Genomic DNA, 71049 nt, shown 5'->3' with positions numbered 1-71049 from the left:
AATCGGATGGAGGTGGGGAGGAGGTAGCAGATCTAGACGGGGAAGCACAAGAGCCGGCAGATCCACGAACAGCAACACCGCCTCACCGGAGAAGAAGCGGAGGAAGAAGACTGCCTAGCCGGAGCCCGCGAGACAGCCGCGCCGCCGGGACGCAGATCCACACGGGGGGAATGGAGAGGAAGCCTGGGGAACCCCAACAACGCGCCGGCAGCAAAGCTTACCTCATCGACGGCACCTCTACGGGAGTGGAGTGTGGAGGGGAGGAGGAGAACTGAGAGGGAGGAGGAGAACTGAGAGGGAGGAGGGGGGTTAAGAAGGCCATGGCGGGCAAGAAGCGCGCGGAAGTTTCCCTCTTCCCGCGCGGGCCCGCCCGAGCTCCCGCCGACGCTCGAGATTCGCCCGAGCGCGCGCGGCCAGAGCCAGGCTGAGGAGGAACGAAACCCTCGAGCGTGCAGCCAGAGCCAAGAGAGAGAGAGTGTGTGTGTGTTTTGCATCCACAAAGCCAGGCTGGGGAACAGGGCAAATGAAATCAAACACAGTGACCTGCACGGTGCGGGCTCGGCCAAGGCCTTTTGCCCCATATCAAACATGCCCTTACTGTCGTCGTACGTTCTAGGCAAAGGGTCAGCACCATCTGATAATTTTCACTAGGTGAATTTTGGCTTCTATCATTTTTATTGTTTCCAAGAGCTTTTCCCTGTTCTTGGCAAAGGGTCAGCACCATCTGATAATTTTCACTAGGTGAATTTTCTCTTCTATCATTTTTTTTTGTTTCCAAGAGCTTTTCCCTGTTCTTGATTTGATTCATTTTTCCTAGTGTTATTGGAATTGGCAGGTTAATTAGTAATAACTTGATTTAAGATTTTTGCTAAGTTCTTGGTCCGGGATTATCAATTGTGTGGAATTTTCTGTTCTGGGTTGATTTTAGATTTTAATTGTTCCATATTATTGGTTAATGGCTGATTATTAATTATTGATGTACTTGTTAATTCTTGCAGGCACATTAGGGCCAAGGAGGACATGTTCTGGTGAGTAGTGAACAGTCTCAAGGCACTTGTGCACTTTGGTGAAGGCTGAAGGATGTTAGGGCCTTGGAAAGTTCTATGTATATGGCAAAATCTGATTGGTATGTCTGGGAGCTAAATTTCTACCATATTGTGAAGGTGATTTGGGTGTAATATTACTGTATCAATTATGAACAACAAGATGAGCGCCCAGAATAATACGTTCCTGGTGATCAAGAAGCTCATCGAGGTTGACTTCTAGGACAAGTTCGATTTCCCATAGTTTGAGCCTTCTGGACTGCGGACTCTGATGAATCGATGGTATATTGTTTATTAGAATTCTATCATGCTTTTAAATTCCCCGCACCTTCTTATTTTAGAATTGGGGATCTTATCTCTATAGGAAGACTGTTCTAGCTTTAAAACTGTGATGTGTGGAGGCTTTATATTTCTGTTCACTGTATCGCTTTTCGGTGCTAAATGGTGTATTTTCTCTATATTGTTGATAAGTTGATGGAGGGATAAAAAGTGGTGTGGTGTATTAGACCTACCCATATAAAAGAATGATCATGTTTAATGGACATTACCAAGCCAATCCGTAAATGTGTTGGAGTAATGGGCTTGGCCCATTACTTCTAAAGCATTAAAAGAATTTAAAGCCCACTATTAATGCTAGGGAATCAATGCTTAATTCCGTACCGGGAATTGAGGAGGATCTCAACCGACTTAAAAGGTAGACTTCGTGTACACCACTTGTGAAGCCGGTAAGAGGAGGACGGTGAACCACACGCGCGCGCTCGCTCGCCTCGCCGGGCCGGGCCGTGGCCGAGACGAGGCGCGGCGCGGCCGGCCGGACGGGCGGGCGGTGCGGTGCGCGTGCGCGGCCGGACGTGACGTGACGTGACGTGCAGGTGCGGTGCGGTGCGACGTGATGAGAAGAGAAGGATGTTTTGCAGTAAAGAGTATTAAAACAGAGGGTTAATGTCGTCACTAATGACCGGACATTGAAGGCTCTTTACGACGTCCAGGTTCGTTGAACCTGAGGCACATTAACTGCCGCTCATCAAAGCCATTCATGACGTCCAGGTTCATTGAACCTGAGGCATATCGTGCCTATATAAACCAGCACCCTCTCCTCTCATCCTCACTCATCTCAAGCAGCACTCATCCAGGTACTCCTCTTCAGGAGACCTCTCCCTTCTCCCTCAGCTGCTTTCTGCCTTCCCCACCTGCCTTCCCCACCGCTAGCACTGCGCGCACAGGTCTAGCGAGAGCAGGGCCTCCGGAACCTCTACTCGCTGAAGGTCCTGCACGGGACGCGGGCAATTAGGTTTTTGGGGAGCGTCTTGACGCGACTGCTCGCTCCCTGAACGACTCCTTCGTCTACTTCCCGGCGTAACCGCTCGTGCGAACGACTACTTCGTCTACTTCCCGGCGTAACCGTTCGTGGGACTGCACTGCGAACATCTTCCTGCATTGACATAGTTCGGCTACTTCGAGCAAGACCAGTCGAATAGCATGTCTATTCCAGCTGGTAACGGCGCAACCGGTGCCTCCGGCATTGGTCCCGCCTTGGGGTACTTACTAAACCTACTCTGGTTTAATTCTTTGTTCATGCTTATTAGTGAGAATAACATGAACACATGCACATATCTTGTACACACATTATCACTCATCTATATCATGAAATTGATATTAATATTTGGAATTAAAATATACCGAAAATTGCCTAGATATGTAACATTCCAAAAACCTAATTGTGTTAATAGGCTTTCGGTATCTAGCTTTGCTGCATCAATCAAACCACCACCTTTTGATGGTTCAAATTACAAACGTTGGCAAGAGCGGCTTATACTGTGGTTAACACTATCGAGAGTGATCCATGTGAAAGAGGGTAAGCCTGAACAATTCTCTCCAGAGGAAGGGAGTGCGTTCGATGAGGCTGATATCCTCTTTCGAGGCTTGATCATTAGTGTTCTCGGTGATAACCTGGTGGATTCTTATATCCGGCTGCCAACTGGCAAAGCATTGTGGGATGCTCTTGAGGCTCAATATGGAGAATCTGACGCCGGGAGTGAGTTGTATATCATGGAGCAGTTCCTTGAGTACAGGATGGTCGAAGACCGTTCTGTAGTGGAACAGGCTCATGAAATACATACTCTGGCAAAAGATCTCAAAAATTGCAGCAAAGAGTCCCCATGTGTGTTACCCAATAAGTTTGTGGCCGGAGGTATAATCTCTAAGCTGCCACCTTCTTGGAGGGACTTTGCTACTTCTCTAAAACACAAGAGACCGGAGTTCACAATATATGGACTCATAGGGACTCTTGATGTTGAGGAGAAGGCGAGAGCAAAGGACATACGTGGGAAAGGAGTTGTTGGTGCTTCAAGTGCCAATCTTGTTCAGAAGAACAACTCCCACAAGAACAAGAAAAAGCCACCGCAGAACCAACCAAAGACTAAGAAGACAACCAATTTTAAGAAGAAGAAGAAGAAGACAGGAGCTTGCTATGTGTGCGCTAGTACGGATCACTTTGCTGCAAAGTGTCCGAACCGCAAAGGCAACGACTCCGCCAACATGGTTATTAGCGAGCCTGGAGGAACTTCGGGGTACGGTAATTTATTACCTACTGTTCTTTCAGTCTTTGGTTCACCCGAGTGGTGGGTTGACACTGGTGCTAATATTCATGTTTGTGCTGATGGTTCTTTGTTCTCTTCTTACCAGACCGGCGGGACTTCCTCCTTGCTGATGGGGAACGGATCACATGCGCGTGTTCTTGGTGTTGGTACGGTAAATCTGAAGTTTACTTCGGGGAAGACCGTGCAGCTGAAGAACGTGCAGCATGTCCCCACCATCAAGAAGAATTTAGTCAGCGGCTCTCTACTGTGTAGAGATGGTTTCAAATTAGTCTTTGAGTCCAATAAATGTATCTTGTCTAAGTTTGGTACTTTTGTGGGAAAAGGTTATGAAAGCGGAGGCTTGTTCCGTCTTTCTTTGTCAGATGTTTGTAATAAAATTGCATACAATGTTATTAACGTTGATGAAACAAATGTTTGGCATTCGAGGCTTTGTCACGTTAATTTTGGTTGTATGATGCGCTTAGCTAATTTGAGCTTAATTCCAAAGTTCACTTTTGTCAAAAATTCTAAGTGTCATGTATGTGTTGAATCAAAACAAACTCGTAAGCCTCATAAGGCCGCGGAGACAAGGAGCTTGGCACCCTTAGAATTAATTCATTCCGATTTATGCGAAATGAATGGAGTGTTGACAAAAGGTGGTAAAAAATATTTCATGACTTTGATTGATGATAGTACTAGATTTTGTTACATCTATTTGTTGAAGTCAAAAGATGAAGCTTTACACTACTTTAAAATCTATAAAGCTGAAGTAGAAAACTAACTTGAGAGAAAGATCAAAAGAGTTAGGTCAGATCGTGGTGGCGAGTATTTCTCAAATTTATTTACTTTATTCTGCGAGGAACATGGTATTATTCATGAAAGGACGCCTCCCTATTCACCTCAGTCAAATGGGGTTGCCGAAAGAAAGAACCGCACTCTAACGGATTTGGTTAACGCCATGTTAGATACAGCGGGACTTTCCAAGGAATGGTGGGGTGAGGCTATATTGACTGCATGTCATGTCCTAAACCGTGTTCCTACAAAGAATAAAGAGATAACTCCATTCGAGGAATGGGAGAAGAAAAGGCCAACACTGTCATACTTACGTACATGGGGTTGTTTGGCAAAAGTGAGTGTGCCAATAACCAAGAAACGTAAGCTTGGACCTAAAACTGTGGATTGTATCTTTCTAGGTTATGCTATTCACAGCGTTGGATATAGATTTTTAATAGTGAAATCTGGAGTACCGGACATGCATGTTGGTACTATAATGGAGTCCAGAGATGCTACATTTTTTGAAAACATTTTTCCCATGAGAGATGAAACAAGTTCATCTAGGCAAGAGTTCATCGAGGATGATGGCTCTGCTAAGCCGATAGAACACAATGAACATACACTTGTAGAAAATCCTGAGGAGGATAACAATGATGCTCCGAGAAAGAGCAGGAGACAAAGGACTGTAAAGTCTTTTGGTGATGATTTCATTGTATACCTCATAGATGATACACCCAGAACCATTGAAGAGGCATATTCATCTCCTGATGCTGACTATTGGAAGGAAGCAGTAAGGAGTGAGATGGATTCTATTATGTCTAATGGAACCTGGGAGGTCGTTGAACGTCCTTATGGATGTAAACCGGTTGGATGCAAGTGGGTGTTCAAGAAAAAGCTTAGGCCAGATGGTACTATTGAAAAGTACAAGGCTAGGCTTGTGGCCAAGGGTTATACCCAAAAAGAAGGAGAAGATTTCTTTGACACTTATTCACCAGTTGCCCGATTGACCACAATTCGAGTGTTACTTTCCCTGGCAGCCTCTTATGGTCTTCTCGTTCATCAGATGGACGTTAAGACGGCTTTCCTCAATGGAGAGCTAGAAGAGGAGATCTATATGGATCAGCCGGATGGGTTTGTATCAAAGGGTCAAGAAGGAATGGTTTGTAAGTTGTTAAAATCTTTATATGGTCTCAAGCAAGCGCCTAAGCAGTGGCATGAAAAGTTTGATAGAACTTTGACCTTCTGCCGGCTTTGTTGTGAACGAAGCTGACAGATGTGTGTACTATCGCTATGGTGGGGCTGAAGGAGTGATTTTGTGCTTGTATGTGGATGACATACTGATCTTTGGCACTAGCCTTAATGTGATTAAGGAAGTCAAAGAGTTTTTATCTCAAAATTTTGAGATGAAGGATCTGGGAGAAGCTGATGTTATCCTTAATATAAAATTGGTAAAAGAGATCAATGGTGGGGTGATTCTTACACAGTCTCACTATGTGGAGAAGGTGTTAAGTCGCTTTGGTTATAGCGACTATAAACCTGTCTCAACACCATATGATGCCAGTTTAATTCTTAGAAAGAACAAAAGGATAATGCGAGATCAGCTGAGATATTCTCAGATCATTGGTTCATTAATGTATTTAGCGAGCGCTACAAGACCTGACATCTCGTTTGCTGTAAGCAAACTGAGCCGGTTTGTTTCAAACCCGGGAGATGATCATTGGAAGGCTCTTGAAAGAGTAATGCGCTATCTGAAGGGGACAATGAACTATGGAATTCACTACACCGGGTACCCAAGGGTACTAGAAGGGTATAGTGATTCAAATTGGATTTCTGATGCTGATGAGATAAAGGCCACAAGTGGATATGTGTTTACACTTGGTGGTGGAGCTGTTTCCTGGAAGTCTTGCAAGCAGACCATCTTAACGAGGTCAACTATGGAAGCAGAACTCACAGCATTAGATACCGCCACTGTTGAGGCTGAGTGGCTTCGTGAGCTCCTTATGGACTTGCCGATAGTTGTAAAACCGTTACCGGCAATCCTAATGAACTGTGACAATCAAACGGTAATTGTCAAGGTGAATAGTTCAAATGATAACATGAAGTCATCTAGACATGTGAAAAGGCGGTTGAAATCTGTCAGAAAATTGAGAAACTCCGGAGTTATAGCCCTGGACTATGTTCAGACGGCTAAAAATCTGGCAGATCAGTTTACAAAGGGTCTTTTCACGAAATGTGATAGACAATGCATCTATGGAATTGGGCTTGAGACCCACGTGAGTCATTCTATAGTGGAAACCTGTCCTATGTGATCGGAGATCCCGTGAATTAGGATGGTGAAATAAACTAAAGTCTGACTGTGAGAAGAGAACCTTTGTGAAAAGGGCTCATTCCGTGTATAAGGTGCATTTCTCTTCTAATCTGTATGGCAGGTTAGTCTATACCTTAATGTGTGCCAGGTGGTTTCTTTTAAACAAATGAGTTGTTTTCTTGAAACAAAGATGTTGTCCTACAGAACATCTGAAAGGAACACACCTATATGAGTTTGACCACTGGTCATGGTCTATGAGAATTGGGTATTCTCTAGAAACTCATGAAGGGCCTGGAGTATGACTTATAAGCTCCAAACCGCGGGGATGCTTTTGCAGCTAGTACCAGTGTAGGGCTCTGGTCAAACTTGTTTGCACAAAACTGGCAATTCAAGGCATAGTCCATTGCACAGTTGTGAATAAGTGTAGCCTTTGTCCTAGATAGAAGTTCAACTTAACAGTCTCTGTCGAATGCTGGTATATCAATGAGGGAATGAGGGTATTTCTAGTGTGGCTTGAATTTCTTGGTGGGGATTGTTGGAGTAATGGGTTTGGCCCATTACTTCTAAAGCATTAAAAGAATTTAAAGCCCACTATTAATGCTAGGGAATCAATGCTTAATTCCGTACCGGGAATTGAGGAGGATCTCAACCGACCTAAAAGGTGGACTTCGTGTACACCACTTGTGAAGCCGGTAAGAGGAGGACGGTGAACCACACGCGCGCGCGCGCTCGCTCGCCTCGCCGGGCCGGGCCGGGCCGGGCCGGGCCGTGGCCGTGGCCGAGGCCGAGACGAGGCGCGGCGTGGCGCGGCCGGCCGGCCGGACGGGCGGTGTGGTGCGCGTGCGCGTGCACGGCCGGACGTGACGTGCAGGTGCGGTGCGGTGCGGTGCGACGTGATAAGAAGAGAAGGATGTTTTGCAGTAAAGAGTATTAAAACAGAGGGTAATGTCGTCACTAATGACCGGACATTGAAGGCTCTTTACGACGTCCAGGTTCGTTGAACCTGAGGCACATTAACTGCCGCTCATCAAAGCCATTCATGACGTCCAGGTTCGTTGAACCTGAGGCATATCGTGCCTATATAAACCAGCACCCTCTCCTCTCATCCTCACTCATCTCAAGCACTCATCCAGGTACTCCTCTTCAGGAGACCTCTCCCTTCTCCCTCAGCTGCTTTCTGCCTTCCCCACCGCTAGCACTGCGCGCACAGGTCTAGCGAGAGCAGGGCCTCCGGAACCTCTGCTCGCTGAAGGTCCTGCACGGGACGCGGGCAATTAGGTTTTTGGGGAGCGTCTTGACGCGACTGCTCGCTCCCTGAACGACTCCTTCGTCTACTTCCCGGCGTAACCGCTCGTGCGAACGACTACTTCGTCTACTTCCCAGCGTAACCGTTCGTGGGACTGCATTGCGAACATCTTCCTGCATCGACATAGTTCGGCTACTTCGAGCAAGACCAGTCGAATAGCATGTCTATTCCAGCTGGTAACGGCGCAACCGGTGCCTCCGGCACTGGTCTCGCCTTGGGGTACTTACTAAACCTACTCTGGTTTAATTCTTTGTTCATGCTTATTAGTGAGAATAACATGAACACATGCACATATCTTGTACACACATTATCACTCATCTATATCATGAAATTGATATTAATATTTGGAATTAAAATATACCGAAAATTGCCTAGATATGTAACAAAATGGAACCAAATTAAGTTTGGTTGCCCCTAAGGATCATGCCCGTCCGTTGCTACGGGCGATATAAAAGATTTCTGGTGATCCTCTCTTTTAGTTGTCAAAAGTTTGACCACAACTACATAGTTCAATTTAACATGGAGAGGGAACAACCAGTAATTGACTTGATCGAAGTCTTTGCAAAATAGAAAAGCTTTGAAACTTGGAAGAGTCAAGTTCAGTTTTGTTCAAAATCCAACATATGGTAGAGTTAATATTAAATTTCTCTCTTTTGTGGAATACCAGTAAAATTTATCTTAGATGTATATGTTTTGTGAAATTTTGATGTATGCGTGATGTGTACAATATCGATGGAAATAGACTGACTACCGGAGATATTCGAGGAGATTCGAATAGATTGAGACTACTAAACTATGGTTGAGCGAGCCCGTGTATTCATGCTTGCCTTCTGACCTATCAAATTGGGTAGCTATGAGAATTATAAAAGTGTGCATTTATATGTCACTTGGATTGATTAAATCGAACATGTTAGGCTCTTTTGGATAATATGATTGGTTGGAGTTGCTATTAGTTTTGCCATTGCAACGCACGAACCTAGTAAAACTAAACTTTAGCCACTCAGTTAGTGCATGGCTTCAATGCTGACATTAATGATAAAAGACCACCAAAAGCTGCTTGGAGTTTGGTTTGTCTTCCAAAGGATGAAGGGGGTCTTGGAGTTCTAAAACTTGAAACTCAGTGAAGCTCTCCTGCTCAAATTCCTGCATAAATTCTTCAATAGAGCAGACATTCCATGGGTCCATCTGGTTTGGGAAAAGCATTATTCGAACGGAAAACTCCCTGGTCAAACTAGAAAAGGGTCATTCTGGTGGAGAGACATCTTAAAATTAGTTAATACATTCAAGGGGTTAGCTGCTGTGACTCCATTTATTGGAAACACCTGCTCGTTGTGGAATGATCTCTGGTGTGGTAAGGTCCCTGCACAGGCTTTTCCTGAGTTATTCTCCTTTGCAAAGCTCAAAGATATTTCTCTCAGTGGTGCGGCTGCAGCTCAATCTTTGAACACCCTATTCCATTTGCCCCTCTCGGAAAGTGCCTTTCAGCAGTTGATCCTCTTGGCACGTGATCTTCAGGATGCTGTTTTCAGTGAGGAAAAGGATGTTTGGTCTTATATTTGGGGGTCTTATCAGTTTTGATCCTCAAAGATATACCGTCACCTAATTCGTAGCCACAATATAAACGTGATTTTCAAGAAAATTTGGAAGACCAGATGCCAACATAAGCACATTGTCTTTTTTTGGTTACTGCTACGGGACAGACTGAGCACACGAAGTTTGCTGAGAAGAAAAGGAATGGATCTGCCATCCTATGACTGTGTTCTGTGCTCCCATCATTTGGAAGAAACTCAGATACATTTGTTTTTAGACTGTCCTTTTGCTCAGAGATGCTGGGAGATTCTTGGACTTCAGATACATGATAATGACCCCCCTTCGAATTTTTGAGAGCTTCATCAATCAGCAGAGCATTCCTTTTGCTCTGGATGTTATCATCATCATGTCGTGGTGCATTTGGATGGCGAGGAATGATTTGATCTTTAAGAATATGGCTGCTTCCATCTCTTCAGTCAGGAATAGATTTAAGTCAGAATTTGCTCTGGTTGTGCTTAGAGCAAAACCATCTGCCCAGCCTGCCCTTTCCTCATGGCTGCAAGCCTTGCTGTAATTCAACTTATTTTTTCGTTTCTTTCTTTGTTTCTTGAACCTTTTGCTGGACTTTTGTTTGCTCTATATTTGTTTTTTTCTATTTTAATATAATTATCCAGTAGGGGCTTTGCCCCTCCTATTCCTTCAAAAAAAAAGTGTATGGCTTCAACCATTCCTGGGGCTAGGATACTACACAACTACACTACCAAATGCCGAAATAGAAAACTTCGACAGCATAAACCTAGAAACAAGCACATCGCGGAAGCAACGACAGATAGATATATTAATAAGCGTGATACTCCAACATAACAACTTCATCTTTAACAAACATTAGCTGGGGTACTCTACCATCTCTTCAACTCAGGAGAAAACATCTTGGTGTTATAAGATCATGTAAAAGTGTAGGTGCAACTAACCCATTTCCCTCCATGTACTCTTCAAAGGTCAACCTGGGGAGGGAGAAATAAGGGGTGAGAGTGAATAATCTCAGCAAGTAAACTACTTTAACAAGCTATTTAAACCATATATGATTAACTAATCATTTACTGTCACAACAAGTATAGAATAGCCCTCGCATATCCGCTTCTTTCTCTAAGAATTAGGTGCTCATGGTATGAAAATATAGCATTAGTTTGTAATGAGTTACCCCTGATGAATAATTTATGATTCTGATGGAATAATAGAAAGTCATCCACAAAAGCCATAACACATAAGTTGCCATAACAACCAGGGAAAATGAAGTAGCATAAATACATATCATATCCCATAAAAAATAAAATAATATTCAAAGTAATTGAAGGGTTTACGAATGCAAGGAAGGAAATGCATATAATATCTCCACAATCTATTTAGTCAAACCACAACTCACCTCTCTAGGAAAAGAATTGCTTCTCATGTTAGTTTCAATGCAACTACATCAAGCCAACATTCTAGTATCCATACAGCCCACACATAGTATATCCATAGCCCGATAAGCCGTAGCGCAATGTGAGATATAATTATTCATAGTATATCGCAATATATTCCATCACATCGAGCCCACAAAACCATACAAAAATGCATATAAATGCACATGAACTCATGCCTTCATACCCAACAAGGTATGAAGCTGCATTGTTATGCCCAATAAACGATGCTGTACTGGTACGGTCGCTGCTAGAAGCGGCGACATAACTCCATATGCCAATGCAGTGAATACGATGTGATGCCATGTCTCCTACCTTCATACCCAACAAGGTATGAAGTTGTATCGTTGTGCCCAATAAACGATGCTGTACCAGTACGGTCGCAACCATAGGTTTGCGACATAACTCCAAATGCCATGCAATGCAATAATGTGTGCAATGCCATAATATAAATGCCATCTCCAAATCCAAACGCCACATACTCCATAATAACAAGAGAACAAGCCATGTTAATATATAAAGAGAGATGCACAAAAAGCTTATTCGACATAACTAATGTCAACCATGATTGAAGGACATAATCTTATGTATGTCAAGTATCCACAAACATTCTCCATGCCATGTTATCTCTGAGCCCCCTTCATTTTAACAGGTATGTGATAGAACGTAAGTATTATCATTTTAAATATGGAATGGAGTACCAAATCAATAACTTAAACCTCTCCATATATATCAAATAACTAAAGAGCTCTTACAGATAAGGAGCTACCCAAAAATTTAGTACTCATGTTTTAACACATCACCCCAAGGCTTGTGGGAGATTACTCCTATCATTCCGTGCAACCCCCAATATCCTTGTACTTAAACTGGTTGGCAACTAAACTAAGAGTAATAAAGCCGTAAATAATACAAAGTCTTGTGACCAAAGTTAGCGTACCTCTGTAACCCACTCCATTAGCTAGTATGTACTAAACATACCATGGATTTCAATAAAATAAAGGAACATGTCAAGGGTTAAATAACCAAGCATATGCCATATGTGCAATAATTTATCAACCTCAACCATAATATCGAAAACCGTCATCTAACAAACATTTATGCATATAGGCACTCATGATAAAGTAGAAGAGAAAATACCCACCATATAGCTACATTGATTAAGAAGAATATCTTTCCCAATAATTATGAAAGCCATGTATAACCTTTTAGATTACCACAAAAATAGAGAAACATAAATATTCACATCGAACCCATAGCACGTATATCAACCCAATTAGAACATGGTCAAATAGATCATATTATATTGGTCGTGGTTCTAAATTTTAAAGTGGAGGTAGAATAAATAACATGTTAAACAAAGTAGCAACCACCGCTACGTTTACTTGCCTCAAATGAAGGGATGACCACTTTAGGCGTGATCCGAAGCACTACCACCTTGGGTTTCCAAACCCTAGGGCGGCAGGAAGAGAGGGGGGAAAAGCTAATCCACCTTGAAGATACACCTCTTCTCACTCCTCTGGCTCTCTTTGATCCCTTTGCTGCTTATCCCCAACGATTTGGTGCTGCATAATGTTGATTCAAGGTAGGAAAGCCATGGAGGAGAAGGGAGGAAGGAAGAACACGAGGGGGTGGGAGTCGGTCTGGAGGAAGGAGGGGGCGCTATATTGAGCCCCCCCCCCTCTAAAACTTTTTTTCTTTTCTTTGTTTTTTTGGTATTACAGTTAGCCTGGTCATATGATCTATTTTTCAATGATATATTAGTGAACTCTTTGTCTTTTAGATTAATTTAAAAATATGGATCTTCATGGAAAATCTCAGAAAGCCTATACCAAAATATTACAAATATAGATGATAAAGAAAAAGTAAATATCAATACGGGTATTGTGTTCTCATATTTATTAAGAGAAAGCTAAACAACAACCGATTGTCAAGAGTCTATCAACACTCGATTTTGTGTCCGCATGATCCTGAGAGGGTTCGCTGTCCGTTTGATCGCGCGGTGATTTATCCTTGGCCTTGTTGTGTCGCTTTTGTCGCTGACAAGATGGTCCATGATGTGGTAATGTGTCTCAGCTTTCTTTGTGCATTGTTTTAGTTGCTGATAAACTGGCCCACAGGCGTAGCAGCCCTGTATGATTTTAATTTCTTGAAGTTGTCGTCTCATTTTCTCTCATCTCATCATCTGCACCTGAGAGCAGTGACTTGAGGCGATGCAAAGCGATTTATAGGGTTCGTCGATTCCTCCTCCCTCCAATTATGTTCTTATTCGGATTCCACTTGTTTGATTTGTTTGGTCCTGATAGCGGTAGCTTTTGCTGCGGGTTTGTCATGACCCAGCCACTGCGTCATTAACATGGAGAAGCGCCTGAAGCCTTTACATTTTCGAATTGCCAATTTGTGTTTCCTAGTTTACATTATCGAGTTTAACTCCTGTAGGGGGACCTGAGGCCAGTGTGCGTGAGTTGGCTTATAAGTCGAGTCCTGCAACGTAAGTGGTATGAACAAAATTACGAAGCAAAACTGGAAGAGGCAACCTGTCCTCGTTCCTTCCCCAAACTCTTCTCTATGATCTCTCACGTCTCGATCTTGATAGTGGCCACGGGTAATTGCAGTGCTTATAGTGGTATCAGATCCGGTCGTTCCTCGGCGTGTGATGGTTTAATTCATCGCCAGTGTTCCCAATTCCTATCCTATCCGCCTCCTAGGTGACCTAGACCTGCTCTGCCGCTAGTCCCTCTGATGGCGGTGTCCATGCCCCGCCCACCGACTCCCAATCGGTACCGGCCACCGTATATCGTCGGTTAGCCGTTCCGGCGCCGGCGCCCACATCAATTCCTATCGCACCACTTAGGTTGTAGTCTGGATCCACCACATTGCCTCTTAAGCCCTCCGCTCAGACCCAATTCATCCTCGAAGCCATGGCGTCCTCAACGGAGAAGGAGGTTGAGCGTTGGGACCGCATGACCGAGAATATTGATTTGCTCTTTGCTCGTTTTGGCGACATCGAGCGCGTCCAGCAATACATGGCAACGCAGATCAACTTGAGTGCCCAGATTAAGGATCAGGTCCTGCGCGATCGGAATTCTCTTGCCCAGAAGTTGAATGCTAAGTCCGTCTCCCAACTTTCTCAAAAGTTTCCAACGGCTGCTACTACTTTGTCGGTTCGTCATCAGTTCTCTATTCCATCTGGATCCGGTGAGGTCCCATCGAGTTGGTAGTGATAACTCTACTTTTCCTCGCCATACTTTGCCTAAGATGTCGTTTCCTAAATTCACTGGTGGCAGCCCTAAAATTTGGAAGGATAAATCTCTTGATTATTTCATATCTTCACATACCTGAGAGTTTGTGGGCTACTTCTGCTTCTATGAATATGGACGAAAATGCTACCAAGTGGATGCAAGTGCACAAGCTTTTTTTTTTGAAAAGGGAAATTTTATTGATTTCAAGCACAATACATCAAGGTGATACATCGTCTTGAAAATTTCCCGACCTCTGCCTAAACGACACACAGCCTAAAAAGAGTTTGATAAAGATCCTTCCACACTAATGACTGTCAATCCGAAGACTAGACCGCCACCCATGTGCCCGGGCAAAAAAAACCTTGGCCACCTGTGCCAAGAAATGAGAGGCCGCTACAAGCTTGTCCTGCAAAGTATACTTCTGAAGGATAGCCCATGTACGGAGCCAGTGCGTAGTTGAGTAGATAACCTGCAAAAAGGAAGATTTTTTGTTATCGAACACCACCGCATTTCTGCATAGCCAAACAGACCAACACAAGGCTGTCGCGCCCAGAAGTACTAGTGGCTTATATTCTTTAGAAATTCCATTGAGCCAACTCCCACACATACTAGACATATTATGAGGTTTTGGTATGCCCCAGGCCGCATAGACCGAAGCCCATACCATTCTCGTGAATCGGCAGTCAAAAAACAGATGTATCGTTTCATTCTCATGACAGAAACAGCACTGTTGGTTCCCCTGCCAATTCCGTTTTGCAAGATTATCCTTTGTAAGAATGACGCCTCGTCTAAGATACCAGAGGAATATCTTTATCTTGAGTGGGGCTTTTAATTTCCATATTCTCTTATTTAGATTAGGAGTGTTCTGATTGATTAAACCCAAATAATTTATTGCTGACATCGTCTGGGTTCCTGGTCAGAATTTATTGCTGTTGTAGAGTAATTTGGCACTTATGATTATCAGGATTCAATTTCTGATCTCATTACCTTGGAACAAGATGGTTCATTAGAGGATTATATTACCACATTTACTAACTTGCAGTACCAAGTGTCTATCCATAACCTGGGTCTGGATGAAGTGTTTTTTGTAACTCAGTTCATAAAGAGTCTCAAATCGGACATGCAGTTTAGTCTCAAGTACCTGAGACAGTGAAGAGGGCTGTTACGTTCGCCAAAATTCAGTAGCAGCTGTCAGACAACAAGAAGTTCAAGCAGTCTAAATTTTCTTCATCATTTAAGTCCAGTGTGTCTACCTCTAAGACTGATAGTAAATCTTCTTCTTCCATCATTCCATTATGGAAAGAGAGACAATTGTGACATTATCGAAGAGCTAATGGTTTGTGTATGTATTGTGGGGACAAACATGACAAGGCACATGCCACTACTTGCAGTAAACGGCCATCGTCCCAACTGAACGCTTTGGTGCTTAATGATTTGGATCAACCTTTGTCTGAGGAAGTCCTTACTCAGCTTGCAGTAGAAGATTCTTTGCCCGAGGAATTTGTGCATTTGTCATTAAATGCTTTAGCTGGTACTGTCAATGGAGAGGTTCTGAAGCTTAGAGTTTTGGTCCAAAACAAGATGATGCTTATTTTGATAGACAGTGGGAGCTCTCACAGTTTCATCAATTCCTCTTTTGTTTCTCAGCTTGGTATTCCAACTATAGCAGCTCCATCCAGAAAAGTGAAACTTGCTAATGGACAGTTCCTCCTCACAGATGCAGTGGTTCCTCAATTGGAGTGGTGGTGCCAAGGCCATACTATGTATACTGACATGCAGGTGTTAGATTTGGAGGCTTATGATGCTATCTTGGGATATGACTGGTTGAAACGGAACAGTCCTATGTCTTGTCATTAGACAGACCATACGGTTGAGTTCTTGAATCAGGGCAAACACATTAAATTGCAAGGAGTTCTCCCAGCCCCTCTGGAACTATCTGCAGTGACAGCTAAAAGCTTTCTCAAATGGCATCAAGGCAATGATGTGTGGGCATTGGCCTTGATCAGTTATCAAGAACAGTCCCCTACCCCTCTACCTCCAGAACTAGTTGCTCTTTTGGAAGAATTTGCTGATGTCTTTGCCAAACCACAGGGTCCTCAGCGAGTGTATGATAATGCTATTCCTTTGTTGCCCAACACAGTGCCGGTTAACTCTAGACCTTATAGATACTCCCCTTTGCACAAGGATGAGATTGAGAGACATGTTAAAGACTTACTAAATGCTGGGTTAATTACTCATAGCAAAGTCCATTTGCCTCTCCTGTGTTACTGGTGCAAAAAAAAGGATGGCAGTTGGAGATTCTGTATGGACTACAAAAAATTGAATGAGCTGACTATCAAGAATAGATTTCCTCTCCCTGTCACTGAGGAAATTCTAGATGAGCTTTTTGGATCCAAAATTTTCACCAAATTAGATATGACTACAGGTTATCATCAGATAAGGATGTTGTTGGATGATGAGTATAAAACAGCTTTCAAAACTCATCATGGGCATTTTTAGTTTAGAGCGATGCCTTTTAGCCTTACAAATGCTCCTGCCACATTTCAGTGTCTCAGGAATGAAGTTTTGCAACCATTCCTTAGAAAATTTGTGTTGGTCTTTTTGGATGACATCCTAATTTACAGTTCTTCAATGGCTGAATATATATATCTATAGCATATCGGCGAAGTTCTTTAACAGCTCAGAAAACACCAATTTTACCTCAAACATAGCAAGTGCTCTTTTTCTCAAACTGTCAGACCCGAGCCCACAGGACTGTGCACACCGCATATATGTGAGGAAGATTCTGGATACCCACAAGGAAGGAAGAAACCAGACTCCAACTAGAACTCTTTTGTAATTCTCCGAGGACTCTACTTTGTAATTCTCCTAAGACTCCTACCTTGAACCCACCTAGTATCTCACCCCTTGGACTATATAAAGGAGGGCGGAGTACCTAGATTGGTAGATAGAACCAACCAGATAAGCTAGATAGCTCAACAGAGCACAGCACCCCAGCGCAGGGCGCAATATACCAAACCACCACACAGGATGTAAGGTGTTATGCTATTTCGGCGGTCCGAACCTGTCTAAATTTGTATCTTGTATCCTTCTGTTTACCTTCAAATTTCAGATTCGGCGATTTGCTCCCAACAATCTCCTACCTTAGGGCATCCCAAGGTAGGCTGACGGTAAAAACACCGATACAAACCCACATAGATTACTTGGGCCATATCATCTCTTAGGAAGGGGTTGCAACTGATTCATCCAAAACAATAGCCATACTCAATTGGCCCACTACTTATAATGTCACTGAACTCAAAGGATTTTTAGGGCTCACTGGTTATTGTAGACGATTTGTCAAGCATTATGGTATTCTGGCTAAACCTATCATGAATCTTCTCAAAAAGAAACAATTTCATTGGGATTTTGTTGCTGAAGCAGCATTTCGAAGACTGCTATGACTCGGACCCCTGTCTTGGCCCTCCCCAATTTTTTAGTCCCATTCATTGTAGAGATTGCTGCTTATGCCACTGGTGTGGGAGCAGTGCTGATGCAGCAAGAGAAACCCATCGCATTTCTTAGTAAAGCCTTGGGTCCTACTCATCAGCATTTTTCTATCTATGAAAAAGAGTTTCTTGTCTTGATCATGGTGATTAAGAAGTGACGACCATATCTACAATGCCAAGAATTCATTATTCGTACTGATCATAAGAGCTTGTCATTCTTAACTAAGCAGAACCTGCATTCTGATCTCCAACAAAAGGCAATGACCAGACTCATGGGGCTGCAACTTTAAGGTGGTGTAAGGGCCAAGAAAATATGGTTGCAGATGCCTTATCTAGGGTGGGTCATCTCATGGCTCTTCGGTCAGTTTCAGTGGCTACTCCCAAGTGGATTCAGTGGCTACTCCCAAGTGGATTCAGGAGATTTTGAACTCCTATCATTCTGATGCAGTTGCTCAGAATAGGTTGCAAGCTCTCACGATCAAGTCTCCTAATGAGAATGGCTATTACTTGGACAATGGTGTTATCAAGTACAATAACCATATTTGATGGTGTCGGTGTTTAGCCGCCAAGTCTGCCTAGGGATACCCCAAGGCAGTAGGTTTGTAGGTAGGGTTCCGCCAAGGTATGGAATTGATGGTGCAAGGAACACAAAACTTTAGACATATTCGGGCCACGAGATGCGTAATACCTTATGTTCTGTGTGGTTGTTTGTATTGCCTTAGACTGTTCTGATGTTTCGAGAGGGTCCCTGCCCGCCATTATATAGTCTAGGGTTACATGGAAATCCTAGCCGAATACTATTGATGGAGTCCTTCACAATGTCTATCGGGTAGTTTACTTCTATTCAACTAGTCATATTTTTGTACGAGTAGTTGCAATAGGATAAGGTACATGACATGCGCTATCCCTTATTCTAAAATATTCCACGCCTGTGAGCAGTCTCGCTGCCCTGGGCCGGGTCTGACACGCCCGCGAGCTCTTTCATAGCCGAATCTTGTAGGCATCAAGTACTTCTGAAAGTGTCTTCGAGTGCTCTGATTATTCCATCGAGTGCTTCTGAGCTTCCCGTTGAGTTCTTCTAAGCTCCCCATCGAGTACTTCGAGTAGTCTTCCGAGTACTTCCGGCTGCATTGAAACTGTGAGGTGCTCAAACCTCGAGAGTCTTCTTTTATATGGTGCGCGATAAACTCGTGCTCCATATGCAGTAGCCTTCGAGTCTTAGGTCTTCTTTTTTTTCTTATTTTCCAGAAAATTGAAAAATAAATCATCGATGACATGTGTCCTGCAGCCCCTGAGCCTTAAATCAAAGTTTCAAGATTTGAAATTAAGGATCTAAACTCATGGCATATAATTTATCCTAATGGAATGGACAAGTAGATCATATCTGATATCTGAAATCATGTTTTTTGGAATATAATCCTAGAAAATATGGTTAAACAAATAACGATTTCAAAAATCCCAGAATTACCGCTCATGATAGATTAACACGCGGAGTGCCTCTTGGACTTCAAGTGAATCACCAAATTGCCACAAGTACTGGTTATTTAACCGTGTGGTAACTCCTTAGAGTTTTTACCCCACTCTGTTATCCTGGCCACCGCCTTTTGCCTTCCAGATCTGAATCTTGTTCATCTCGCCTCCATCTTGCCTTCATTCCTCTAACGCCTCTCCGGTAATCCTCAAGTGTATGCGCATAAGCATCCCTTGACATTCTGGATGGCACCAAGGAATTCCAACCGGAAGGAGAAAGCAGTCGAGACCTTGGCTTTCGGGTGGAGAAAATGTAAGATTTCTAAATCTGGCATCATTTCCCTTGTTGATGATCGGCTTCTTCAAATTAGTCCATAATTAGACATTAATTGTCAAATAACAACAAAAGTGCTACGTACCAAAATCCAAAAAAATTCGCGAACTAAACAAGGCCTTACTATAGAAAATACGCTGTCATGGTTCTGTGTTCATATGAAGTTTTGTAGTTCAGTGGACATTTTCTCACTTGTTTTAACTTGTCCATATGCATCTCATTTATGTCAGTTTATGCAGTCACTGGTGTCAGCTTTTTTGTAAGACAAAGGATCTGAATTTGATAAATACATAATTTGGATGTTTGAATTTTGATGCATCTGAAACACCAGAATCATCTGCTGTAAAAAATTTGGGTGTTTTGAAGAGTGCAAACAACCGGGTGCTAGATGTATATATGTAAAACAACCGAATATTAGGTAGACAGACTCTTTATTAATCACAAATGAGAGAGCGAGAATACAATTTTGATTGTTGTCTTTGGGTCCTAATTTTTTATGAATTTCTAATACTTATTCCTGTCAAGATTATTAGCCCGTGCTAGAGCAGAAACAGAATATCATGCTTTGTGCCGTACCATATCGATCTTCCTACAAAATTTCGTACATATTTCCGGCATATATAGTTCAGGAGCAGAAACACAGAAGTAGAAATGTATGAGCGAGCATACAAGATGTGCTACCATTAGCATGGCTAAGAAGTTCCAGCACACAGTACATATAGACGCACAATTGAACAAAGTAGTAATAGATAAGATGCTGGCTGGCTATTAGCAAAAGGATGCCCAAGCAGCCTACACAGGAATTGTTTGTCCAGGACTCTCGAAAGTACTAGCTATAGATAGGCAAGGGAGCGCGGCTGGATCACGCGACGCCGACGGCCATCTTGCCTCTCGAAGAAAGTCATGCCTGACGAGGCTTTCTTTGAACCACAGTCCACTAACATCAGCAGACACACGATCCCAGTGTTGCTTCTGAAGCACACCCATAGCTTCAGTACCATGCTGCTCTCATCAGCATGGGTGATGCCAAGCGTACCGTCCACCATCTCAAGCAGATTGGTCCATGGCGAATAGCCAACGGTTGGACAAGACATCCGCCTAGCCCTAAATGATTCAGCAATCTCCCACACGATGAGCAGTTTTTCGGGGGTTTTTTCCTGCCGAAACGGTATACGGTCGGTAACATATGGGTCTGGAGAGAGTAGTAGTTGATAATACTATCAACAGCTTCTTGCTATTTAAGCCGGCAATTTTGGATAAGGTTCCCGAGGTGGGATTAACTTAGGTCTACGAGGATTTGTGGCCTGGCCCGCAACTAGGTCCAATAACATTTCTATAACAAGTTCCTAGCCCACCTCTGCCAACATCAGCCACCACATCTCATCGCCTCCTCGCGCTGCTGCCTTCTCTATTAGCAACGGGGATGATCTATTGCTGCCCTTTCCTACTCATTTGCCGGTTGCTTGTATGTGATACAAGGTTTATCGCAGGGTCAGTGAAAGATCCAAGGATGATGCAGAATAATTTTTATTTGCTCGATTTCAGAATGACTAAATTGCTATCGGCTTATACAACCAGACCTGTTACAAACAGGCTCCACAATTGTAATTGTAATCTAAACTAACTCCTAAGCAATCGTGCAAACTAAACGCCGAGACATCATCCTTGTTTGAGTAGGACTATTTCTTCTTTCTTCGGCGATATTGTTGTCCAACTATGACAAAGACCAAACAATATCTAGTGAAAAACTATAATAAGAACTAAGGGAATACTTAACTGTAGAACCCAATTTTATTTGCTACTTATACATTTTATATGAATGGGCTTGCAACTCTGATAACCGATAAATCACTGTTCATGCATAACTGTATATAACCATATCTAAAAGTACAAGAAGTTTTAGTAAGGGATGCATATACGAACAGATGGTGGACCAGATCTCATGTCCTCGAGAATGAGGTCATAAAGCGCTTGAGCTATTGGGCCTTCTTGTCCTGTGAAGAAACAACAAAAACGATTAGTATTTGAGCATTGAATACATAGTTCAACCAAAAAAAACAGAAATTTTTTTTGTATTTTGCTCTGTGGAGTCACAGTTTGTGCAGGTAAGGCTTGGCGCTAAAGATTCCCTTTCCCAGACCCCGCACAGTGCGGAAAGCCTATAGCACTGGGATGCCCTCTATGGAGTCACAGTAAGCCAGTGACACGTTTAAAAGCTTTTTAACCACTATTGCCAAATATGATACCTATTCTGCTACTATTATACACAAAACCATCAACCACATCAATTTACCATCTATTGAAATATGTATGTGGGAGATCTTTTGATCTGAGCCATTATAATAAGGTTCCTAGATGGATAGATGTTTGTTTTATCTGATTAATTTGGAAATTTCCTTACATTTAGGCAGCTGACTTCAACAAAACTAAAAGTGGCTGATGAATAAGACCAATCTACTAATCTCTAGGTGGTAAAGTGTATTGTCACACTCCAAACCTATCTAATATCAACTTCATACACAGTAGAGCATAGTTAAGTTTTATCATACTTCCTGTTCAGCGTTGTTACTGCTGAAGTGAGGTATGTAATAAGCATGTAGAACTGTCCTTACCCGAGCCAATTATCTGATCATCCCACTGAACGACAGGTTTGACAAGAATGCCACTCCCTATAAGCATCATTTCATCAGACACCTTCCCTTCCTGAACACTCACATTCCTTGATATTATCCTGCTAAGCTTTCCATCAGCTACTAGCTGCTCAGCCAGGGTCAAAACCCGCTTTGCTGTGCGGACTGAGTATCTTGTCGAAGCAAGGGATGAGAAGCTCCTTGTCAGCCGTCACAAAGCCAACATTCATATTGGAACCCTCTGCAACGAAGCCCTTATCATCCAACCAAATGCCAGTAAATGCACCATTTTCTTCGCCTTCCACCTTTGTGAGTGCATTCGGCAGGTAGTTCACGCTTTTCATGACTGCAAACTGTGGAGACTTTATCGGTATAGATGATGTCACCACTTTGCAGCCTGCTGGTACTTGTAAGGATGGACTTTCAATAACAGCATAGAGGGCTGGGTTGGCACAGCCAGATGAAGACAACTGGAAGTCTCCAGGTCCAACAGACAACCAGTATCTGAGCGATCCTTGAGTGCAGTTTGATGCGCTTACAGTTTGAATAAGTATGCTTCTAATTGTTGAGCGATCAAAAAGTAATGGTATTTTGGCCATCAATGCAGACCTCAGGAAGCGGTCAAGGTGTTGATCTAACTCGTAGAGGTGACTGCCAGTAATATGTCAGTTCAGAACATAAGATCATTCTGATATCTCAATCAAAATTTCAAAGAAAAATATTATGAGGAGAATTTTCAGTAGGTTAACTGTTATTCTATTTGACATGAATATGTAGTTCACATTTACATTATAGAAGAGCTTACCCATCCATAATAGCCGCAGTATCAAAAACCCCGTGGCCTCTATGGACCATGTGATCATCGATTGGTATCACCATTGCAGAAGGATCTTTTGTAATTCCACCAAAAATACTAGAGTACATGGCCATGTAATTTTGATTCCTAGCACCAGACGCTTGAAAAGTATCAAGCCTTTCAGCAACTTTGAGGGGAAAAGTTATGGATTTAAAGACATGCAGTATATCATGTTTGAGTTTTGACAGTACAACGACGGAGAAAAATCTACTTTAACCAATCATGTAAATATGTAACGAGGTATCATGCAAAATCATGCCCAGCTTCTACGGATATAATGAAACTATTCCGGCATGGCTGGAGGTACAGCTGATAGATGGTTTAAAGGAATTGATTCAATATTTACAGTGTTTAGGTGCAGAGTTACCACTTTCCAACTATTAGTCATATAAGAAACAAATGCTCAAAACAATCCAACTGATCTGAACATACTGTGGGCCTGTGGCTGTAACAAATGGTTCTGAAAAGACCACACAAAAGGAACACAGTTTTTATCAGCATGCTAATTATGGATACATGATGTACAAATGTGCATAGGTCAAAACAGGAATTAATTAAAAGAGAGCATAATCATGGAAAACAAGATAATCTCTCCAAAGAAAAGGAGCTGCTAACCACTGTGTCTTATAAGTGTTGTCAAGAGATGTCAATTAAACTACTGCGACCGAACAATATAAAAGACAGGAAAGCCCACCTCAGAGAAAGACAAGACAGGGACATTGTTTGGATTGATAGTAGTCCTTGCCACTGCTGCATGGTAAGGATGATCTTTAGTTCCAGGAAGCATATAATTCTGAGGTTTGCATGGTACACCAGTGTAATTGTAGTAGTTAAATACATTTAATTTCGTAATGCATGTCCGTTGCCCCCGCACCCTCCTTTGTTTTCCCTTGTATAATCTACTGAAAAAGCTATCATATGAGAGAAAGTAATTCGGATAAAAAAATTCGGAGAACACAATTTTATCAGGATTTTGCTTTTCTTTTTTCATCTAGAAAGTAATTCAGATCAACATTAAAGAACCAAAGCTGTTGTCCTTACAGAATTATCTAAAACAATTTGACTTTATGAAATGTTGTGTCACAGTCACCGATACACTCTTCAAAATATGATCTTGTGTGTACAATTCACCGATATTCAAATTATCCAACCATTTGCAGCCCATCCCAATCAACAAGAAAAGGGCAGGGAGTCACGACGAGTTGGTGACAATCCTATTATCTTCAAATTCCCACACTCGACAAAAGCAGCCGGCCTCCAATCACCATCACTCACAGGATCATCGTCAAATAAAGCCACCAACAAACCAACAACCGAAGTCCCCTGTCAGCATGAACTGACCCACCCTCCACCTAAAGAAGACAACTAAATGCCTCTTCGCACTTGGAATTGTTCAGACTCCATCCGGAAATGTTTACAATTACACATATCCCGAGGAAAGACCTGGCTCGGTCGAGTGTTGACTATTGAGACCTCGGCAAAGAGGATTTGCGCAAATTCAGCAGCGACCAGTCTCCCCCCTACGATTTCAGAGAAGAGCGGGAATTCCGTAACAGAAGTTACTAACTCATAGACGAAAAGAAAACCCAACCCGCACGCGAAATTTACAGGGTCTCGATCGAATCACCGCGACACACCTCTAAAAACTGATGCAAATTGCTACGGTATTTGAAAGTTGAAACAAATCTGAGCAGAACAAAAAGACCGCGCGAGTACGCTATCTCTACAGCCCTCGAGCGGGGCTCATCGCAGGGCAAACTCACCGGCCTTGTCGGAGCCCGTGGCGGCCCTGGCCACCGCCGCCACTCCCCTCCACGACCGCGAAGGAGCAATCGACGGCAGCACGGTCGTCCTCCGTGGCAGGGAAGAGGAAGAGCGAGGTGAGGGCGAGACGCGGTGGCCGGTGGCTGCCGCAGCCGCCGGAGTGGCGGGGAAGTTGGCCATCGGATTCTGAGAAGTGGGGTGGAGCGAAACCGGGCTGGGGCGAACTGTTGAGGACTGAGGAGGCAGACGTTTCCTCGCCGCGTGCTCGTGCACTGTCCGAGGAAGAGAAGACGGCTCCGCTGCGCTGTCCTAGGCAGAAGAGGATCAGGGGCAGCTCTGCCACTGACGCGTGGGCCAGCGGAGTGGTGGTCCCGCATGTTAGTGGTAGAACTGCACGGGAACTCTGTCGGCTTCCTGCTTTGTTCTGTCCTGGCGGGGCCCACGGATCACTTGTCATCAACTGACTTCCCCGGGCCCGGTATCATAGGCTTCGTTGGAATTGTTTTCCAAAACCAACGAAGAAATGCAGTTGCTGCACAAAGCAGTATTAATTTCTTTCAAAAAAAAAAGCAGTATTCAGTGTGTCATGTTGATGATCAAACAGTGATGGACAAGTGTCAGACAATTTATGAAAAGTGCAGCATTTTCACCGGCTCAGAAGACATCTGGAGTTCAGGACGAGATTAGAGCGTAGTACAAACAGAAGATAGCATCTTTAACTGAGCGCAACTCTGGTAAACCCTCTTGTCAGCCTCTGAGTAACTACACGACACCACTCACAGCCTGTCAGCCTCTGAGTTTTCTCTGTTGTACGCATGAGAAGCTTAAGACAAACACACATGGGGAAATTACATGATGCGAGGAACACTGGCAAGAGCTAGTTGTTGTTCAGCTGCCGATGCTGATGCTCAGTTAGCCTCCGGCATGCCACTCGCCAGCAGTACTGCAAGGTCAGCGCAGCCGTGACCAACAACAGAGGAGTGCCGATGAGGCAACCCCCTGGGGCGAGGTTAACAAGTGTCTGCAAGAAGCACATGGTAGAATAACGTCAGGCACAAGTTCACAGTGCATTGCCACGGTCACGGATAAAAGCAATGAAATCATACAGAGCATATATTTCACTTGGCCTATGTATAAATGAATAAAACTACTCAGTTTAAACCAACATAGTACTATTGCGCACTTTACTAAGGTTTCAGGGCAGACAATTAAGTTCAAGTTTAAACATTGTTGTAAAGTAACCAGAGATTCCACATTTGTTTCGTGTAGGAGAGTAGGATTGGTGTAATATTGTGGATGTATTGTATTGAGGCCTCAGCCGGTATATATAAGAGTACAAGACTTGGGGGGCAAGATTCCCCAGAATACATATGGCAGTTTTCGATACGTATATCTACAACTACCAAATATACTCTAATACTCCCCCGCAGTCACAGCGGGAGCACCGCAAACGGTGAGACTGGAGAAGAAGCCGAAAGCAGTAGCCAACGGACTAACATCCCCCCGCAGTCATAACGTCGTTGTGGTGCGGATGCTGCGACTGGAGAGAAAACCGGTGAGTAACTCATGTGGATGGTAGCCCTTTGTGCCGATGCCGAGGAAGCCGAGCTTGAGGGCGAGCCATGGTTGAAGATGCCGTGCATAGGATAACCGAGGTCGACGTAGAGCTGTCGAGGTTGCCGAAGACGAGGTAGCCGCACATGAAGCCGCGGGCGCACGAGGAAGCGCCATGGTGGTGGCGTAATAGAGAAGACGCCAGAGACGAAGATGGCGACACGTCCAGGCAGTCCTAGAGGGAGCGATGCCGAAGTCGATGCAGTCAGGCCATCGGGCGACACATGCCCGAGTTTGCCAGGCTCGGGAACGCATCGGGGACGATGGGCACGCACCGGTGTTGCCAATACCAGACGTGCAAGGGTGGATGCACAACCAGACGCTGTCGCCGAGGGGGACCAGCAGTGGCGGCCGCAGGCACAGAAGAAGACGAGGTAGAAGGTGCCAACGCCTGTTGTTGCTGGAGTAGACGAAGTAGTCGGGGACGAGATTGCGACGCTGGCGACGTAGTTGTGCTAAACTAAGCAAGGAGGGGCACCCAGATTTTCAGCACAAGGCCGAATGATCTGAATGACGCGGCGGCGGCGCTTGAAAAAGACGGCGAAGAACTCGTACAGCTTGACGAAGACCATGCGCGGGGTGCGCAGCGACGAGTCGACGATGAGGTCGGGGACGTGGTCGGCGGCGGTGAAGAAGCAACGGCGGAGAAGACCACGTGTGGAACCGCTGCTGCTCGAAGAGACGACACAGCGGCAGCCCTCCATGCTCGGGGAAGATGCACGCGTACTGAGAACACCCGTCCCAGATCCGTGTGTGTATGCTGATCGGCTGATCAGACCGAGGGTGCACACACGAGACGACGAACGACGATGCCGCGTAGATCGGAAACATGACGGAGAAGTCGGGGACAATCGGCTTGGAGACCATGTCGCGGAGGGGACACGGGTGTTGAAGAAGAACGGCCGGTGACGATGTCGAAGAAGAGGCATGCGGTCGACGGGCGGTGGGTGACGCAATCTCGATCAATGATCGAGTAAAAAATCAGAGAAATTACCAAAAAACTAATCAGCAGTAACATCTCGTGTGGACCTCCCGGTGCGCGTAGCATAGACCCCCCCCCCCCTCCCTTACCCTCTTCCCTATCTGCCCACCACGGTGAAACACACCACAGCGTGAGAGGGGGAAAAGGAAGGAACAGAGGAGCGGTGGATGGTGGAGGTGCCAGGGCGGATCCCGCCGGATCGGGCAGCTCCCCGCCTGGAGCGGCGGAGGATCTCGCCTGAAGGCGGCGGCGGCTCCCGCCAGGGCGGGCAGCGAGCGGCGGCTTGGGGGCGGATCCCGCCAGGGCGGGCGGAGAGCCGCGGCTTGGGAGCGGATCCCGCCCACAAGCGACGGATCCCGCCAGGGGCGGCGGCGGCAGATCCTGTCGGGGCGAGCGGATCTCCGCTGGCAATGATGGCGACGGGGGGGGGGGAGATCGGAGGGGCCTCCAGGGAGTCCGCCGGCGACGAGGTGCATGAGCCGCGCACGGGCCCCTGTTGCCACCACGACAACACGGGGTAGAGCGCGAGCATCGCTTGGAGGCCGCGACTGCCACCACGGCAGCGCGGTGCGGAGTTGTCGTCGACGTCTCCATGGCGGATGATGAGGTAATTCCGATCTACTGCTGCTAGACACTACTGAGGCGACGAACTAACGGGATCCGCCACGGAAATCGAGGAGGGCGCTGCCCCCGGCGGAGATCGGCATGGGTGATCTCCCCGGGGGCGCACTAGGAGGCCGTGGAGGGGGCGCGCAGGAGGCGCGCTGTTGGAGACGACCGGCGACGCGAGGAAGGCAGCGGCGCGACGAGAAGCAGCGGAAGATTTAGGTCAGGATCTGAAACCCTAATCTCGTGATACCATGTAGGAGAGTAGGATTGGTGTAATGTTGTGGATGTATTGCATTGAGGCCTCGGCCGGTATATATAAGAGTACAAGACTTGGGGGGCAAGGCTCTCCGGGATACATACGACAGTTTACGATACGTATATCTACAAGTACCAAATATACTCTAATATTTCGCATTCAACTTCCATCAATTAAAATTTTCATATCGATTTATGGAGCATAACTCTTTTTGAAAGACATTTATGGAGCATAACTCTATCAATGCAAGTTTTTAATAAGAAAAAGGTAAATTGGAAGGACCCAACATAGGTAGAACAATATTAAAACCTGCTACTGGATTCATGGTCACTGCTTCCTATGTTGAGGTTAGTAGAAAAATAAATAAATGCTATACGGAAACGCATGAAAATAATAACAAAGGTAAACTTGTTCACGCATTATTCACATTTATTAAGTGACAAACTAAAGTACTTGAACTAAAAAAAGTGACAATCAGCTCAACAAGAACTAAACAAGACTAAGTTCTTACCATTACAGCAGCAGTCAAGTGAACAACTGGGACAAAGATTTGGTCACTTTTCTTTCTTTCATCGTATGCATTAAAAGCAATGATCATTGAGAATGTATGGATGACCAAGAATCCAAGTGCAATAAGGGCTGAAAAATAGCACATAGAGATAAAAGTGAATTTAATGCAAAACAAACTCAGGACATTGCAATTCGAATCAAATGCAACTAGGATATGGGAGAAAAAAATATGCTGCCAGCATGACATAAAATTGAGCATCAAAGATGGAATAAATATTTTACAAATGTGTTTTTCCTACTACAAGGAATTCTTATATTCCCTTGGTGAAAAGTCATATTAGGGAGTAAAGGAAGAAAACACTTGCCTGACGCAAGGAAAAAAGGCATCTTTGAACACCTTTCAACATAAAATGTGGCTTGACCGAATGCTGGAGTCAGAAGGCTGAGGCAGAAAAAGACTGCATGAGCTACTCCATGACCTAAACCACCAGCTGCACAAACATTTTCAAACAGAAGTGAATGAGCATAAGGAATTATAGTTTGTGCCATCCTAGAATTATTAAAGAGAAAGCAAAAAAACAATGCTGCAACCGATCAGTAAGCAAATGTACATCGTCGGATTCAAAGTATTCAGCTGATTTAGTAATGCAAGGCAAGTCTGAGTTTTTAAGGCTTTCTAGTTTGAAGTCAATAATGGAGAAGAAGAAAAACTGTGTTTGCTCTGTTATAACACAAATGTTACAGCACTGGCAAGCATTTATAAGCATGTATAACAATTTAACCTTGTTGGAATTAGTCACCAGAAAATTAGAAGAAAAATATGCTGGAGGATTATAAATAACATGGCATGCATTTCTTTCTACGAAAAAAAATCTGCAATGTTGGCCCTTCAACAGAACAAGGCTATTGAGTTGCATGCACCGACCAGTTCAACCCAAAAGCTTAAGTTGATGGGGAGAGGTGAGCAATTCACTTATATTCCAACAAGGGCATAATTTGGCAAATATACAAGTGCAACTACAATATGTATATATTCATTTGAATTTGAAACTCTGGGAAAAACACAAGGCAGCAGCAGAAAATTAGTTATAGAGTGCAATGCACACAGGCAGTTCTTAAATTTTTCATGAAATGCCATCTAGATCCATGAACTTTGAAAATGCATATTCGAGTCCTTGTTCAATGTGTCGTCCAGGTTCAAACTGCCCACAAACTACCCCTATAGTTGCTGATGTGGCATATCAATGTAGATATCTTATAATAACAGGTCAAAATCATGGATGTATTTTGGGTACTTTGCACCTAGATGACAAAGTTTAACAAGTTTATGGACGCTTACAAGCAATTTTCAAGTTCATGGACCTAGATGACACTCCGTGACAAATTTAAAGATTGCACGTTCATTTCAGTCTAACTTATATAAATTGCTAAGCAAGGAAACATTTGGTCTTCCTTGAACCACAAAAGATAATTTTAATCTTGTATCACAATAACTTACCTAAAGAAATTAGCATCTTGTCTGTCAAACTAAGACGTGGCTTAGAAATTCTATCAGCAAAGGCATCTAGCATCTCTTCCATTTTCCTGGAAAAATTGTTTGCATAACCACAGCACATAAGAACACTAATTATCACAAATAAATAGGAGAACATCAACTTCTATTATGGTTTACCTACTTGTAAAGCCTCCAAAACACAAGACGAGTGCCTTCTTGCAAGGCAACAGATGTAATGATCAGAATTGCATATGCCCACCAAGTTCCAGATTTTATAGGAAGAAATCCCCTCCATATTCCCGAGAGGACTATCAAACTTATAAGCCAAAACAAGGTGCTGAACGAAAAAGATATGGCAAAAGTTAGGATTTAAATCATGAGAATATCCTTCCATTCCGAAATTTATAAGAAAAACATAGAATAGACTTCAGTATTTTAGGCTCAGACACTAAAGAACATAGGGTAAGCCGTAAGGGTACCGATGCTGGGAAACAGGGCACTCACCCTAGTGCCATCAAGGCCTGAAGCCAACATGGATAGAGAGGGAAATGGTTTCTAGTTTCCTTTGACGGATTTGTAAACTGCTCATCAAACATAGTGGAACAAGTTGACTCATATTTTGTTCAAAGTAATCAATTTTCTTTGATATCAGCAAGCACAGAGCCATTATGTATTTGACATCTCCAATGTAGCCACAATGTAAATTAGGTGAATACTGAAAACCAAGAAAGGGGATAGCAAGGAACTCTAGCAAGGCAGTAAACACAGGCCCTCACACTCAGCAGGCTCTGAGTCTCCACCTAACCTAGGGCCTATGGAGAGTATCATAGTCAAGTTTTCAGGTCTGAATTCCACGTCTATACAAACCAGATTCACAGATTATGCGAACAGAGAAGGTAAATCAAGGGCTCCAAACACTGCGCAAAACACGCCATGTGAGCTACTGACTATAACTAGCAGTATCCGGGTCGAGGTCGCGAGCACCGCATCAATCAACCAATCAAAAAGAATAGAATCCGCAAGGAACTCCTAAACCCTAGCTCGACTAAACAAAGAGCCGGAGCGGGGCTTCCCCTCAGAAATCCCCGAACGCCTCAATCAAATGCCCCCCATCTCGACGACCAAACTGTTCGATTCTACCAGCGCGCAACGAACGGCCTGATCCAAAGTTCCAAACGCAACGGAAGAAGCTGAAGAAACAGGCGAGGCCTGGGGGGAGACCTGGAGAGGAGGGTAAGGACGAGGAAGGGCTTCCTGGCGACTACGCCGGCGAAGAGGGAGAGGGCGGGGCCCAGCGCGATGAGCGCGTACCCCAGCCCCGCCGCCACCGTCATCTCTCTCCTCTCGCGACCCGGCCTCCGCTACGCTCGCCGCCGGTGGGAGGGGCAGAGGAATGCTCTGTTCGCGACTTCGTGCAGTTCTGTCAAAGTTGCAAAATTCAAAATTCCAAAATTATTGTATCAAAAAAAAAATTGTACATGCATAGAGTATTAAATTTAGATGAAACAAAAAATAAATTATATAATTTATTTGTAAATTGCGAGACGAATCTAATAATCCTAATTAGACTATGATTAGACACTAAAATACTACAGTAATTACTACGGTAAATATGTGTTGTTGATGGATTAATTAGTTTTAATAAATTCGTCTCGTAGTTTGCAGACGAATTTTGTAATTAGTTTTATGATTAGTTTATGTTTAATACTTCAAATATGTAAAAATTCCATTTCAAAAATTTTATAGTGGCAACTAAACAAGACCAGAGAAAGCAAGCGATCAAAATGATTCTCCATGTTTCTCATTGATCTTTTAAATATATATATACAAGTAAGGCGGTGTCACGAAAGGACATGACAGTTTACCCTAAAAACAATTAAACAAACATGACTCTTTCCAAAGAACATGTTTTTTGGGAGTAAACTAACTATATGATCCTATCAACTAATCTTATGCTTGAATGGATGAGATCACCTCATCAAAAAAAAAAGCATCTCTTGGTGAAGAGACGTTTCACAACAAAACTAACGAAGGCTACTCAGTCCTGTTTAATACCACCTCGGCAGTCCAGCGATTCGACGACCAACATAAGGGGAGGGCTGATGGCAATCGCATCGCCGAACAGAGGCATAAAATGGTGGATCGTAAGGTCTAGCTTGTGGTACACATGCTCAGCAATCTTACCAAATTCAAGAACATGATCGTGTGCATGATATATGCACCTGGCATATTTTTTAAAATCAATTTGCCTACAAGTAAAATAGATTTGATATGCGATCCATCAATTTGCCTACAAGTAAAATAGATTTGATATGCGATCCATACAGGACATTCGACCATGCGGGCAAAGTTTGCCCTATCTTATATTTTTTTTAATGTGTCCTATCTTATATTTAAATTTTAAATTTCAGAATTGAACATGGATGGTGACAATATTACTATACATGAATTGGGATAAATTTGTTAACGGATGCAGATCTCTACTTGTGGTTGTCTCAACTGCACGATCAAATATGTTATCCGCAAAATATAGACAATATCAGTGTCAAATTTACTCCTAAAATTTTACCTTATGTGCTGTAGAAATAATTTATGCTTTGTCTTTAATCTTTATCTCTTTTTTAATGTACACTAGCTTGCTAATAAAATTTTATAGAAGGACATATCATGTCAATTCCATCTCTAATAACAATTATACAATGTTCGCAAACTTTGTAGATATAGTTAATATTCAATTATATCATAATGGTGTGGGATCTTTTTTTTACTAGCTTTAAAATGGTATAAATTTTTTTAGCCTTTTACTATAAATTTGGGATGTACTTTTTCGCATTACTTTAAATAGGTATGTACATGATATACACATACAAAAGTCTCAGTACAAAACTCAACTTAATGGATAAGATACAAAATAGAAAAATTAATATATATTGTGAATTTTCAATCGGTTTTTGAAAAATAATATGTGACAACAGTATTAGAAATAGGATTTTAAAACCCCTACAGTGACTATGAAAAATTCAAATAATTTTTGTAGGATCTGGGACATATAACAGGAAATTTTATGAAACCACATCTGAAATATTTTGCTGGTAACGGTGGAGTTTCTTTTAGAAAAAATATATACAATAACTAGACACAGTTCAAATGATAACCTAACAAACAATTTTATTAAAAATACCATTTGAAATATTGGGTACTATTAACAGCCTAATAGGCAATGTTAAAAATAACGATTTCTAGGGTGTGCCCCTCTGCCTAGAGCCTATGCGGGCCTAGGTGTTTTCTAAATATTTTCTAAGCATTTTTGCTGTATGTGCAATGCACTTTCTAATATACAAATTAACACAAAGATGGCTATACACATACCTTAGTTTCATACCATGATTTCCCTAGGATAACCTTATTCTTAGGATAAATTCTTGTTCCTTCAGTAAGTAAGAGAGAGGAGGATATGAGAAACTTCAAATGAAGTCACTATTGACATATTTATATTAAAACAAGGAACTAAAAGTAGAAAGTTATCTGAACGATTTCATACTCATCCATATGCCCATATTAGCAACAAAGAATAGCTGCTCCAAGCTCGACCAAATAACATATTTTGCATCGTAGAGACAAGTGAGATAGCACATTACAGCACATGACAAATTCATAAATAAAGTTAGAATCCAGAGTTCAGGTCAAAACACAAAAGAGACACACACACAACACAATTTAATAAATAAAACATAACATGATGACAAGACAAGTAAGAAAGACCACTGCAAATTAACCATCATCTTCATTTGATTTTTGGAATTGATTTTTTTTTGTTTCTTAGGCTCTGTTTAGTTCCCAAAAAATTTCCTACAGTTCCAATCACATCGAATCTTCGAACACATGCATGGAGCATTAAATGTAGTTGAAAAAATAACTAATTATATAGTATAATTGTAAATGACGAGACAAATCTTTTAAGCCTAATTAGTCCATGTTGGATATTAATTGCCAAATAACATTGAAAGTGCTACAGTTCCAAACCCAAAAATTTTGGCGAACTAACAGGGCCTTCCTTGTCATCTTTGAAATAAATTGGATGAAGACCAGTTTGTGGAGGCGGGTTGCAGTAAGCCTGTTTCTTTCTTAGTGTGTATCTCCAAATTAACCATGAGAATATACCGCCACTGTCTCTCTCGAAGCGTCCACCAATGGCACCGTCTTCACTATTGGAGCTTCTCACCAAGAGGGGTCTCCTTTCCTGCACAAAAAGTGTCGTTGCCGCTCCACACCAAGTCGGAGGGTCACACGATGAGTACACAAGATGCTTGCCGCAGCAAGACTTCTCTCAAGGGAGCTCTCGCAAGAACTAATCCCTATTACAAGCACTAAGCACTCTCACAAGTGTGCTTAAGCCTATATGATGTACAATGAAGCTCTATGGTGGTTGGAGATGTTCTTCAGGTGTAGTAGACTTTCAGCAACTCCAGCAACCTAAAATGACCTGGCCTTTGAGGTATATATAGGAAGCCCAAGCAAATATAGCCATTGGAAAAAAGCTGCCAGAAAAACACTTAACGTCGGTTAATCCGACGCACCTCCAAAAGCCATCGTCGGTTCAACCGGTGATACTAAACTGCCCGCCTCAAAAACTAGGCTACGTGTACGGGCAATCAACCGATGCTGCGTCGGTTTAACTGGTGAGTGTAATTGTCCTGTGAACTCTGAAAAACAAACTCTCTGGACAACTGCACCGACGTTCACCAAGACCCTATCGTCGGTTCATCCGGTGTATAGACTTTGCCTCAGCTTCTGGATCCATTGCACCGACGTATTCAATTTCATTAACGTCAGTTAAACCAGTGATACTAAAACTTTCTGGTTTGCTCCAAGTCAATGCACCGACGTATGTAACTATCTCATCGCCGGTTCAACCGGTGATACTAAAGTATCTCTGTCTTGATTTCTTTGACTTGGTTTTCTTCACGGTCTCTTCAATTTTTCGTCCTTTGGACTGAAGAGGTTTCAGGGCGCTGCCCTGAGACCCGCGAGGGGCGGCTTCCCCTCGACCCCCGTCCGCTAATCGGTTAGTGGAACCACCGTAGGGGCGGCCCTTCGGGCCTAGCTACGCCTATCTTCTCTTTGTCATCACTTGAACCTAAAAGCCTGAGAATAGTCATCTTTACACATATATTAGTCCAAGTTGTTGTGTGTGTCATCAATCGCCAAAACATTATATTGAAATATGGCATGAGAGGCCATTTTTGCTACACACACAACACAATTTAATAAATAAAACATAACATGATGACAAAACAAGTAAGAAAGACCACTGCAAATTAACCATCATCTTCATTTGATTTTTGGAATTGATTTTTTTTGTTTCTTAGGCTCTGTTTAGTTCCCAAAAAATTTCCTACAGTTCTAATCACATCGAATCTTCGAACACATGCATGGAGCATTAAATGTAGTTGAAAAAATAACTAATTATATAGTATAACTGTAAATGACGATACAAATCTTTTAAGCTTAATTAGTCCATGATTGGATATTAATTGCCAAATAACAATGAAAGTGTTACAGTTCCATAACCCAAAAAATTTCGCGAACTAAACAGGGCCTTCCTTGTCATCTTTGAAATAAATTGGATGAAGACCACTTTGTGGAGGCGGGTTGCAGTAAGCCTGTTTCTTCTCTTTGTGTGTATCTCCAAATTAACCATGAGAATATTACATTAAAATTCTGCAATTGTCTAAACAAATGTTGATTTTTGTATATGAAAGATGAGCTTAGGGACACCACTAGTTCGAAAGTACTCCAATTTCTTTCACAAGCAAATTAGTTTGATGTTAAAGAAAGGATGCTTGTAGCTAACCTTTCTTTCAGTTCCATAGAGCCTCCACCAAGATTTACATCCTGCTCTTTCATATTCTCATCACGATGACTTAAAGTCCGCACAATTGATGCAGATGTATACTCTACACAAAGCAATTTGCAATCCATAGGCACTAGACACTCTCCAACAATAACAATAATAAAAATCTATAAGAGCACTATAAGAGCCGAGACAACAAACAGAGAACTAACGGAGGAGGAAGGAGGTGTGCAGCAGCCAACAGAGGAGGGAGAGTAGTAAGGCAGAGTTTGTATTACCTTGGGCGTCGGCGCATCACGGCAGCCGGTGAGGAGCTTGGACCTCGGGACCACCCGGTACTAATGTGAATGTTTTAATTGGTTGGTGTTACTACCTGATACTAAATATACATACTGGTATTTTTGCGTGGATCAATAGCTCTTTTTCTAGTAGTGAGTGTATGATACTGCAATTTACCCCACATGGCTCAAAGGATATGTGGTGATGTAAATAGTATAGACGTTCTATACTTTTTTTATCGCCTTATAGAACTGTGGCTAAAACTAACAATAATTTTATCTATGATCAAATTTCTAATATATTTCAAAAAAGTTCACAATATTGATGTTCTATTTTCAAAACTAAAGCTCCATGTGTATGGGTAGGCTAATGAAATCTAACAATTGCTCCCTAGATAGTCTCGAATGCTCCCTCGCCTCACCCATATAAATAAGTTTAGTGTCCCATGTAAAATTATAAATAACAGAAAAAATAGTACTACATTATACAATATCTACATATGTTGATTGTTGTGTTATTGTTGGAATGTTATAAAGAGTCAATTAGTTGAACTGGTCTAAAATCAACTAGTAGTGTATCTTTTCTCTTCTTTTCTCTTCTCTTTATTTTACTGGTTAATATGAGTATATCTATCTTTATTTATTGTAATTTGCTTGGAATTCTACGTATTCCAACTAATAAAATACAAAATTGTGCAAATGTTTTCTATATGCACTATAAAGCTGTTATTTTTTACTAAAGGTACTTGTACATTAAATTAACTAATATGTAAAAGAAATATATTGACCAACACTAATATTTTTTGCCTACTAATAATTTTTTCTGCTGACGGCTTGAGAGTTGAGAATTGAGAGTCGAGGGCCATGGAGCCAGGCTTTTTTTACCGACCGGTGGGACAAAACCGCCGCCCACCGGTAGCGGTAAACCGGACTGGTTTGACCGGTTACCGGAAAAAACCGGCCAAATTCAAAATCCAAACCAAAAACTCATGTTCAACCGGTTCCTATCGGCTAGCCGACCGGTTTACCGGTCCGGTTTGACCGGTTACCGGTCGGTTTGAGTGATAACCGGCCAAATTCAAATTTTTTTCTTTTTTGATTTAAATTCAAATGCCGCAAAGTATACTAAATGAATGTTTGTATAACATGTTTTAACCTAAATGAACCCTCCAATCCTCTTTTGTAATACTTTTACATTGTATTTGTATACTTTTGTATGCACGCTTTTTTTTTGTTTAACTTCAAATGCTCGCAAAGTATACTAAATGAACGAATATTTGAAAAAAATTGACACCATTAGATTCATCGCAACTTGAAGTATTTTTAGAAATTTTTCATTTTTTGGAATTCAAATTTGAATTTTGAATTTGGGCCGGTTTGAAACCGGCCGGAACCGGAACATGTCCGGACCGGTTTGACCGGTTACCGGTAAAACCGGACCGGTTCCTATCGGGATTTTTAACCATGCATGGAGCACGGCGCCGGGGCACCCCATTTCTTCCCCCCACTTCCCGCAATGCAACCAAACCAACCCCCGAAAGACGAGAGGCCTCCCCACCTGACTGTCTTCCCAAATTCTTCCCCCCATACACCTCCCCAGTCACCGAAAGTCTTTGGTCTCCTGACTCCTTCAGGAGCTCTGGCGACTCGGAGTTTGTCCGAACCCCTGCATCTTGCGGGGATTTCGGATTGGTTTTCCCTCTCAAATCCTCTGATTTCTTTCCACAAATCTTAGTCTTAGCTTGTGCGTGGTCCCTCTGCTAGGAGAGCGAGGGGCATTTGGAGTGGAGGAGGCAGAGTTGGAGGAAGAGCTGCGGCGCTGGTGTGTGGTGCTTCACGAAGTGGTGGTTCCTGCTGCGGAAGCCGAGTGCTGGGAGTTGTGGTGGTGCGGACGTCGCCTGGCTGGGTGGGTGGAGGCGCGGGAGCCCGGAGGTGTTGGGGTCTGTAGGGTGGAAGTGGGGTGGAGGTCTACAGTTCAGCATTGATGGATAGGGGCAGGAAGAAGGGGGTTGAGGACCTGGAGGGGCTCCTGGGTGGTTTGAAGCTCTCTGAGGAAGAACAGAAGGCTGTCAAGGGTGCAAGGCAGGTGGAGCGAAGGGAGGCTGGCCGGCCCCTGCAGGCGGTGGGCAAGTTGTTCTCTTCAAAATCAGGTTATGCTGATGGTTTGGTTCCAACAGTGGGGAAGATATGGTGTCCCAGGGAGGGGATCCGGTGCAAGGAACTGGGCAACAATTTGTTCCTTTTCACATTTCTGCAGCCAGGTGGGAAGCGCAGGGCCATTATGGAAGGACCATGGGAGTTTGAGGGGATCTGTTGATAGTGGTGGATTTTGATGGCTCTAAAAGGTTAAAAGAATTGGAATTTGTCTCTGTTCCGATTTGGATCAGGGTTTTTGATCTGCCACTTGGTTTGATGAATGAGGAAACAGCACGAAGGATTGGTAATAAGGTGGGACGTTTCTTGGAGGTGGACATGGATGAGGATGGACTGGCTGTAGGGGAGTTCCTTTGCATTAAGGTGTTGCTTGATATTCGAAAACCTCTTTCTGCTAATTAAGGTGTCGCATTAAGGGGAGTCACCATGGAAGGGGAGGGATGGTGCAATATTAAATACGAGTTCTTGCCTAATTTCTGCTATGTGTGTGGTCACCTGGGTCATGTGGAAAAGGAGTGTGATGAAGGGGTGTGGCAGGAAGAAAGAAGGCAGTTTGGGGAATGGCTAAGGATGAACCCAATACGTAAGAAGGAGGGAAGGGGGAAGTGGTCAGAAGGGGGAGGCTCGAGTGGAAGTATCCAACAGCAAAAAGATGGAAGTGGGGGGAGGAGTTTAGGACATAAGGGATCCGGGAGTGCGGAGGCTTCAGGTAAATTTTCAGAGTTCAGAGAGGATAACCTGAGAGATGATGGTACTAGTCCTTTGAAATTGCAGTCTAGCGGAGACAGAGAGGGGGTCCAAAAAAAGCTGGTTTTTGAGAATGAGAAAATCCAAGAAGGGGAGCAATCTGATCCGAAGGTTCTGAATTATGCAAAAAATACAGAGGTGGCAATTGGGTCTCCGGGATTGGAGGAGAATGTGGTTCTCAATGTTGAAAAGCAATCTATTGGGGAGGGAAGGGCTGGTGAAATTCTTTCACAATCTGAAGTAGAGACGGAGGCTATTTTCAATATGGATGTCGATGAGAATGTGCAGGAGGCATCGGGGGGGTGGAGTAGTAGTGGTGCCCACTAATTCTAATTCCAATACAGCAGGAAAACAAGTGGGAGATGGCAGTAAAGGGGGAGGGGCTAAAGGGGTGTTGCATCTATCCTCAAAGAGACTGATTTTCAAGCAAAGGCCAAGATCTGATTCTACCAAGACAAGTGGGGTTCCAACAGTGGGTTTAAACAAGAAAAGACAAGGGCCTAATTCAGATGAAGAGTCTACAGCAGTAGGGAAGAAGCTGAAGGGTGGTGAGGGTGTTGGGGAGAGGTGTCTTTTGGAGGAAAATTTTGATGAAATGGTGGGGTTGCCTGAGCAATCCCGCCAGGCAAAATGAGGCTTATCGCTTGGAACTGCCGGGGATTGGGGAACGGCCCGGCAGTTCGTGGTCTTTTGGAAAACATGATGCAAAATGGATGGAAAGGTTTCGGTGGTATCTCCATATGCCAAATCTTTTTGTGAAGGACTGTGTTGGTTTGGGTGGGGGTTTGGCATTATTTTGGAGGAAAGGGATTGATCTCACTGTAAATAGTATGTCAAAGTACCATATTGATGCTACAATAAAAGAAGAGGATGGTTTGCTATGGCATTTCACTGGGATTTATGGTGAACCACGCAGTGAGGAGAAGGAAAAAACCTGGAGGCTTTTGAGGATTTTGAGAGATAGAAGTAATTTACCATGGCTCTGTTGTGGGGATTTTAATGAGATACTGTTTAATTGTGAAAAGGCTGGAGGGCAACCCAGATCTGAGAAAAGCATAGATAATTTTCGTCAAGCCCTGGTGGACTGTGACATGCATGATATTGGGTATGGGGGTGATATATTTACTTGGAGAAATCACCATCATAGGGCAGATAGGTATGTGAAGGAGCGTTTAGATTGAGCAGTGGCGAATAGTGAATGGAGAAATCATTTTCCCTTGGTTCGTGTTATAAATGGAGATCCGAGGCATTCTGATCATAGACCAATCATTGTGGAGCTGGGGGGAAGGGAGAAGAAGGAGTGGAGAAGGCCAATGGAAATTATGAAGAAATTTGAGGCACGGTGGCTAGAGGAAGAAGAGGGCCCAGCTAGAGTAGAAGAAGCGTGGTATAAGGCTTAGGAGTTGGGTGGCACTAGCTTAATGGAGATATAGAAGCAATTGTTGATTGATCTCTGGGAATGGGACAAGCATGTTTTAGGGGAGTTGGAGTGGAGAATAAAAGGGGTAAGGAGAGAGCTGGAGATTTGCAGATGTAGAAGCACCAGCCAAGAACAAGTTAACAAGGAACATGTATTACGCTACAAGTTGGAGAGGTTGTTGGACCAATAGCATATATATTGGAAGCAGCGAGCCCATTCTACTTGGCTGACCCAGGGTGATCGAAATACTAAATTTTTTCATGCCCAAGCTTCTGAAAGGAGAAAGAATAATCATATTGACAAGCTGTTGAAGGATGGGGGAGATGTGGTGGCGGGGAAATCTTTGAAAACTTTTATAGCTAACCAATATCAAGATCTTTTTATGTCTAATGCAGATGTTCAGATGGAGGAGGTGCTTGGGTGTGTCCATACACGGGTGTCACATGAAATGAATGAATGTTTGGAGGCTCCTTTCTCGGATGATGAAGTCTGGAAAGCTTTGCAAGAAATGGGCGATCTGAAGGCCCTAGGGGCTGATGGAATTCCGTCAATCTTTTACAAGAGGTTCTGGTCGCTGGTTGGGGACAAATTGAAGGAAGAGGTGCTCAGTGTGTTGAATGGAGGTCGTATGCCACGGGGTTGGAATGATACTGTAATAGTGCTGATTCCAAAAGTAAATAAACCAGAAAAACTGAAGGACCTGCGCCCCATCAGTCTATGTAATGTTGCCTACAAGTTGATCTCAAAGGCCATAGCAAATAGAATGAAAACAATCTTACCAGAAATTATTTCCCAATTCCAGAGTGCCTTTGTCCCAGGTCATCTAATCACGGATAATGTACTGGTGGCATATGAACTGACTCACTATTTAAAACAAAGAAGGAGAGGGAAAGAAGGGGTAGCAGCAATAAAATTGGACATGAGTAAAGCCTATGATCGAGTGGAGTGGATATTCTTGAAGAAAATGATGGAGAAGCTAGGTTTTAGTGAAAAGTGGATTAATTTGATTATGATGTGTGTTACGACGGTTTCCTATCGCATTAAGATTAATGATGAATACACAACAAATGTGACTCCACAAAGAGGGCTTCGGCAAGGAGATCCCCTCAGCCCGTATTTATTCATTATTTGTGCGGAAGCTTTGTTAGCCTTGCTGCAAAATGCTGAATCAGAAGGTAAAATTAAAGGAATCAAAATATGTGAGACAGCACCGAGGATAAATCATTTGTTCTTTGCGGATGACTCTCTAATCCTTATGAGAGCGCGAAAGGAGGATGCCAGTGAATTACAAAGAATCTTGCATGTTTATGAGAGGGCGTCGGGACAGCTGATAAATAGAGATAAGTCTTCAGTTTTATTCAGCCCAAATACAGATGTGATTTGCAAAGCCCATGTAAGGGAATAATTACATATTGGTTCAGATGCAAAAAGTGAGCGATATCTGGGTCTCCCTGTATCTATTGGCAAATCACGGAAGAAAGCGTTTGAATATATTAAAAGGAGAATATGGGGAAGAATTGAAGGATGGCAAGAGAAGTTGCTTTCTAAAGCGGCAAAGAGGTACTGATTAAAGCTGTGGCACAAGCTATTCCAACCTATGCAATGTCGTGTTTTGATCTAACCAAGGGATTGTGTGATGAACTGAATTCGCTTATTGGAAAATGGTGGTGGAATCAAAATGATAAGGAGAATAAGATCCATTGGCTGAGCTGGGACAAACTTTCCCAAAAAAGGATGGGGATTTGGGCTTTAGGGACTTGTATTTATTCAATTTGGCTATGTTGGCAAGGCAGGCATGGAGGATTTTGACCAATCCGGATTCCCTGTGCAGCCGGGTCCTGAAGGCAAAATACTTTGCTGATAGTACCATTTTAAAGTGTACAGCAAGGGATGGAATTTCATACACTTGGTGGAGTATTTTACAGGGGGTTGAAATTTTAAAAGAAGGAGTGATCCGGCGGGTGGGCAAAGGAACTTCTTTAGATATTTGGTCGGATCCATGGATTCCACTGGGGGTTACTCGTCGACCAGCCACCCCAAGGGGTTCTTCTTTACTCACAAAAGTGTCAGAATTGATTGATCCCTTAACTGGTTCTTGGGATGAATAGCTGTTGAATGACACTTTCTGGGAGGGAGATGCTGAAATTATTTTGTCAATGGCTACATATGACAACAGTGAAGACTAGCCAGCATGGCACTTTAATCCTAAAGGGGACTTCTCTGTAAAATCTGCGTACAAGCTGGCTGTTAGCAAAAGAGAGCAAGATAAGGTAAGGGATGCATCGAGATCAAATGCTAATGACTCAGGTGTGGGCAGATTCGAATGGAAAAGGATTTGGAAACTGCCTCTCCCAAACAAAGTGAAAATGATTATATGGAGACTAGCACACAATAGCTTGGCAGTTCGAAGAAATATTGCTAGAAGAGGAATGAAAAATGAAACAATCTGTCCTATGTGCAGGAGATTGGACGAGGATTGTGGCCATCTTTTTTTCAAATGCCAGGGCGTTAAGGAAGTTTGGCGATTATTGGAAATGGAACATATTAGAACTCTCCTGGTGGAATGTAAATCAGCAAAGGAGACAATTAAAGAAATTTGGAAAATGGATGAAGATACACAACAGAAGGTATGGGTTCTGTTATGGAGGTGGTGGTCGGCTAGAAATAAGGTTAATGCTAGAGACAAAAGGCTGTCAGCTCAGGAAATAAGCTCGCTTGTTACCTTTTTTGTGGCTGATTTTGAAAAACTAAGGAAGAAGGAAACAGAAAAAGGACAAAAAAAGGAACACAAATGGGAACCTCCACAACCTGGATGTTATAAGATTAACATCGATGCAGCTTTTCGGGCCAAATCAAACACTGGTGGATGGGGTTTTGTAGCAAGAGATAATACTGGTGAGTTTTTAGAAGGAGGTTGTTGTTGACACTAATTTGCGCCAACACACTCAAATGCGCTAGAACGCGCGTTGATCGTCGACACGATCTTCACCAACGGGCTCCCTGCGCACAGACCGGTCAGACCAGTTATGGCGACCAGTCAGACCGGTTCTACATAGAACGCCGCGAAGACCTAAAACCTCGAGCTCGGGAGGGACCCCATCAGAGCTCGTGGATCTAAGGTTGCTCTGAGGTTGGCAGGCTACTCAAAACACCCTCGAATGCCGTAGAGACGAGCGAAGAATAGCAGATGAGATTGGAAAAGTTAGGGTTTGGAGGAAAAAGTAAAGGATAAATGTGTGAATCGATTGGGATTACCCTCAATCGGCCATGACCCTTTATATTTATAGGGTGGGGTGGACTTATCCCGCAAGAAATCCTGTTTACAGATCTAAATCTATGAAAAACCCTAGTTGTACTCGGACTCTACCTGGACCGGTCAGACTGGTCGGTCCCTGCCGGACAGGCCACAATGCCTAGACCGGTCAGACCGCTCGGTCAGACCGGTTGGTGCCAATTTTGGCTGTCAACATATGCCCCCCTATTTTTTTTGATAAAGCTTGCTTGCCAAAAAACATTCTTCTGAGCCAAAATTGTCTAAGGGCGATGATTAACACTACATCGGCCATTTTTTGTACTAAAGGCGATAAACAATTATCGGCCATGTTTTTCTCAAGTCGATGTTGAAACAACTTGTTTGGGCCGCCACACCTTCTTCATTGTCGCTGACGTCTTTGGCACGGCCTCCACTTGTTGTTCCATTGTTTCCTTCTTGCGCATACGTTGCAGCCTTCGCTTCTGAGTATGAGACAAGCCTGAGGGACACTACCTCGGCTGTAAATACTTTGAATCTTGCTCCTTGCTCTTCTCATTCTCTTTGCTGCAATCAACATCTTGACTCGATTGCTCTTGATGTCTCGACGATGATCCCGTATCCTTGACTTCGCTTGGTCGCCCCTTCTGTCTCTGAGCACTCCCTTCCTTCTCATATTTAGCCAAGAGTTCCTTAAAACTCGGCCTTGTCTTGATTTTAGAGGAGTTCCCAGATTTACTGGGCGCACCAGTCAGACCAGTCCCACGACCGGTCAAACCGGTCGAACCGGTCAGACCGCCGCTGTGGCCGATCAGACCGGTCGACTTGTTGTCGGCCTTCTTCTTCTTGTCTTGCCCCCCCGAGTGTTTTTTGCCTTGAGGGATCTTCTGTGCCAGCTTCTTTTCAGGTCTTTCATCACCAATAACTACATTCTTCCCCTTGGTTGATTTGGATTGACTCGGCCGAACTAGCACTTTAGGATTATTCAATTCCAACACATACACTGGGAAAGGATTCTGATCAACCTCAGTAGATGCATCCAAGGAGGTAGAAGCGAAGTCGATCTCCTTGATCTTGGTGACTTTGCCGCGTCGATCGACCTTGATGCTCGCAAGCGCCGCTTGTAGATCTTCTTCATTGCGCTTCTTCTTGCGCTCCTCCAGTAGTAGACGAACGTCCTCCGGAAGATGCTCATATGTCGAAGGGGTGATGTTCTCCTTGTCGATTTCTTGAGTCAAAACAGCCCCAATGACATTGTCTTCAGCAGCCACATAAAGCCTGAAAGGAACCCCTCTCCTAGACGCCATGAGCACAGATGGTGAAGACAAATAAACCAAAGACCTCTTACTGTTTTGCCCCCAAGTAAATTCGGTTTCATTCTTTAACCGAAGAATAGAAGTAAGAGCATCGATATACCTCATTAGAAACAATTTACCATTTTTTAGCTCGAATTGAAAAAACTTCTAATTCGGCTTTTATTTGTTGATATTACAATTTCAACCGACTCAACACTTCAAGAACATTATCAAAGTCTTGAGCGCCCCTTGCAAACTGATCCGTTGTACAGAAACTTCATGAGGTAAATCATTAGTTGCCAATATTTTGCCCCCCGAGCACTTAAATATCATCGAGCTCCATATTGCTGTGCTTTTGATGTAGCCTCATGACCCACTAGCTCCTCATTGCCTAGTACCAAAAATGCTAGCGGTGTTTCTCTATCGTAAGGAACCGAAACGGGCGTTGCCAATTCGGCTTTCTGCTTTGATGTGACCTCAACCGGTCTGACCGGTTGCTCTGGGCAGTCAGACCGGCCGCTTGTACCGGTCAGACCGATCTCCTGAGGCGGTTCGACCGGTCGTGCTGGCTGGTCAACTGCTTTGACCCTCCATACCTTGCCTTGAGGGACCATTGGTCTGTAGTGGTTGGATTGTTTGTCCCTCGGCCTCTTGAACTCTTTTTCCTTCTTCTCCTGAGCACGTAGATGCTGCAGCTTCCTTCTTTGAGTACGAGTCAACCCTGAAGGACACCTTCTTGGTTGAAAGTACTTTGATGTCGAGTTACTGCTGCTAGCCTTATGATCATTAGCCATGATCGGCTTTTGGATAGAAGGATTGACCGATTTACCAAAAACCATCAGTCTTGTACCCGCATTATTGACAACCACTTTGATATTGCCGATTTGCACAACATCATCGGCTTTAGCTTTCTCTGGATCAATAGTGGGTTGTACCTCTTCTTTCTTCTCCTTGACACGGTAAACCTGTCTTGGAGAATGAGTTTTGTCCGGTCTCTGATGAGACCGATCTGACCGGTCAGTGGCGACCGGTCTGACCGGTGCAGGCTGCCGCCTCTGACCTGATTGGTGGGGTCCCAATTGGTCGTGCAACCTTGCCGAACACAGGCCTTCTGTGATCCTCCTCCCTGTGGTGAGATGGTGGGTATAGCATCGGATAACAATACATCCAAATTCCTTCATGCCCCCATGTAGGACAAGAAAAACCCGATGCCGGTGACGCCCATGGCGTGGTAGTACACATCATTTGAGGAGGGAATGCTGTAGTGCTGTCACCCCTACGCTTGCTGGATTCTCCCCTAGGAGAAGAACGCTTTCCTTGACGCGGAGGTGAATTTGGTTCTTTTTTAGTGGCCGATCTTTTGGAACGACCTTTGTGTACTTGTGCAGTAGCTGAGCGAAGGTGAGTTTCTGCTTTGTAGAACTCCCCTGCACCTTCGACTTATTAACCTTCCCAGTACTTTCTTTCGGGTGCTTAGACTTGAAAGCTCTGGGTCGGCTTTTTGCCTGACCGGTCTGACCCAAACTCACCAAGGAGTCTTCTCCATCATCACTTCCCTAGCCTGAATCTTGTCATTGATATTTTTCGACCTTGGCTCACCAATGATAATATTTTTTCCCTTTTGTTCCTTCGGCTTGTTCCGGCCGAATGAGTACCTTGACATTATCCAAATCAATCGTATGGATAGGGAATGACGCCTTGTCATCTTTTACCACATGCATTGCCAATCGTCCTTCATTAACGGCCGATTGGATTTTTCGACGAAAGATATTGCAATCATTAGTTGCATGAGAAAAAGTATTATGCCACTTGCAATATGCATGCTGCTTTAGCTCCTCAAGTGGCGGTATGACATGTGACAACTTGATGTTTTCGCTTCTAAGCAATTCATCAAATATGCGTCACACTTAGAAACATCAAATGTGAAAGGAACTTGTTCTTGCCGATTCTTCGGAATCGGCTTAACCGATGAACAAGAACATGGCTTAGCTTCTGATGGCCATATGAATTGAGCAAATTCCTTTTTCTCATCATCCAAATCAGATTTACAATCAACATGTATGGACCGATGAGTATTATGGGCATCTTTTGCGTTCTGGAGTCTAAATTCTAAACCCAAGACTTTCATGTGCAAATAATTAACAGTGTAGTACTCAAAGCCTTCGAGTTCCTTTTTCAAATAAGAACGCAAACCATCGAAAGCCAAATCGGCCAATTCCTTTTCAGAAACTGTTAAATTGAAACTTACGTTCCAACTGATTCCAAGATTGAATAGAATTCGGGGCCAATGAAGAAAACCAAGAAAAAGCGGTTCCAATCAAAGATAATGAAAACAAGCGAATGTGCAAAGTCTCATGGAAACCAGCTTTTCCCAATTGTAAGATATATTGGTCAATGTGCTCCCAAGGTGCTCTATTACCATCACCACTAAATTTCACAAAATCAGGAACACACCAACCAACAGGAAAAAAACTAAATCAAATTCAGCAGGATATGGCTTTTAGTATAATATAGAATTACATATATCCACACCGAATTTAGTTTTCATCGCACTAGCCGGATCCTCTTTCAACCTAGCGGGATCGGCTTTGCATCTACCACTCGTGGATGCTTGTGCTATAGAAGTAAGACGATGTTCTATAGGATTATCTTGTACCATCGTCTGAATAGAACTTATCGGTGCATGCCCCGCAGAATTTTCATGTACATTAACAAAAATCGGTTCATGTGTAGGACCAGATTCTTATGAAGGAGAAGGCTGCACACAATTTGTCATCTCATTGGTTCGGCTAAGGATTGCCGAGCAAAAAGTAGACGTGTTCGGTGTAGATGTTACTGGGCTGACCACCATCAAACCGGTCTGACCGGTCTGTTGGACCGGTCTGACCGGTCCAGCCGCATTCGGCTGTACCAGCTGCAATGGTGATGTTTGCCCTGCAAAATAGTTCGTCGGCATGCCATATAGTGGTTCTTGAACAGATGCTGGCGTAGCCGATGAATTAGCAGTTTGGAAAGCACAATTATCATCTACAGATTTGCCTTTTTTTATGATATCTATTTGATCTTTTAAATCATTCATGGGCTTATATATATCAGCAATTTTCTTATCCATAATAGATGATAATTGGCTAAACAAGTCGGAAGATGAAGTGCTTACATTGCTTATTACCTCGACTTGCTTATTCCTGAGCGTGAAGGAGGGCATCACAAAGTCTTGAACCCTTGTGACCTAGCCTTGCTGATTTTTTTTGAATCCCTTCAAGAATTGTGCTTTGAAGTGCTCCTTGACCACCAAGTACTCTTGGCGCTCCACCTCGCTGAGTTCCTCAATAGATGTGGAGATGTTGCCTTCGTCGAGGTCGGTGATGACGCCCATCTTATTTGAGAACTAGATTAGATCGGTTTAAAAATCAGATTAATCTGTCTCTAGCGGAGTCGCCAAAAAGTGTGTTGACACTAATTTGCGCCAACACACTCGAATGCGCTAGAACGCGCGTTGATCGTCGACACGATCTTCACCAACGGGCTCCCTGCGCACAGATCGGTCAGACCGGTTATGGCGACCGGTCAGACCGGTTCTACAGAGAACGCCACGAAGACTTGAAACCTAGAGCTCGGGAGGGACCCGTCGGAGCTCATGGATCTAGGGTTGCTCTGAGGTCGGCAGGCTACTCAGAACATCCTCGAACGCCGTAGAGACGAGCGAAGAACAACAGATGAGATTGGAAAAGTTAGGGTTTGGAGGAAAAAGTAAATGATAAATGTGTGAATCGATTGGGATTACCCTCAATCGGCCGTGACCCTTTATATTTATAGGGTGGGGTGGACTTATCCCGCAAGAAATCCTGTTTACAGATCTAAATCTATGAAAAATCCTAGTTGTACTCGAACTCTACCTGGACCGGTCGGACCTACCGGTCAGGCCACAATGCCTAGACCGGTCAGACCGCTCGGTCAGACCGGTCAGACCGGTTGGTGCCAATTTTGGCTGTCAACAGTTGTGGATCTCTAGAGCATGTCACAAGTCCAATACACGCGGAAGCCTTGGCTGCTTTGAATAGTCTACAAAGAGTGGTTCAACTGGGAATGACGAGAATAGTGCTTGAGACTGATGCATCAAATCTCCATAAAGGACTGACTTGATCTGGATAGAAGCACAGAAGGGGGTCTATTTCGCCAAATCAGGAATTTTATGAATAAGTGTTTGATTAATGTGTGGTTCGAGTTTGTCCAAGATCATGCAACAAAGTAGCTGATAGCGTTGCTGTTCATGGGACGAACGTCGTACCTTCTGGCTCAGTGGTGTTCATGAACAAGTCCCCGAATTTGTAGCCAATTTGGTCTCAGGGGATCTCCTTTTGTTTTCCTGCTAAAAAAAATTCTTCCCCCCATGCCGCCGATTCCTCCCCTCCCCCACCCGCAAAACCGCGTCTAGGGTTCTCGCCCCCACCCACCGCGGCCCAACCCTCGTCCCATCCCCCTCTCCTCCTCCTCCTGCGCCGCCGCCGCGCAGATGGCGCTGCTCGGCGACGCGCTGCGGCAGGCGTTCCTGATGCCGCGGCGCGCCTACGCGGCGCTCCGCGACGACGAGCACTGCTCCCTCCCGCGCCTCCGCCGCCCGCTGGCCGTGGCCGCCGCCTGCTGCGTCGCAGCCGCCGTGGCCGCCGCGGCGTGCGTCAGCCTCGGGATCGTGTTCCCCGCCGAGCCCGCCGAGCGGCCCTTCTGCCGGGAGCGCCGCATGCTCGAGGCGCTGCCCGCCGCCGCCAGCAGCAGGGAGGAGGAGCCCGAGGCGTACCGCTACCGCGGGGGTGCCTTCTACATGACCACCGCCGAGGCTGCAGACTTCTACTGGATGGTCGTCTTCGTGCCCTCCGCCGTCCTCTTCGGCATCTCGCTCACCTACCTTGTAGCTGGTAAGCCCACAATCTCGTTTCCTGTGGCACTTGTGCGATCTTTTTTTTAAGAACAGTATGTGGTATACCAAATAAGTTACTGTGATTATTAGCCTCGCTGTATTGGACATTGGGTTTGGTTGAAAATTGCGGGTTGTGATTGCAATTTGAAGACATGTATGTATATATGAATATATCTGGAACATAATGTATCTTTGTCCCACTTCGCCATTTGAGCATGTGCATTTTCTGTATTGCATTTAACTTTAACTTAAGTGGCATTAGAGGCCTCATTTTGGTTGCAATGTACGAGCTATTTGAGAGAACCTGTTTTGGAGCCGCTCATATTTGCACAATAATATTAGTTGGTAGTGACTCTCGTAACTAGCTAGATTCCACATTGCACCCAACAAACTAGGCAAATTTTACTCCTGAAAGTTGGAATTACCTGATTGGTTTCATACACAGCTAATTTCTTGAGGTGATATTTATGCTTAGCTGAAGGGAAGCGAAATTTAGCTGCAGTAGCTTCATGGCTCTACGTTTGCCTATTTTGTAGATGAGATGAGTTGATATGGTTCATGTATACCCTGTATTAGGCTGTCTTTTTGTCATTGTTATTCATCCGTTTTCTTGGCAGCTGAGCATTGCAGCAAAGCCTTTAAATTCATTTTTTTGCTTCTCAAATTGAACATCAAACCAATACATACTTGCAGGAATGTCTGTTGCATATGCTGCTCCAAGAAGGCATCCCATGATCTGTGTTGTTGAGAATAACTTCTGTGCTTCTAGAAGAGGTGAGTTCATATATGCATCCTTGTCAGGTATCTTTATGAGACCCAGACTTTTTTTGGTGGCACTAAGAAAGTATGGAGCAAACTGAGGTCATTTACTCATTCCAGCTATAAGACATTCAAATCTGTTAGGTTTCTGGAAGCATGCTTTTTCCTGCCCCCTGTTTTGTCTGTTTTGTCTTAAATTGTAATGAGATATTCCATTCTCTAGCCCTAGAATTACAGATATCATTGTCTCTTCCACTTCAGAATGGTTTATTACAATCACCTTACGGTAAAGGAAAACATTAGTTTGATATAATAAATATATTGATTCAACATGCATAATTGGCAGCTGAACTAACCATTATTAGTATGCATAAGTTTAACTAATGCAAATCCTACATTTCCATCGTAAGTAGCCCCTGATGGTGTTTCCTGGTACTTCCTATCAATGTATATTTACAGAAAGCACACTCTATTGTTGTAATGTCTGAATATTGTTGACTATCTCAATAAATACTATATTGCAGAACCTCACAATAAGAAATAATAAATACTCTATATATACTATATATATGTGCACTGAAAGAAAACTTGCCACTATCAGAAATTTGTTATCCAATGTGATATGCTGAGCAAACACAATAAAATACGAAAACTTTCTAATGTACAGATCCAGCTTTACATATCACAACTGATTTTCCACGCACCATGTGAAATGCATCATTGCTACCTAAACTTAGAGGGATGTGTTGTGTGTGCTTCTAAATTTGACAATTGATTATTTAAATCTCTAAAATTTTGTTCTGATATGGCCAAATGAACAAATCTGACTTAATCCGCTTTCAGCTACTAGCATGACATGGCATATTGACCCAATCTTACCAAGTAAAATAAAAAGAAAGCTAAAAACTTTTCTCCAGATCCAAATACATCAATATTCATTAATTTTTTTGGTCAGTTAACGAGCCAATGTCAACATTCATACTTTTTGAACTTTCTTTATTCACTTCTACAAGACTTTCATCTACTCTTAGTACTCTTATACTTGAAGTCTTCAATTGGCTCTTAGTTATATTTGCATAGGCAGATTATGAGAAAGATGCATACCTTTTGACGGTTCACAAATTTTGATTGATATCAGTTTTGTGCATATCGGTGGGGGATGGGGGTAAGAGGCAGCATTGACTGAAAACAATTGTTGGATGTAGGAGATTTCTACACAAGGAATAGTTATTACTATAGGCTTCTTTTGGGTAGGTTTCGGCCTGGGTTTTCTTGTTGCCATAGTGGAATCATCAATCCAGACATATGTGCGGGCTTAGTACTGAAGCATAGATGCTTAAGCAACTACATGGTGAAGGTTTTAACCACTGCATTAACAGGGAATAAGCTCCCTGCACATGCATAAATTTATGATTTCACTATTGCAACTAGCAATATTTGATGTGTAGAATGGACAATGATGCATCTTTTGGTCTTCCCATTGGAAATGTTTCTTCTCCCTTTTTTCTATTAATATGTTGCTGGTTCACTGGTAAATATAGTATGACAACATGCATCAGCTTCATTCACATTCTCCCACCTTAGGTGTGTGGGTTTCTCTGCATGTGCTCAAGAATGGAGAAATGTCCACCCACCATTCACTCAAAATTTTGATTCCTGACCTGTATACAAAACTGCTATGTGTACCTTAAATTTAGCAACCTTTTTTTGAACAAAAAGAATTACTATTATGGATTATGGAATCATAGAAAACTAGCCACTAGTTCACTTTTTGTATGTTGAGATGTAGCCACTAATCCGTTGACAATGATTTTTAGTGATAACCAATTACTTGTACTTTGTCTTGTTAACACCATAACCAGTTATGAGCACCCAGATGGCCAGATATTGTGTTGATGGCTGATTATATATGATTTTAAGCAAGTGATTTCCAAACTTGTATTGAAAATCTTTTCTAACCTAATGTAATAACTTGCATAACATCACATATTAGTAAAAGAAACTTGTATGTTGCTGATGTGTAGGCTACTGGTTCTTAACTTGGTACCAGCACGGCCAATCTAGAATCCTAATATGCATGTGCAGGTAAATTCTTGGTTCAGTCACTTAAGTCTCATCTTGGAATTTTGCAGGTGGTGTTCGTTGCCTGGCTATACTTAATGCAGTTTTTGCGGTAGTATTTGGTCTCATGGCAATTGTTCTAGGATCAACATTGCTGGCTCTAGGAAGTACTTGCTCTGTTCCACTTTTCTTGTGCTATGAAATTACAGCCTGGGGTTTGGCAATCTTATACGGTGGCACAGCCTTCTTCTTGAGAAGGAAAGCCGCAGTTGTCCTTGACGAGGGCGATTACGCTACCCACAATGTGGGTCTAGAGATGCTAGAGTCCAAATTGGAAGTGACTCCAGAGATGCAGCGGCGCATAAGTGATGGTTTCAAGCAATGGATGGGTTCCTCCCTTCTTTCATCTGATGATGAGGATGAAGCCTCGGATGACTACATCGAGCACAATGTTCCTAGCCCTACTGCTTTGGTTGAACAACACAGGCCGGAGAGCGATTTAGATACCTGACTGCTGTATAAATAAATGTACATAGAGTTCTACTTATTCGTTTGAGGTTTGGGTGTTGTTGTAAATGCCTGGTTTGGGTTCGATTGCTAACAAGTGATTGATTTTGTTCTTTTTTTTTGCACTAGAGATAGGGGAGGGAATGAGGGATTAGTTAGCTTCTCAAGTTCCTATTTGGGTTTTCCTATTTCTTATACTTCCAATATGGCATCCATACATGCATAGAAAAAAGTAGATAGCATCATAGCAACATACGTGTATGCACGTTATTCTCAGAAGTCAAAGTCACCTGGAAGTCTCTTAGCCTCTTGGGCAAATGGATGCTGATTGCTGAGATCACCTGTAAGTGCTGAACGAGTGGGCAATGCTCAGGCAAATTGAATCATTTTGTACACCTTTGACACTGTTGAAAGTCGCGTGGTTTCACATTTTCCCGGTTTTAATTATGTTAAAGCTGTGCATGATTTCGTTTTAGTGAAATTTTAGTAAATAGGTGTCATTTGACTTTTCGAGTCCTCTTGCATTCTGATGTTTTTATTACCTTACTTCAATCCATAAAACAAGAGAAGAGAAACATAGATTTCGATATGCATAGCCAATTGGAAGGGGGGATAACGCAAGCAGAGTCCAGAAAAAATGATTAGCTTGAAACAAATCAAAGAATACATTGTGTTTTTCCTGACTGCAAGTTCCCCGGAGCCCAATCGTCTCCTCTTCTGGAGAACCGCTCTGGAGAGCCATGTACAAAGTACAGTAGTAGTACATACTAGTAGTTGAGAGAAAACAATCAGTAGCTACGCGCAGCTAGCAGCAATCCTCTGAATGTGTACGCAGACCAAAATGCTCACTCACCTTCTTCCTCCCCTCATCTAGAATCTTCTAGAACGCGGAGGCAAAGGACAAGAAACGAATCAGTAGAGAAGATGCCCAAGAGAACATCACTAGTAGGCGCGTACGGCGTGCTGCGCCTCAGCTATGTACACGCGTGCAAGAATCATATGATCCGCCGCCGCCATGCATCATCTTCTTCTCCGGCCGGCCCGGTCAGTCAGTGGCGCGAGGAGGGGCTCCTCATGCCGCCGGAGGAGAGGCTGTCGACGTAGGAGAACTTCTTGGCGGGGGCCATGCTGGGCGCCTTCTTGAGGAGCTTGGCCTCGGCGTCGGGGTCGAGGGTGCCGTCCTCCCTGCGCTTCATGAGCTCGTCCTGGTCGAAGTGCCAGCCCATGAAGTCGAAGAGCGTCATGGAGGCGGGCGCCTCGTTGAGCTTCTCCAGCTCCTCCTTGGCGTCCAGCTTCCGCGCCGCGGGCGCCTCCGCCGCCGACTCCATCATCCGCCGCGCCGCCTCGCTCGCCGTCAGGTTCTGCGCCGCCGCGTCCGCCGCCAGCACGTCCTCGATGCGGGACATGACGCTGTACGCCAGGCTCTCCAGCACGCGCGAGTAGCTCTCCAGGAGCGCGTACCCGACGTCCTGATATCAAATTGAAATCAAATAGGAGCAATGCCATTGCCATGGAATGAAGGAGCTAAGAAGCTTGTACCCTGTTGTACTGGATCTTGGAGATGTCCAGCTGCGACTGCGGCGTGCCGGGGAACTGGAGCTTGAGGAGGTGGAGGATGGTCTCGGCGCGCTCCTCGAACTGCTCGCGCTTCTCGAAGCTCACGATGGAACTCCACGACGACTTGGAGTCCTTGGTCTGCATCTTGCGCTTCCAGATCACGGTGGAGGCCTCGATGCGGTTCTTGAGGTCCAGCACCTTGTGCTCCGTCGACAGGTCCATGCCCGCCAGGAACTCCAGCGGGTCGAACGTCTCCTCGGTGATGCTCCGGTAGATGGCGTCGCCAAGGCTCGTCTTCCCTTTCTGCATTTGCAATTTTAATTTGCATTCATCCAGGGTCATGTCAATGTCAGTGCCAACAATTAGTATGCCATGGTTTGAGCATGCTTTGAAAGGTGACTGAAATCTGAATTCTATGATCCAACAAGAATGAAGAAGCATTGCCTTTGGGAGCGACTCGATGTAGACCTCCGGGATCTCCATCTCCACCAGCACCTGCGCGTTGATGGCCATGGCCGCCTTGAGCACCTGGTTCACGCACTCCTTCTGGTACTCCAGCCACTTGCGGGTCACGTCCGACAGCCCCTCCGACGGCACCTTCACCGTCGGCATCCACCACTTGTCGTCGTCGCGCTTGTTGTCGCCGCCCTTCTCGTACCAGAACTCGGTCTGGTCCACGAAGTTATCCATGTAGCCCTGCATCGCATTCGTTGCATATTTGCTGATCGATCCCAGAACGAACATGGGACGACCCATTCCATTATTATGGGCTAGCACTCACGATGAGCATGGCGTCCAGCTTCCTCAGCGCCGGGATGTTCATCGCGAGGTCGCGCCGCTGCGCCGTCGACATGATCTGCGGCCAATGCCAATAACAATGATCGTTTTTTCCCCGTACGTGTCAAGATGAATCTGGTCCAATCCAAGGCATGAATTGAAGAGACGATGTCGCTGGAAAGAAAAAAAGAAAAGAAAGAAAGAGGACCTCCATGGTTGTGCCGTTCTCCGCGGTCTGCCTCGTGGGCACGAACTCGACGACGTGGTCGGTGACGGAGAGTAGCCAGCCGACCTCCCGCTTCCAGCGCTCCTTGGTGTCGGGCGCCATGGGCTCCAGCTTGCGGTGCTCGCCGAAGACGGACGCCGCCAGGTTGGTGACGGCGTTGGACAGCGCGAGCGCGGACGACACGCCCTTGCCAGTGCCGGACATGTCCTCGCCCAGAAGCAGCTTGGCGAACTTCTCCTTCATCATGTCCAGCTCTGAACGAAAATCACGAGCAATCCAAGCAAGAATCGCATCATCAATTCATCATCAGATCATCAAAAATCAAACCGGATGCAGCAGCAGCACAGAAGAAATCCCAGAACTGGAAGGCGCACCTGAGGGCGGCCCGTCGCGGGCGAGCCGGGACCGCGCCCCCGCGGCCGCGGCGCGGCCGTTGGGCAGCGGCGGCGTGCCGCCGGCGCCGGCGCCATTGCCAACGGACTCGTGCATGTCGGTGGTGCTGCTGCCGCTCCTGCGGAGGAGGTGCTCCTGGTGGTGGGTGTCGCAGCTGTGCGATCCGGTCTTGTCAAGGCTGTGGCCGCGCCGGAGGAAGCGCACCATCACCCAGCCCACCGCCTCGAGCTTGGCGCGCAAGGCGTGGGCGCGCGGGACCCGGCGGTCTTGCACCGCCGCGCCGCCTCAGGAGGCGCCCCCCCTGCTCGCTCCTCCCAGCTCGCGCCGGCCGGCCCCAGGAACGCGCGCTCCGCTCCTCCTCCGGACCGACGGCCGATCGATCCCCCGGCGACGGCGGCGGCAGCTCGCGGGCAAAGGGAACAGCAGCTAGCGGAGGGCGAGGCGGGGACGGGGAGAGGACATGTCGCGCACGACGGCCGGTGGGGATGGAATTAGGCGAGCGACCTGGCCGGCCCCCGCGGGAAAACTAAATGGGGGAGGGCGGCGGCGGCCCTGCCTAATTTAAGCGGGGCGCGAACGTGCGGCTCATGTCGTCGGCCGGGCCGGGGCGACGGGGATTTCTAGTTTTTCTCGTGCGGCCTTCTCTCCCCCGTGGCGGTGGCGGTGGTCGGTAGCTGGGGGCCTTTGCTTTGTTTAGAGACGAGGGGAATTCAGAGGTGGGAGGCGAGGTGGAGGGGACGGAGAGGGAGGGGGAGGGAGCCCGGGAAAAACGGCGGCACAAGACTACGGCGCTCCCGCCCACTCCTTTGGCGCCAAATCGACTCCACCAGGTGGGTCAGCTGGTCGTCAATGTTGTCTTGACCGTGTGATTGCTCTGTGTCTGATCCGACGGTCCACGGGGAATTGCTAGGGGTTGGAAATGGATTTTTTTATTTGTTTGAACGAACTTTTCTTGAACGAACAAAATAGATGCTTTTATTTTACTTATTTGTAATTTAATATTTTAGTAATAACCCTCTAGAACTAAATTCTCAGGAAGTAGCCTTTCGTTCACAACGTCAACGTGAGTGCGGTTTTTGTATCTTCTAACACTAGGTAAAATAATAGAGATTAAGATTGAATGAATGTTTATACGGCAATGACCAATTTGGTATCTAATGATTAAGGGCCCGTTGACATCTTTTTCAACACTAATTACGAGTACTAAATATAGATTAATTATAAAACCAATTACACGGATGGACGGGAAATCACGAGGTGAATCTACTAAGCCTAATTAATTCATCATTACAGGTTGTTTATTGTAGCACGATATTGTCTAATTATTGCATAATTAGGTTCATTAGATTCATCTCGCGATTTCACCCGGAGTTATGGAATGAGTTTTGTCAATTATTCACATTTAATATTTCTAATTAGTGGTCCAACATTCGAAATTACTGTAGGGCATGAAATTTTTTGGAAACTAAACAGGGCCTAAACCAACATGTAGAGGTTGATCCCAAGGTTATTAAGGCTCACCTAGAAGTCTGCACGCTAAAAAACCTAGGCGAGCACGGGAGGCAGAAGAGATAGGAAGAACTGGAGGAGGACTGAGAAGGCCAAGTATAGATGGCCAGATTGGCGGCTCGGCACGACACGGCACGAGCACGGTCGGGCACGATCCCATTGGGCACGAGACGACTAGGCACGGCTAGCCAATCGTGCCATGCCGTGCTGGCTCGCCGTGCCGACCTCACGACCCAGGCACGCCACTACGTCCGCTGAGTCATGCCGTGCTGGCACAATAGGCACGGTGGCCCAGCGTGCTCGTGCCAGCCCGAGCTCGACACGGGGTGGCAGCGAGTCACAGCGAGGCCACACCGCGGCACGAGGGCAGGCCGGCGAGGTCTGCGTGGAATGCGGGATGGGAGGTCAACAGCGGCTGTGGCGCCGACGCGAGGGGAGCCCACCAGCGCGGCGACCATGGAGTGGCGAGGCCGTGCAGGAGGCCGCCGGCGGCCATAGTGCCGACCCGATGGGAGGGTGGCGGCGGCCGTGCCGATGACGTGACGGGAGGCTAACGGCGATGTGGGGAGCCTGTGCGGGAGGCCGGTGGCGGCGCAGGGAGCCTCCGCAGGAGGCCGGCAGCTTGGCGTCAGGATTGGGGAGAGAGAAGAATTAGAGAGAGGACAGTGGAGGGAGGTGACGGATAGACAGGGGGAGTAGAAAGAGAGAGGATGGAGATTGGTGAAAATTAGGGTTGGGAAAAGAATATAACGGGCTTGGGCCGTGCTGGCCTGCCGCGCTGCCCATCAGACCCATTAGGCTCTCTATTTCGGGTCGTGCTTGAACATGTCCAGCGTGCCGACATAAAGACCCAAGCACGGCCCTATGATTGGGCCCGTGCCGCCCTAGGCCCAAAAATCCTCGTGCTAGGGTCGTGCTTAGGCCGGGTTGAAAGTGATCTAGGCCACTAAGTGGGTTTTGGTGATAAATGACAAAACACATGTATATTTAATAGTGTAATTGAGCATGTGTGAAGGTGATGAGGTTGAACAAGTAAATCAAATAAAAATGAATGACCCCTCGAAAAAGGAATGAAAAGGCGGTGCTCAAGCATACTCAAGAAAATAGTTTTTATATTTGAAATTTGAGTATAGGAACCCCGTACTATCAAGAGGGACTTGGTTCAAAGGTTTTGATCTAGAACTAGTGCTCAAGGGAACCTAGAAAAACAAGTGTGAGCCACAGATACCACTCAAAAGAGCCAATCATGAGTTTCTGACCTGCCTAACCCGGATACTCCGGGTATAATGCCGGATTCTCCGGACCCTGTTGCCCGGAGTCTCCGGGAACCCTGTTCAGTGTACGAAATCAAGCTAGCCCGGAGTTTCCGGGCTTATACCCAGAGTCTCCGGATAACCCTGACCCCAACGGCTCTTTTTCAGGTGAAGATGTATAAATACTCCTCCATACCCCTTCAGACCCCTCGCTTGCCAAAACTTCGAACTGAATACAAACCCTAGCAAGAAGAGAGCTCTCACACTCTCCATTCTTCATTCTTGAGTGATTCTTTTGGGGGATTTGAGTGAGAGTCAAGCAAGAACAAGGATTCGTGCTAGTGAACCTCATTATCTCTTGAGCACTTGGTTTTTGTCAAGCCCGCGGATTTCAAGTTTGTTACTCTTGGAGCCTTGTGCTCCTAGACGGCTAGGCGTGCTTGTGATTGCTCAACCGAGATTGTGAGCAACTCAAGAAGTTTGTAAGATTCATTCCTCGCCGAGGAATCCATAGTAAGTGACCTTAGGCTTGAGAGGTGATCTCGCCCTTGGGAGAGGAGTTAAGGGATTCTTGAGTGCCATCTCTTGAATCCTTCCTCAACGGAGACATAGCACCTTTGGGTGTGAACTTCGGGAAACAATTCATTGCCTCTCTTGTGTTGTTTACTTGATTTCTTTACTACTTGCTTGTGAGAACACTTTTCTAGGGTTTGAGCTCGATCTACTCATTTACAAGTTTCTAGAGCGAACCAACTTGTGGAACTTCACCTATAGGAACCCCTGGTACTTGTTTCTTTGCTCGATCTACTTTTCCCCACTCAGATTCTAGTTGTTTACTTTCAGTAATTTCATACCCGGAGTCTCTGGGCAAGAGCTCCGGATACTCCAAACACAAAACCCGAAGTTTTTTCATACCCGGAGTCTCTGGGCAAGAGCTCCGGATACTCCAAACACAAAACCCGAAGTTTCCGGGCTTATACTCGGAGTTTCCGGACAGACTCTGTGACTAACAGTTTTTAAGTGTTGTTTTAGCTACAGAAAGCCTATTCACCCCCCCACTAGACATCTTAAGGTCCTTTCACGGGTCAAATAGGGCTGGGCCTCATGCCTCCGTGGGCTTTGGGCCTTTTGGCCATCTATAGCTATGATGCTGGCGGGAGTGGGATCTGATTGTAAACAAAAAATAGAGTTTAATCAGTAATGATAGTCATAATAAATGAATTAATCAGCATTAGCCAGATTGAAATATAAATAAACAATTTGTATCACCGTTGGGTAGAAATAAATTTTAATTAACTCTTGAATAATATTTTGCATCACTGTTGGGATGAAACAAAATAAACTTAGCATAATGAACGTAGTGGAAACTTGATTTTTACATCACCGTTGGGCAGAAGCAAAATAAACTTAAATTTAAACTTAGTATCTCATGAAAATTATTTAATAACAACATTGGTCAAAAATTAAATAAATACTCAAAATAAACTTAAATAATTCTGAATAAAATTCATGTTGTTTTCATTTACTCAGAATAATAACTCATATTTTTTTTATAATTTTCAGTATAAATATGCTTAAAATTAAATTATTTAGAGCTCATATGAATTTAAATACACTGAAATTTAACTCAGAAATAAATAATTGGAAGCAAATGAGGGGCCTAAACTTATTTGGGCTAAAAGCTCAAAAACTGACGGGCGGGCTGGTGATCAGGGAGCGAAATGGACTTCTTCTTGACGGGGTTCTTATCCGTTTCCGTTTTCTCATCTTTTCGGCGTTTTGACCACCGAAACAAGTTCCAACACAGAATCCAAAGCTCGATCGTATCTCTGCGACAACGCGAGAGTCGACCACCGCGCACAGCGAGCCGTCAAGCTCGGCACCCGTTCCTCCGATCGGCGGGCGACCCACGCGAACTGCTCCGTGTCGACGGAGAACGACAGGATGGGCTCCAGTGCGTCGAAAAATTCGGCGCCATACAACAAGTTCCTCTGTGTGTTCATGTACCAGTAGAAGCACCTGTCCACGAACACCGGCGGCTGCCCGGCGCAGGGGCGCCACCCGCCGGACCTGAGCCCGTACACCTCGCAGCGCTGCCGCTTGTTCCAGTGCTCGAAGAGCATGACCACCCTGTGCTCGGCGGCCGCCGGGTGGAACCCCAGCCGGGCGCTCGAGAGCACCAAGGGCCCACGCACGGCGGCAGCGACACGAGCTCGCCTGTGGAGAGGTTGCAGACGTGGTACGCGGACTCGCCGGGCTCGAAGAGGAGGGTGAGCCCGCGGCAGTGCCAGGTGCCGGACAGCACGAGGTCGCCGGCGCGCAGCCGCGCAGGCCGTCCATGGCCGCGAGCGCGCGGGTCAACGAGGCGGGCTCCAGCGGCGATGGCGAAGAACCGATCTGCGGTGGGGTCAACTCAAGCCTGGACGTGTAGAAAGTTGTGGTGGTAGAACGTGCGGAGGCGGGCGCGAAGAAGACGATCACCGGCGGGCGGCCGGGACGCGCGTCAGGATTTGTTCCAGGATCACTTCGTCGGGCAGCAACGGCAACACCCGCGGCGCGCCTCGCCGAAACACTGGACCAAAACACGAATATTTGTGGATGAATTTTGACCACTCTGTTGACGCAAATCTGGTCAACACACGAAACCACTAGTACGCGCGAATCGCAAACGATTCTTACCAGCGAGGTTCTGCGCGGACCGGTCAGACCGGTTCTTCAAACCGGTCAGACCGCTCGAGGCAGAGACGCCGCGAAAACCTAAAACCACGAGCTCGGGAGGGACTCCGTCGGAGCTCGTAGATCTATAGTTGTCCTTGAGTCGGCAGGCCATCCAGAACGCCCTCGAACGCCGTAGAGACGAGCGAATAATAGCAAGAGGTTGAAAAAGTTAGAGTTTGGGAATAAAAAGTAAATAATAAATGTGTTGATTCGATTGTGATTATCTCAATCGGCCGTGACCCTTCATATATGTAGGGTGGGGAGGTCTGTACCCATTAGGAGTCGTAGTCCTAACAAATCCCGTGTCAAAATACAACTCATAACTCGGATTGACTGTTTCGGATTGGTCTGACCGGACAGACCGGGGTGCAGGTCTTCTGGGAGATATAATTTCTTCATTCGGACTCCAAATCGGACGTTTTATATATGCATTTCGATCGTCTCGACGATATCTACGCAATGGTGCAGTCCAATTAGCATTTTGACAAAGTTACCCAGACCGGTCTGACCAGTTTATAGAACCGGTCTGACCGGTTCGCCCAGACTGACCAACAAACTTGGTATGTGCCAATTTTGAATGTCAACCCACTCTTAATCGCCTACTGGTTCTTTGATGTCCTATGGGTGGTGTAATGTTAGTTTTTCAAAGTTCAGACAATGTAATAAAAGCCACTCTTCTGCTTGAATGTTTTCGCACAACTGCCTCGCTTGTGTCTATGGCAGCAAGAACGGAGCTGCCTCGTACTCCATGCTGCACTCCAGTCTGCTTTTCCGGAGCGTCTGCTCGCAGCACCTGAGCAGAATCTGCAGCACGTCCTTCATGGTGGGCCGCGACAGCGGCGAGCTGCCCGTGCATCTCACGCCTAGCCTGAACACGGTCTCGATCTCATCAGTGTACCCTGCGTATCTGATGCAGATGTCTGTGGCATCAAGGACGATGCTCCCCGATCGGTAGTGGTGCCCTGCCCATTCTGCCAGGGAACCGTGCTCGCCGCCATCGTTGGCCTTCCTGCCGGTCGTGAGCTCCAACAGCACGACACCGAAGCCGAACACATCCACCTTCTCATTCACCTTCCTCGTGTAAGCATACTCTGCAGATAGTAACAGTAATAAATTAACCGTATATGATTCTAGTTACTGTGCGCAATTAATCCGACAGGATGAGTGAAAATCCGATCCACTGAAACAACAACCAAAGCAAGAGGGGATAGATCCTCAATTACCCGGAGCCATGTAGCCGAATGACCCGACCACCCAGGACATGGTGTTGGGCTCCCCTGCCTGCTCCAGCATCCTGGCCAGCCCAAAGTCGGCAACCTTAGCCCGGAACTCCGAGTCCAGCAGGATGTTGCTGGTCTTGACGTCCCGGTGGATGATGGGCGGCGAGCAGCCGTGGTGCATGTAGCACAGCCCCTGCGCGGCCCCGACGGCGGCGAGGAGCCTCGTCGGCCAGTCCAGCGGCTCGCGCCGCAGCACGGGCCGCGCCGCCGCCGCTGGGTGCGCCGCGCGGAGGACGTAGTCGCCGTGGAGCCACCTGTCCAGGCTGCCGTTGTCCATGTAGTCGTAGACGAGGAGCTTGCCCTCCGGGCCGGAGAGGCAGCACAGCAGCCTGACGATGTTGCTGTGCCGGACGTTGCAGAGGATGCCAGCCTCGGACTCGAACTCGAGCTCCAGCTTCTCGTCCGGCGACGGCGAGCCTACGCTCCGTATCTGCTTCACGGCCACCACCCCGGTGCTGCCGTCGTGCCGGTTGCTGTAGGTGACGCGGTAAACGTGGCCTGAGCCGCCGCTGCCGACGAGGTTCTCCTCGGTTAGCCCCCGCCGCAGGTCTGCGGCGTCGAAGTTCAGAGCTTGGAAAGCCGTGATTCGCCACTCATCCTGCGGCTTCTCTTTCATGGACATGGTTGCAGAGGCGCGGAAGCAGTTCATTGCCATGAGGCACGGACCATTGGTGATTTGGGAATCATCCTGATCCTCCCCAGTTGGTATCCTTCCACTTTCTGTTTCTGCGTGGTATGTGCTCTTTGGAAAACAGGCCATAGCAAAAACAAGAAGGAAGCATAATCCAATAAGAGCACCGGCGGCGGCACCAAAGATGATGACTACAATGACACCGTCTGCCCTTCTCTTATGAGTGTGATTCTTGATTACTGCATGATTTATAAGATCAGGATTCCCATCAATATCAATTTCCACATTTTGGGGGAAGCTAGGAACAGATCCAGAAAGGTCATTATGAGAAAGCACCAGCTGTGCCAAGCTTTGCAGGCTCCCTAGTGAAGATGGAACCTCACCAGACAGGTTGTTATATGAAAGATCAAGAATCTCTAGCTCTCTTAAATAGCCAACAAAATATGAAGGAATAGATCCAGTGAGATGGTTGTGACTAAGATTCAAGATCCTCAATTTGGGGAAAGAACTCAAGTCTGGGCTTAAATTCCCATCAGTAAAAAGATTGAAGGACAAATCAAGAACCTCCAACTGTGGGAGACCCCAAAAATCACTGAGCTTGTCAGATAACTGGTTGCTGCTCAGGTTAAGTGACAGCAATCCTTCCTTCATGCGGCAAGAAGTGGTGAAGAATTTGTCCCCTAAATTGGTAAAGTTATTTCTTGAGAGATCAAGGGATAACAGGGTGTCAAGAAGGCATAAGGAGGAGAAGACGGAGGGGTCGGATATCCCGTAGTTGGAGAGGGTGATGCTGGTCACCACCAAGGAAGAACTAGACACAGAGCGCGAGCAGGTAACTCCAGCCCAGGTGCAGAAATTTTTGTTGGAGCTCCACCCCTTACCCACAACGCTTGAGAGATCCACCATGATGGCCTCCTGCGCCTTGTCAAGTGGCAGGGAAGACGGCACATCCACGGCGGCCACCAACTCACCGTGTAACAAGCAGGACAAGAAGAGGAGTGGTGGCAGCAAGAAACAGTTGAAGGCACGGGGACAGTACCTCCTGAACACCATGGCCATCTGATCGAACCTTCTTGTATCTCGCCCTCTTCACCAGCTCGATCAAGGAAAAAAAGGATCAGTACCTTCTTCTCTCTCAAGGATTTGGGGTACTTTATCAGTTGGTGTCCACGGCTACGGCTTCATTGGGTTTTGTTATTCAGTAAGTGGGCGCAATGGCTACAAACTCTTCTTTTTATAACATGGCACAGTGGATTTAGATACGCGTGATTCTCAAAATGCTTTTGATGAAAAATCTAATTCTGCAACTTTTGTTTTACCTAACTGAATAGACAGTCAAGGTTCAAAACAGTAGCCTTCTTTGACTGACTCGGGTAACTGTGGGCTGGCTGTACGGTGTCCAGGGTTGGCTGACTGATGAATTGCATTCATTTCACGTGAGGCCGACAGTGCAGAGACGGTCCTACTGACTGCGCAATGCAAGATCTTCTAATGATGCCAATGATGATGTATACTTACTCCGTCCCAAAATAAATAAAGTTTTAGCATTTAAAATTTATCCTATGAAAAATATAGTTTTAGCTTGTATGAAATATATCTAATTAAAACAATATCAAGTACCAAATATAAATGTTTTTGAAATTTTCTAAAACTACACTTATTTTGGGACGGAAAAGTTTTTTTCTTGATGAAACAGGAGGGAGTGCCCTACTAATTATATTAGAAGTAATAAAAAGAGTTTACAAGCCGAAGGCGAAAATTAAGAAACAAAAAATGACATGAAAAAATAAGCAAAATTACACAAAGTTGCCTAGCCAGTGAGTCATAGATTCTTTGTGGCGATTCATTGCTCTTAGAATAACTAAGGCAAATTCCTTCTTGAAATGTTGATGACAGTTAGCCGAAGAAGGTTGAATTCCTCTGAAGATGAAGTCATTGTGTTGCATCCAAATACACCAACACATGAGTATAATGATTTCCAAATAAAATGTAACATGGAGCTGGAGTTTGAATTGCCCAAACGCAACAAATGGATTTTGTGAGTCAGTCTGCAGACCAATGGTTGTCCAGCAGTTCTGTGCAAAATTACATTGCAAGAACAGGTGTATCAAGCTCTCCTCCTGATTCAGGTTACAGCAGACACAATTAAATGAGGGCAATTGCATATTTTTCCTTCTGAGGATGTTTCTTGTGCTCAGTCTATCATAAAGGATAAGCCAAAAGAAGAACTTGTGTTTGGGTTGACATGCAGAGGTCCAGAGCTTGAGAAAAATTGGATGAACCAATATGTGCCCAGTGAGATGAGCATATGCCCGGGCTGATGAGAAGACTGGAGTTCCCCAAATATAGGTCCAAGAATCATGTTATGAAGAAATGGGTAGATCAGAAAGGCCTTGAGCTAATTCTATGAGTTGATGCATGGCCACATTTGAGAGAGGGAGATGTACTAGTTGTTCAGGTCCAGGGCCAAGACTTCCTTGAGGGAAATATGTGGGTCCTTAGCAAATGAAAATAATTCAGGATAGGATAATCGAGGGACTCTAGAGTTCCATAGATCATCCAAAAAGAGGCATGTTGCACCATCAGAAACATGTATCATAGCCAAACCTTTGAAAGAGTCAATTAGCTTTAGAATATCCTTCCACCAAAAAGAGCCTTTCCTCTTGCTTGGAGTCGGCAAAGACGCATCACTATAATAAGACTCCCAAATCAGATATGTACCCAAGGGATATCAAGCCTATTATAGAATTTGTGTAGATTTTTGAGCAGAAGTGCATCATTCTGAGTCTCAAGATTTAAAACCCCCAGACCTCCTTCTTTTTTAGGCAGACGTACTAGGTCCCATGCTGCCTTTGGTGGAATCTTTGTGTTGATGTCAGAGCCTCTCGAGTGGCAATGTTTTCGATATTTGTCAATTTGTTTGACCACTTCTAATCTGCCAGCTTGAGAAAAAAAGGCTGAAGTTGCTGATAAACGCAGCTCACATTTTTTCACCAAAGGTAGGCAATCAATCACTTTGGGTTTGCTAACTCCAAGAGGTAGGCCTAAATAGGTGAATAGGAATGAGCCCACCTCGCAACCGAAGAGACTGAGCTAGAGTAATTGTCCTTTGATCATCCACATTGATGGGGACAAGCATTGATTTAGAGTAGTTCACCTTTAAGCCAGTAGAATCAGAGAATTTTTGTAGGAGTCGTTTGAGCTCAGAAAGTTGTCTATCACAGGCCTCCATAAAAATTAGCATATCATTAGCATATTGAAGAATAGGGAAATCCTGATTATGCTGACCTTGTATTGGAAGCTGGAGAAGCCCGTCAATTTTAGCCTGATTTAAGAGGCCTTGCAAAACATCTACCGTCAACACAAATAAAAGGGATGAAAGTGGGTCACCCTGACGAACCCCTCTTCTGCAGTGCAAGACCTTTCTAGGGACTCCATTAAGGAGGACAGATGATGTTCCAGATGAAAAAATCATTGACATCCACTGCAACCACTTTGGTCCAAAACCTTTGTGCTGCATAATGTTTAACATAGCACTATGCTCCACTTTATCAAAAGCTTTTTCAAAGTCTAATTTAAGAATAAGGAGTTGTTTGTTTAACTTCCTACAGAGGTGGAGGTATTCCAGGGCCCAGGCAACACAGTCTTGGACTGTTCTGTTTTGAATGAAACCATATTGATTTTTATGTATGAGTGTCTGAATTACTGAGTGCAGCCTGTTGGCAAGAAGCTTGGTAATGATTTTCATAGAGGTATTTAGGAGTGAGATAGGTCTGAACTCTGATATTTTGGTAGCACCATCACATTTAGGGATCAATGTTATGTAAGATCCATTAATGCTTTGCAAGCAAATCTGCCCTGAAAAGAAAGCTTCACAAAGCAGGTAAAAATCCTCTTTAATAATAGGCCAACATTTCTTGATAAAATCTGTATTAAACCCATCTGGACCAGGTGATTTGTCTGAAGGGAGGCTAGCAATGACTCGATCAATTTCCTGGTGGGTGAATGGAGTTTCTAGGCAACCCAGATCCTTACAGGTCGACAAAAGTGAATGCAAGTCAAGCAACATTGTCTGAAATTCAGATTGGCCTAGTCTTTCTTTATATGATTCCCATAACATAGAAGCCTTGATAGAATGGTTGGACTGAAGAAACCCAGTCTGATCCTCAAGGAAGGTGATGAATTTTTTCTTGTGTCTGATGGTGGCATGAGCATGAATATTTTTTGTTCCAGCATCTCCAGAAGTGACCCAACGAATGGTACCTCTTTGTTTCCAGTAAATTTTTTTCTGTTGCAGGAGAAAAATAAGTCTATCCTGGAGTATAGATCTAAAGTTCCATTCTTGCAAGGAGAGATCTCTGAGTTCTTCCAAAACCCCCAGGAAGGAAAGCACAAGTTTTACATTCTGAATATTGGCTTTTAGGCTGGACAAATGTGATTGCCAAAATCTGAGAACTCTTCTGATATTTTTGAATTTTGCACAGATCTTTTTAGCCATATCTAATTGAGGGGTTGGAATGGACCAACCATGCTGTACAACCTCTAGAAAATTTTCATGTTGCATCCAGTAGTTTTCAAATCTAAAGACTAAACCTTTAGGAACATTGGTGTTTATAGAAACCACACCAGGAACATGATCAGATGTCTCCATTGTGAGTGTTGAGACTGATGTACCTGGGAAAGAGTTGGTCCAAGAGAGAGAAGAAAAAAACCAATCCAACCTCTCCAAAAGAGGTGGCTGTTATTTGTTAGACCAAGTAAATTTTCTACCATACAGAGGTAGCTCTACAAAACCCAGAGCACTGATTGTTTCATTAAAAAGTAACATCTCATTAGCATCACCTCTAGGTTTATTTCTATCAGCCGGACTTCTCAGCAGATTAAAATCCCCTAGAATGAGCCAATCAACCTACTCAGGCATTTGTATATTCTTTAGCCAATTAGTAAATGCAATTTTTCCAGGTAAAGTGCAGGGACCATAAACATTTGTCAAAATTCACTCACAAGCATTAAGATTTGAAGTGAATTCCACAGTGTCGGGGACCACGATTAGGGACACCCTAATCTGGGTACTAAGATTACCCTAAAAACGCAAACACATATCAGGCAACTGAGCCCACGAAGGCCTACGGCCTCCTTCCAATATGGAAGAAAGTAAAGGACTCAAAGAAGCCCAGCATGCGGCCCATCCGCACCCCCCTCGGACTCGCGGGGTGATCTCCGTCTCGCTCAAGGGCTCCCATCGAGACCCTCGACCACGCCCCGCATCTCCGCCTCGCTCGAGGGTAGCGAACCTACCCTCGAGCCGGGCGAATCATCTCCGCCTCGCTCGAGGCCACCCCTCGACGTAAAGGACAAACGGCCCTTCCGCTCACCCACCCGTCGTACGGAGGCATCAAATGCCAACCACTCCTCCACAGCGCCCAGAACAGATGGCGTCAGGTCGCCATTCCCCACAGTGGCTGTGACCGGAGTCCCGTCCGCCAACTCCGGTCACTGCTCCGCCATCCCGGACGCTGTGGCAGCACTGTGGGAACCTGCGACGCGGGACGAGACGTGCTCGACACAGCTCCCGATTACTATTCTTCCAACTCCGGCTGTCCGGACTCCACCTCACCACACCTGTGGCCCCGGACCCGCCCCCTGCTCGGGAAGGGGTTCGGTGACGCCACGTGCCCCTCAAGGAGGGATGCTCAGCACTAGTAGCCGGAGACCCGGACCTCCCCCATCGAGGGGTCCGGGACCTCCACGTGACTCCCGGACCCCTTAGTGCACGCGTTAGCACTCCGCCCAGGAGGGTCCGGGACCGCCACGTGCCCCACTACCGCTGGCGCACATGTGTATACTAGACCCTGGCCCGCAGGACCCACAGAACACCACCACGCCACATCTGGAAGACGGTACACCCTACAGCGACGACCACGCCGTCTGCTGGGGCTGGCACGACGCCGGCGCGATCTCTGCAAGACCAAGGACGATACCCAGGACGACTGCCACGCCCGACGCCATGTCCCACAGTGTACTTCTCACAGTGCTCGACCACTGCACCCCCGCGATTCGGGGGAAATACGACGACCTCCACGATCCCCTGCGCATGTACACCGTCCCTCCTTGTGTCTATAAAAGGAGGAGACGGACTTCCTTTAAGGGGGTCGTCGTGACGCAATCAGACCACTCGATAGAACGCAACACTCAGCACCACTGAGCACCCGATATTGGCACTCGCCTCAATCAACTTCTCCACTAGCAGAGACTTGGGAGCCTCGCTCCCTCTCTCTCCTCGCCTGTACTCCCCTACTACAGGCACCCCCGGTGCAAGATAATACAGTGCTCTCGCACACCCCCTTGCTGGACGTACGGCCCCGCGGCCGGAACCAGCATAAACCCGTGCGTTACTGTGTTGCCTCTTGCATCAACATCTGGCACGAGAAAACACGCAGCATTACTAGTTGGGTCCGGACCGCCGGGTCAGGACGCCGACAGTTGGCGCGCCAGGTAGGGGCGCTGCGTGACATTTTCTCTTTTGTTCCCATTTGATCTCCAGGGATGGCGAGCAGATCCAACCCATTCCCCATGGGCGTCTCGGATCCGCTCCCAGCAGGATACGTGATCTGGTTCGGGAGTCTTGAGTTCAGAGCAACCGGCAACAGTTACCTCATGGAGTTCCTCTCGCCCAGACGCAACCCGGACACTCCGACTTCACCAGCCCGGCGCAACAGACGCTCGGGCCAGCATTCGCGACAAGCGCGCGTAGAGCGGCACCGGGCGGCACACCTTAGGTCCCCTACGTGGGTTGAGGTTGCCATGTCATGACTCAGCGTCACGGCCGACGGGGCCACCGCTTCGTTACCACGTGCTTCGGCGCCAGCTACGCCGGCACCATCATCGACTGCAGCTCTAGTGCCTCCCAGGGGGGGCGTGACTGCGGCGTCGCCCTTCCCCATCGGGATGCGCAATGCTGCCTCCTACGCTTCTTCGTCCAGCACCAACTTCGCCGAGTATGAGGATCTGCCGGGTCATCACCTCCTGTCGATCCGCAGCCTCATCACATCGTCTCCTAACGACTCCTACCCCGAGACGGCGAGCTCGATCGCCGACGAGATTAACTTGTTCATGAACAACTTCACAGCCGAGGAGGCCGAGGACTACTCCGGGGTCCGCGACCCCGACGCTTTCCGCTCGTTCCAGCTAGCGGCGGCTTACTGCCTCACCTGCTCT

At 45.2% G+C, this 71049-nt stretch overlaps 4 protein-coding genes and 1 pseudogene across 5 annotated transcripts; 1 reads left to right on the top strand and 4 right to left on the bottom strand.

Moving 5' to 3' along the window:
* Nucleotides 1-21267: 21267 nt before the first annotated feature.
* On the bottom strand, nucleotides 21268-25089 carry LOC120655348 (annotated as a pseudogene).
* A 253-nt stretch (nucleotides 25090-25342) lies between these two features.
* Nucleotides 25343-31673, bottom strand: LOC120655347 (gamma-secretase subunit APH1-like). The gene is made up of 6 exons (XM_039933104.1): nucleotides 31469-31673; nucleotides 30429-30584; nucleotides 30251-30336; nucleotides 29118-29243; nucleotides 28754-28881; nucleotides 25343-25802 (listed from the first exon to the last, which is right to left on the bottom strand). Exons 1-6 carry the CDS (start codon nucleotides 31579-31581, stop codon nucleotides 25659-25661), a joined length of 753 nt encoding a protein of 250 aa, XP_039789038.1. The 5' UTR covers nucleotides 31582-31673; the 3' UTR covers nucleotides 25343-25658.
* Nucleotides 31674-49543: 17870 nt separating this feature from the next.
* Nucleotides 49544-53916, top strand: LOC120655346. The gene is made up of 3 exons (XM_039933103.1): nucleotides 49544-50158; nucleotides 50854-50934; nucleotides 53052-53916. The coding sequence occupies exons 1-3, from the start codon at nucleotides 49759-49761 to the stop codon at nucleotides 53489-53491; spliced, it is 921 nt and encodes a 306-aa protein (XP_039789037.1). The 5' UTR covers nucleotides 49544-49758; the 3' UTR covers nucleotides 53492-53916.
* Nucleotides 53917-54110: 194 nt separating this feature from the next.
* LOC120655345 (rho guanine nucleotide exchange factor 8-like) lies at nucleotides 54111-57195 on the bottom strand. The gene is made up of 6 exons (XM_039933101.1): nucleotides 56422-57195; nucleotides 56030-56301; nucleotides 55826-55900; nucleotides 55489-55740; nucleotides 55027-55347; nucleotides 54111-54956 (listed from the first exon to the last, which is right to left on the bottom strand). The coding sequence occupies exons 1-6, from the start codon at nucleotides 56645-56647 to the stop codon at nucleotides 54537-54539; spliced, it is 1566 nt and encodes a 521-aa protein (XP_039789035.1). The 5' UTR covers nucleotides 56648-57195; the 3' UTR covers nucleotides 54111-54536.
* Nucleotides 57196-62334: 5139 nt separating this feature from the next.
* On the bottom strand, nucleotides 62335-65078 carry LOC120655344 (LRR receptor-like serine/threonine-protein kinase HSL2). 2 transcript variants are annotated; one of them, XM_039933100.1, is made up of 3 exons: nucleotides 64871-65078; nucleotides 63144-64070; nucleotides 62335-63011 (listed from the first exon to the last, which is right to left on the bottom strand). In XM_039933100.1, exons 2-3 carry the CDS (start codon nucleotides 63958-63960, stop codon nucleotides 62635-62637), a joined length of 1194 nt encoding a protein of 397 aa, XP_039789034.1. In that variant the 5' UTR covers nucleotides 63961-64070; nucleotides 64871-65078; the 3' UTR covers nucleotides 62335-62634. The 2 variants fall into 2 exon arrangements, with proteins under 2 accessions (XP_039789034.1, XP_039789033.1); XM_039933099.1 differs by having other exon boundaries at nucleotides 63144-64918.
* Between the last annotated feature and the right edge of the window lie 5971 nt (nucleotides 65079-71049).

Source organism: Panicum virgatum, chromosome 1N, assembly GCF_016808335.1.
Source record: "Panicum virgatum strain AP13 chromosome 1N, P.virgatum_v5, whole genome shotgun sequence".
NCBI lineage: Eukaryota > Viridiplantae > Streptophyta > Magnoliopsida > Poales > Poaceae > Panicum > Panicum virgatum.
The sequence above is the reverse complement of the archived record's forward strand: the minus strand, read 5'-3'. Positions and strand labels throughout refer to the sequence as shown.

Bases quoted from the DNA above. Each gene is read 5' to 3' on its own strand.
- LOC120655346 (XM_039933103.1), top strand. From the start codon at position 49,759: ATGGCGCTGCTCGGCGACGCGCTGCGGCAGGCGTTCCTGATGCCGCGG. The intron at 50,159-50,853 runs GTAAGCCCACAA...ACATACTTGCAG, and splicing joins GCTCACCTACCTTGTAGCTG to GAATGTCTGTTGCATATGCT. The intron at 50,935-53,051 runs GTGAGTTCATAT...GGAATTTTGCAG, and splicing joins CTTCTGTGCTTCTAGAAGAG to GTGGTGTTCGTTGCCTGGCT.
- LOC120655345 (XM_039933101.1), bottom strand. From the start codon at position 56,647: ATGGTGCGCTTCCTCCGGCGCGGCCACAGCCTTGACAAGACCGGATCG. The intron at 55,901-56,029 runs GTCCTCTTTCTT...CATTGGCCGCAG, and splicing joins AGAACGGCACAACCATGGAG to ATCATGTCGACGGCGCAGCG. The intron at 55,348-55,488 runs GCAATGCTTCTT...TTGCAAATGCAG, and splicing joins ACATCGAGTCGCTCCCAAAG to AAAGGGAAGACGAGCCTTGG.
- LOC120655344 (XM_039933099.1), bottom strand. From the start codon at position 64,890: ATGGCCATGGTGTTCAGGAGGTACTGTCCCCGTGCCTTCAACTGTTTC. The intron at 63,012-63,143 runs GTAATTGAGGAT...TACTATCTGCAG, and splicing joins ATTCGGCTACATGGCTCCGG to AGTATGCTTACACGAGGAAG.
- LOC120655347 (XM_039933104.1), bottom strand. From the start codon at position 31,581: ATGACGGTGGCGGCGGGGCTGGGGTACGCGCTCATCGCGCTGGGCCCC. The intron at 29,244-30,250 runs GTAAGTTATTGT...ATGTTTGTGCAG, and splicing joins CAAGATGCTAATTTCTTTAG to CTGGTGGTTTAGGTCATGGA. The intron at 25,803-28,753 runs GTAAGAACTTAG...TGCTTCTTGCAG, and splicing joins ACTTGACTGCTGCTGTAATG to ACACTTGTTAACCTCGCCCC.